At 44.1% G+C, this 72,089-nt stretch overlaps 1 protein-coding gene across 1 annotated transcript; it reads right to left on the bottom strand.

The window, feature by feature from the left end:
* Positions 1 to 15,241: 15,241 nt before the first annotated feature.
* Positions 15,242 to 69,124, bottom strand: LOC147887191 (ARM repeat superfamily protein). The gene is made up of 20 exons (XM_087394168.1): positions 68,978 to 69,124; positions 65,800 to 65,913; positions 65,367 to 65,432; positions 50,637 to 50,726; positions 50,409 to 50,528; positions 50,190 to 50,218; positions 49,818 to 49,960; positions 49,530 to 49,624; positions 49,334 to 49,420; positions 49,036 to 49,143; positions 48,826 to 48,914; positions 36,250 to 36,331; positions 33,559 to 33,624; positions 33,260 to 33,375; positions 17,959 to 18,079; positions 17,700 to 17,861; positions 17,488 to 17,616; positions 17,117 to 17,185; positions 16,229 to 16,558; positions 15,242 to 16,027 (listed from the first exon to the last, which is right to left on the bottom strand). Exons 1-20 carry the CDS (start codon positions 69,065 to 69,067, stop codon positions 15,938 to 15,940), a joined length of 2,196 nt encoding a protein of 731 aa, XP_087250294.1. The 5' UTR covers positions 69,068 to 69,124; the 3' UTR covers positions 15,242 to 15,937.
* Between the last annotated feature and the right edge of the window lie 2,965 nt (positions 69,125 to 72,089).

Below are 72,089 nucleotides of genomic sequence, written 5' to 3'. Positions count from 1 at the left end.
GCAGCCAACTGGGTGTCATCCATGAGGTCTACTAGGTAGGCCTTAGGCCTTAGATGCATGCTATAGGGCAAGCAAGGCATCTCTAGAAATACACCAGGGAGCCTGCACAACTTCGCACCTATAAAACCGGGACATCGGGCTAAGGTTGTGGTCCTGCATGACCTCGCGTACCACCCTTGCGAAGCTGGCCATTGGGATGAGCAAATCAATGGACTTTTGAAACTTTCTGATCTCCCGAAGTGTCACTGTCCTTGGCTTGAATCTGTACCACCTCACTAGAGGAGGACCTCTTTGCCCTTGATGTGGAGGGCCTCTTGCTAGATGTTGAGGGCCTCTTTGACCTGCACTTGGAGCTTGGGCACCTCTCCCCCATTGGCGTGGACCCTGATTGTCTGTTCTTGCCTTGGTCCTCTGTTCTGTCCTTTGTTGTTCCTCTTCCACATGCTCCTCCTTTGTGCTCTCCGAGTCATCCATCTCTATCAAAGGATCTTCTTGTGCCTTCCTTTGTCCCTCCTCTTGTGCCTTCCTCTGTCCCTCTTGCTCCATGTCTGGCTTCCGGATTGGCAGTTTCTCCCTTCGATGGGGATCATCGGGGGGAGAGGGGGGGGGCCTATCACTCTCTGTCTCTGACTCTGGAGGTGGGTCTGGCTGTGCCAGTCTCCATGGTGCCTTGATCTTGGGCCTGGCCATGGGGGATGGAGAGAGTGTGCAAGAGATAGGGTGAGGGTGCGAGAGATAGGGTGGAAATCTCTAGGGCAAGTGGGAGGTGGTGTGGGAGTGGAGAGCTCTTTAAAAATTAAATGAAAATGAGGGCGCATTCTCTTATATAGGGACAAAAACCCTAATTTTTAAAAAATACTTGTTTCAATAAAAACCCTTAAAAAAGTAAAATTAGTGCAACCTTGAGCTAAATACTTATAATTAACATCCCATAACACAAAATTTCTCATTTATACTGAACTCATGTCCATAACACGTTGGCTTTACTCCAAATCACATAACTAAAATTACAAATAAATTCTGAAACTTATGCATGAGCATCCACATTGGAAGAGTCTACACCATCATTTTCATCTGTTTCCACCCATATGCACCCTTGTCTATGATGGGTTGCATGCCACCTTGCATGATTCTATCTTGCATCCGATGAGTTGTATATTCTTTTTTTATGTTCCGCGTTAACATCTTGCACTGCATGGGACACTAAGGACTATTTGAATGCTAGTATTGCAGCTGCTCTTATTTTGATACGCCTATACCACCATTGAACCAATTGAACCATTGGGCTAAGTCGAACCACTAGGCTTGACTTAGCTCTACCACCCCCGTGTTAGGTCACTCTATTATATGCACAATGTGCTTGCCAATGTGATCTTTCCATGCAGACCACACTCCAATGCTTTCATAATTCCATGCCATGTATGGTGCATAAGCATATAATATGTGCTACCAAATAGAAAAACAAATCAATAAATATAGGACCATTCAATATGCACATCTCAATGTCCAAGTTAAAGATTTCCATGTATTGTGTGAAATGATTCTTTCCCAAGCTATCTCCATATTCTGGCTAAAGTCATTCATAGCATTGATGAAACACTATGCATCATCTTCTTCGAATCTTTTCTTTTGTAGTAAAGGTACCAAGCTATCAAGAGCTAACCACACTCGCACCTTTTCTAGTCTTTTTTATCCCTTCCTCCCTCGTTCACAACAAGCATTGTGTAACTTTCTCCATACATCAAACTCATTAGCATGTTTGAGCTTGTCATTCTTCTTCTTTGCAGAAAGGAATTTTAAAGCCTTGACACCAGCAAAGCTTGGCTTACAAGGAACATTGCTTGTTTTTCCAGTTCTTTTCTCATCTTTTGTAATCTTTATTTGCCCAAAGTGTAGTCCCATATCTGAAAGAACCTTTTCAATTCTTGCAATCATCCTCTCACTCTCTTGTTGGGGCTTCAAGTTATATGCATCAATGATGTACAAATGCACCAACTTTTCAATTATTCTCACAATAGCATGAAGCGCACAAATGTGTACTCGCTTAAGAGGAATTTCAAGAATTGGGCTCCATGATGGATCTTTCCCTGGAGCATCCCTATCTGGTGCCTTAGTTTGATCTATCTCTGCAAGTTCAAAGGCCCATTGCTTTTGATTCTTTTTACCACCCTTTGCAGGTACTCTCGTTTGCATGCACAGTGGACAAGGATGGCTTGTATTTGCTCCATGTGCCACATTAAACATACATTTAATAGTCTCAAGGACAGCAGCTAGATGCCATTCTACATGGTAGGATCCATAGCCCTTAACTTCAAGTAGCTCACCATTGTTATGACCTTTGATCACACTTGGGATATCGGTTTGGTAAAAAAACCACTTCAAAATTGAAGTGACTCTTTCTGCACCTGCGAAAAAAACTCACATGTTATTTCAAAATATTATAAGTTATTGCATTAAAATACGAATTTCCATCATACCTCAAAGGTAGCCAACCACCAAATCTCCTGTTCTGATTGCACACTGAATTGTCTTACATCATCAAGCTCAACTTCAAGGTCCAGTATTCTATTCATCATTGTCAAACTAACTCTTTCCAATTTTTGACCTTTGACCACCTCACTTTCATCAAGCTTTAGTACAATCTTTAGAGTACCATTGCATTCCTCCATAGGCATACATAAAACTTCACCATGGCTTGCAGAACTCTTCGAACATCCATCACAAAGTTATTATTGACTGTCGATTCCAATTCTTTAGTCTCTCTAGCCTTTGTTTTCAAAGTCAGTGTACTACATACATGCTGGGGCTCACCAACTAAATTAAGTACGCCCAAATTGAGTGCATGCCTGGCCTTATCAACATCAGTCGGTTTAGGAAGCAGGGCTTTAACTTTTACTCCCACTAAAAGACATGTTGTTTTTAAGCTCTTAAATATGAGCTGATATGCCCTTGTACTTATCCCTACAGTATCACAAACTCCCTGTGCACTAGTTGCATTGAAATGCTCCACAACTTTGTTCATTGACTCAGATGTTATCTCTGATTTTAGACTTTTGAATTTTGGATGTTGTATAATAGATTCCAACATTTTTTTTGTAAACACTTCACCCATAGCACCATAGTGTTCATCATGGATAGACATGAGTTCTGAAACACTCCTATAAGTTCTCACTTGATGCTTCCAGTGACCACTTTTCTTGGATATTTCATCCATTGGACGCAATTTCCTCTTACATAGTCTTGGACCCATTGGAGTATCCTTCATGAATGATAATGTTTTGTCTAACTTCTTGATCTTATCCTTCAGAGCTATGTTTTGCATCTATAAGTGAATTGCATTTATAGTGCTCTCTCCCAATTGAGCATCTAATGTTTGAACCTTTACCTGTAATTCTTGACTTTTCTTGTGTATGCCATCATATGTAGACATTTGAACACTTGTAGCTTGCATAGAGGATACCAAATGTTGATTCCAAGCCTCCAACATTGCGATCCTTTTGTCTCTTTCATTAAGCAAAGATTGATATTTGTTGTGAAGGCTACTTGCTCCATGACCGATCAACCTTTGACAATATCCTAACAAACCATTCTCACCCTTACATAGGGACTTTATTAAGCTGGTCAATCCATGGAATTGAGGAGTCTGACAAGTTTGTGGATCTACTGGATGTATTTTCCCTTCTAACCACAAATTCATATGTGCTTTTCCTTGATTTCGAAGAGCTACTAAATCACTTTCACTTGTTAAGGAGGATTCATTCCTCTTTAAAAATAGTGCATTCTCTGCATCTATTTGAAAATGAATATCCACCTTTTTTTTATTATGAGTGGCTTGCATGATTTCATGAACTTTCCACCTAATATAATAGAACATTGACATCAATAAATAATATACAAACATGACATGTTTCATAAAAGTATCAAACCAAGCAAAAATGAAAACCCCAATTGCATGCAAAATCTAACGATTGAAATCTACAAATTCAAAAAAATATTTACTTATCATCAAACACTATTAAACTATGTGAATGAACAATACCTCACAGGGATCTTTGAAGAAAAAATGTGATCAAACTTGTCCTCCTCAATGGTCCCTCTTGTAATCTAGAATGCTAAAATTGATGGATTTTTCTCCAATACTTATTATATGCTTCCAACCAACTCCAAATCTATTTCTAACCATCTTCTTTAAGAAACTCAATAGTAAGAGTATATCTTTTTAAACAAAAAAATCTTTCTTCCTCTTTAAATCATGTGTTAAAAGAAAACAACAAAATTACCAAAACAAACTACAAATTAACTGCTTATTCAAAGTTGCATCATAAAATCTCATTATTTTCATTGTCTTGCATTGTTCTAAAGGTTTTCTCACCTGAATCTCCATGCAAGTTGCTCTGATAGACCCTGATTTGAGTTGAAAACTAAAAACATTCTAAAACTACATGAATGAACAATACATGATTCTTGGAGAAAGATTCTTTGAAAGGAAAATGTGATCAAACTTGTCCCTCCCAGTGGTCCCAAATGTGTTCTAGGATTGATGAAGTTGATGGTTCTTGCTTCAAAACAAATAATATGCTCCTAAACATCTCGAAATCTATTTCAAGCGATATTCTGTAGAAAACCATTGATAGTAAGAGTGAAAAAAACTCATTTCTCATGGAATTTCTTACAAAACAAACAAAATTTTCAACGTTTTCAAACCATGAAATAAAACAAAACAACACAACTACACAAAATGAACTACGAACTAACTATCTCTTCAAAGTTACATCATTAACAAACAAATCTCATCATAATCAATGTGTTGCATTGTTCCAAAGATTATCTCACCTGAACCTCCATACAAGCTATCTGGATGGACCCCAAACCATCACAAATGGTTCAAAATCATGCACCCTTAGAGATTGTAGCAGGGAAAGTAACTAGTATTGAGAGATGGGCAAAAGAGAGATTGATTCTCATGCATCAGTAACTGCAATGCCTGAAAGTCAATCTTCTTTGATCCTTTCTCAAAGAATCTCGTCCAGTTGCTCCTTCTAAGCTCCAAACACCTTGCACCATTCATGGCTCGCTCTGAACATTGATTACCTTGTCTTCCTTAATGAAATGATTTCAGATCGTGAGAGAATCTCAGATGAGAGAGGAAGTGGCGAGATTTGAAGGAGAAGCACCCAAAATAGAGAAAGAAGAAGGTAGGTTGAATCTCATTCAAAAATCTTGAACGTTTTGAAAGAATGAGAGTGAAATGGGAGAGAAATACAGGTAGAGAAGAGAAGTGACGAGATTTTGGCATGAGAGTCCATCCCATGAGAGGGAGAATAGAGAAAGAAGTTTCCCGCTCAAGAGCCAGCAGGAAATTTGAAAAGAGGGTTAGAGCAAAGAAAAATTCAAAATGGTGCTCAGAAATGAGGGGGAAGCAAGAGGAATGAGAGAGAATGAAAGGAGTGGGGTATTGGATGGGAGGATTGGATTTCAGGTCAAATGGTTCAAGTTTGGTTGAGAAACTAGGTTTCTCAGTTTGGTTATAGTTAAAAAACGTGATGGGGGAGTTGAGGCAGCAAGTGGGTGCTCCACCTCATTGTTTGGGCCATTGAATAAAGAAATAGAGAAGTCAGGCCACTTCCAATATTATATTGCCCTCCACTAGCCAATATTCTATTGGGTTTTATTCACCTTATTCTTCCATGTCACCAGCCCAAGGGCTCCCTTTCAGGGCCCTTTTTGAGTCCAAATTTTTTGTAATGGAAGTGTCTCGTCAAAGTGATTAAGATTTGGGTCATTGAGAGGTCTTTTCTTTGAAAGCAAATAAAATTGGCTAGATAAGGTGATAATAGGCTAGACATCGTAAGATTTTGAAGTATTACCAACAATAACATATTAAATACCTCCAATACAATGATAATACCAATGGTATTACAACATTTATTGGCATTAATATGTCCTGGTTTTTTGCTTACAAAATGCTTGCAAGAGTACAAGCACTCTTTGGCAAGGTATATTCCATAACTCCTTCACCAGTACGTTGGTGGGATGAGGTTGGCCACAATGGACCAATATAAAAGAGGACAGTGAGAAAGAGAGTGCTCATTGTGGTTGCGGAAGTGGTCCAACTGCTTCAATAATGAGTAAATTTGGGTAAGGTTTTATCACAATTGCAAGACAATTTTTGTGATGGAGATTGTGAGGTAATGAGGTTTCCAAGAAGATAATTTTTCCTAATATTTTGGATTTGAATCTTGGTGCAACTTGCACACACCACAATTTATATTCATGTGATGTGTCAACTGAATCTAGAGAGATTGGATTGATACATGTCTATACTTTTTGGCTTGTTGTTTGAAAAGCTTTAAGTACAAAGAAAAAATTGAAAACATAGAGGCCTCACTCGTCTATACTATGCACAATGTAATTGACGAGCCTATGACTGGAGTTGTTAATGCTAATGCAAGTCAAAATGAAGCTCCACAACCACAATTGGACATAACATCCTTCCCACAATTGAAACTCCACAACCATAATTGGACATAACATCCTTCCCATAATTGAATACACTTTTATGCATCGCAATCATTGATAAAAGTAATGCATTTTATTGAGACATTCCATTGTCCAATCTATACAAATGATAAATTTGCTCTTAGACAACATGCTACATTAAAACATCTACCTCTTTAACTACAACAAAATGTATTTTTTCACAAGTGAATTCTAAAGTTGGGACATTCAAAATAAATGAGAAACAAAGCCCCAAAGAGAATTCAACTTTCATAAATATCTATCTCATTTGACAAAACTTAAAAGAGTTAAAAAATTTAGACCATCTTCACAAATCATCAAAGATGCAAGCACTAGACTGATCTTCACGCTGCTCATCTTCCTCATCATCATTGTGGTTTGGAAGGCCAATAAGGTCTTGATCAACTTCATCTTCGTCATTGTTCTCATTACTAGTATCACCTCCTACCTCTTGCTCCTCCTCTTTTGTTTGGATTGCAATGCTCATTTCATTGATGGAAGGAAGCTCTTCACAAGGGATGGAATTGGGAATAATGTCACATGCCAATTTTGGAGATTTCTACTTGTATACTGCATCTCCTAAGGTAGCTAACATTTTATAATTGCAATCAATATATGCAAGCTTCTTAGGTCGATCTTTTAGGAGTTTGTTTTTCAAAGTATGTGGATGTGCTCGTAGCAGCTCCAAGTCCTTTCAACACTTGAGTTGTACCAAAATCCTCATGGCAAGTGGACTTACAAGTACACAACTAGTGCCATTCATCATCCACTATTTACGTGCAAGTGTAGTTTTGGCTAGTGCTTTACATTGGCAAATATAAATAAACCCTTCTTGCGTTGAGACTTAGCTAGCTCATCACAATACTTGGCAAATGTAGCATCCTAAGGATAATATGCTAAAATTCAGGATTCATGTTCCACTACTTCAGATCAAGGAGGTTCCCAACACTGTGCAGTGAAATATGAGCTTTCTCACATCACTTTCTAAAGAAAGTTCACAACTCCCTCAATTTTGGTGTTTTAAAGGACCTTCTAACATTCTACTCGTCTGGATACATTGGTGGATTTCTAACAATGAGTGCTTGCCCCATCCTCCAAAAATGCATCCAAGCTTTTCCCATGGTTGGGACCTTTGAGTCTAAATCTCTAGTGCAACAATGATAGGCAACATTATCCTCATACCATCCTTAAAATAATTCCATAATGCTAGTGATGCTGTCTTTTCTTTCATATCATTGCATTCACTATCTAATTGATCTACTCCTTGGCTCAGACACCCCTCTTTGAAAAATGTCATATACTACAACCAAAATGCTAGTGATGCTATCTTTTCTTTCATATCATTGCATTCACTATCTAATTGGTCTACTCCTTGGCTGAGACACCCCTCTTTGAAAAATGTCACAAGGGACTCTCTAGTGAGAATGTGTGCTAGATGTGCTCTAGCGATTATTTTCATGGTACAAGGGTTACACTAGTGACTATGTGCACTAGATCAATGTTATATAGTTGTGTGCTTCTATGCTTTCTGTGTGCATTGTTCTTAATGATGTCATGTATATATTATTGCTTTTCTTCGATGTCTACATGCATGACTTAATGGGTTGCTTCAATGACTTTCTTTAATGCACAATTATATCAAACCTGGAATATGTTATATGAATAACTTGGGACAATTCAATATTAAACTTGATATACATTATGTGAACAATTCAATTTTAAGAACTCAAGAGTGAAGAGACATTATGCTAATTCCTTGAGCTTTGTTGGGTCTTTTAAAAGTTGAAAGTTTAGAATTTACTTTTTTGAAAATAATTTATGTTTGTTCCATATTTAAAGAGATTTATGTTTTAATGTAGCATGTTGTCCAATGCAATATTGATCATACTATACACATAATTTCTAGAGCCGACCTTGTGACTTGCAAATAATATTTCAAAGAGTAAAGTATGCACAATGGGAGTTTATATTTTCAAGTCACAAGAGTTTCTCCACAGATTATGTGCACTAGATCAATGTTAGAGTTGTGTGCTTCTATGCATTGTGTGTAAATTGGCTAAATGTCAGCATGTATAAATTAACATTTTTTCCAATGTATGCATGCTTGCTTTAATGAGTTGCTTTAATTAATTTGCTTCAATGGGTTGCTTTGATGCACATTTATGTAATATGTTATATGGACAATTCAACATTAGAACTCAAAAGTCAAGGCACATTATGCTAATTCCTGAAAAATTAGTAAGGATGTCATATATTCAAATATTACTAAACAAAATAGCTCATATAACTCATGAGCTTAGAGCTAGCGTGGCAATAAATCGCTAATGGACAAAACCATATAGAATGAGGGAAAAAACTCACAAAAACGACAAAGTGGACAAAACCAACTTGCTTGCAAGGCTCATATCAAAAAATAAAGTGAGACCTATACATATATGAAAAATTCCATTCAGTGCATCAATAACTATTTGACAAACATGAAATATGAGTGCATCATCATTGTCTACTATGCCTCCACTAGAAAAGGTTGGTTTGAAGGATGGTAACTTTATGGCCTCTATTGTGCCCATTGCAATGCGGCTGTTTGCTCCATGCACTCTTGCCACTCTACTTGTAGAGTTGTGACAACGTTTCATGTAACTAGATCATCTTTTGTGCTACTACCCATTTGAGGCTTTGTATGTTTGTCTCTATACGAGCATAAGTCTACTAGAAGTGCTTTCACAAAGTGAAGATATAACATATTTACAAAGTACAATGGCACATCCCCATGGTGGGGCTCTTTGCCATATACTTCAATGTATATATCATGTGCTCAAGCTTGGATCTCTGGATCTTCCATCTCCCATGCTTTAAATGGGCTGAGAACCTAAGGTCGAGCGCCTTCGCGTTCTTTAGCTTCCCTCTACCTTAGATTACTCCTCTACATCTAGTTTCCCAAATAGATAATACCTCATCCTTTGACACTAGGTTCTTGATGTCCTTCGAGTGAGGGCCAAAGGATTGGCGCACTGCAAGGTTCATTGGATAGTCTCTAGGAAGCATTGAAGAGATATAGTGGAAATCCATTGTAGGCCCCCATAGCATGCATGAATTTCATGGGTACTATCCTCTTCTTCTTGATCCTTCTTTCGTGTCAGTGATCTCTTGCGTGCTCTTCTTGGTAAGACTTTTTTGGAGCCATTAAGACTTGGTTGATTCTAAGTTCAACATGTCACCTTAAACTAATGACCAAACTAAGAGAGTAAATCAAGTGCTTGAATATGTGCTTCAAATGTATTGCATGGAAAACAATTTTTGTATGGAGAGTATTTGCATCTTGTTGAGTTTGCAAATAATAATATCTATCATAGCACAATAAGAGACAATTCTTTCAGGAGAATGTGAATGAATTATTTGCACTTACATTCACTCAATCTTACACTTTCTTTTGAAATAATACTTTATATTCTTTCAGAGAATGTGAATGAATGATTTGCACTTACATTCACTCATTCTTACACTTTCTTTTGAATGAATATTGAATATTCTTTCAATAGAATGTGAACGACTCGCTTTAGATCACTCTATGGGACCTTATATCTACCCAGAAGGTCTAAATAAGCTTGTTCTTCAGTCCATCTCTTTACTAAGAAAGGGACAAAATATTTAGGCTTTAGCTTTCTTTTCCCTCTAAATTAAACTAATGAGTTATTTGGTCTAACTTCACAAATATAGGTCTCGTGCCTTGAATTGCCTATTACTTCGATGTTTACTTGCATAAGACTTTTGTTAATGATTGACATATTTCAAATGCTCTCGATTTTTAAGGGTCTCCTTTCTCATTTGGTCGAACATGTTCTTGGAAATCTCAACCTTTCCCATAGAATCACACCAAGCCACTTGTGAAAAATACTCTTGCCCTCATGAGGTGTTTGATGTCCATTTGTTAAAGGGATGTGCTGCAGACCCATATTCTGGTACATGGAAATTGGTAGATCTTGATTGCACATTTACACTTGAACCTGAAGAGGAGATCTTGTATATGTGAAGTTAGACCAAAGAATTCATCAATTAAATTTAGAAGGATATGAAAGATAAATCCTATATATTTTGGCCGTCTTCAGTAAAGAGACGGATTGGAGACCAAGAATATTTAGACCTTCCAAGTAGGTATAAGGTTCATGAGGTGTTTCATGTCCATTTGTTTAAGGGAAGTGTTGCAGACCCATATTCTAGTAAATAAAAATTTGGTAAATCTTGATTGCACATTTACACTTGAACTTGAAGAGGTCCTAGAGGTTAAAGAAACATCTTTGAGGAATAGAGGTATGAGCGTACTTGTTGATAAAATATAGACAACAACAATACCCGAGAAGAATGTATAGCAATTTTGACAATACCCGAGAAGGATGTAGAGCAATTTCGACATTTCAAGGATGAGAACATCCCAGGTTCTTAAGGGAGAGGATGTAGCATGCCTGGGTTTGACAGTGACTTTATTTGGATAATGTTTGGCATGTTTGATTATATTTATTGGATCTTATGTTGGATGATGTGGATTTTTTTTCTTAGCTACATTTATATTGTTATTAGAGAATAGTTATTAATAACTGCTTGTGTCGTTGTTCTTTTGAAGTTGCTTTTAGCATCAAATTATGGTTGAATTTCACATGAATTATGGTTGATGCATATTTATGAGGATGATAGTTTGATGGAATCATTGCATGAGGCAAAGTGGAGTAATCCTTGCTTTGGTTGAAACTTGTTTGGTTTATAGCTTGGACCTATAGGTGAAAAATGAAAGGGAAAGGAGAAAGATCTAGTGGCTCATGATGGAAAAGGGGGAATCGACATGCAATTCTTTACGTGGAAAGCTTGTATGAAAAGAATGTTGCTTCTCCTTTTGTTGTTGTTTTTACATGCATGCAAGAAGAACGGTATTTCAGGACACGTGAAACGATGATCGTGCCTTTTTACGGGTGAAAAGGAGTCACCAATTTTCATTGATTGTTCTTCAAACCTGTGTTGGTGATTTTGTGCTTGAGCCAACAATTTGCAATTGCCTAGAGAGAGTCTTCACAATTTTTGAACCTACAGATCTTCAACGAACACATGTGTGGATCCCGAGGGGTCACAAGTGATAGAGTTTTTGTGTTGAGTAGGAATTGCTACATACTAAGGTTCAAGGAAGGTTGGAGGCTCCAAGGGTCCTACGGGATTTCTCAATAAAGACATCTAATAAAGACATCTACTACTACTACTACTACTATTGTACTGGTAGTTCAAGTATGAGAGCCCAACTTGTTGATTCATCAACCTTAGGCTTTGAGTTCATGTTCTCATACCAATTTGATTTGCCAAAGCTTTCTTTGAATATTGTTTGTGCTCTATATTTTAGCTAAGTCCATTGCTTGGAGAATGCCCTATCAACTTCTTCTCATGCTTCAAGTTCTTACTTGAGCGACCGGTAATCATTGAACAATATGCTCAATAGTAAATATTATCAAAATAAGTGTTTCTTGTAGTTGTGCATAACTGTGTTGTGACACGAGCAATACGCATAGCATTGTAACCATCATGCAAGAGCCATTGATTAGCATAATCTCTTCTATGATCTTTGTGACTTATATAGGTTTGAGTACATTTTATAATTTTAACATTACAATGACGGACTCAAAATCGATTGACTTCAAAACATTTTGATTTGATAGTCATTATATGCTCTTTTATGTTTGGAGTCGATGTGATTGTGTGCATGGTATTTTGTGTTATGATTTGAGAGAAGAATACAAGGAAAGATAGTTCATGTGGAAGCATTTATGAAATATTGAGAAGAGACTACGTTTTAGATGATTGGAATTTTGCATGGTTTGAAACAAGGACGTTTGTGAACTCCCTATGCTCTATCATGACATTTGCTCATGACTAGGGGCATGTCATCACAAACCTACTCCATGTCCTTGTTTTGATTAAGGATAGTTTTTTGTGCATGGATGGTTTATGAAGGAAAGTATATTGTTCATGAAATGAAATGAACACTCTAATCATATCATGCGCTTATCTCCATAAGGTAGTATACCAACAAACTGTCATGAGACAATAGTAATAGAAGAATGTGAATTGACAGAGTTATGGGAATTGGAGGAAAATGGAAGCATAACAAAATTTATATTAATAATTTATGACAAGATCCTATCTTTGAACCTTAGAGCCACTTTAGCTTGGACCTTCTCCTAGCTAACTACCATTTTCATTTCCCCCCTCTCTACCAACACACTACTGGCTCCTTAACATCACTTCCAAAAGAGTTGTATGGCATCTAACAAGCAGCCCCTTACACAAGCAAGCTATGTGTCAATTGCTCTGAGTCACATTGCACTTTGTTGTCCATACCTTTTGACATGCAGTCACAAATCTAATTGCATTATCCCATCTCCTCCTATAGAAACGATGTAGCTTACATCATCCCTCCCCTCCCAAAAAAAGTTCAAGATCATACTTTCTGCACAAAGGGAATCCCACGACCATTGCCTTTCCAACTCCTCATTCATTAACCAATTTGGTATAAGCCAAACCATGCAAGCCAAGAGACAATCCCTTGGATTTCTATTACTCTCTTCATTCTATAGACCATCCACCATTCTGCATGCACATATTTCAATCTTGAATTGCAATCATTTGAGTAATCACAAAGGTAGTGTCCTAAACACTTGGCAATGGTACCAAATGCCCTACATATTATGTCATGCAAATTGTGGGAACTCTCATTGAACTATATATCTATGGGCAAGTTTCCCAAATGACTTGCCACACAATATGTCTCCTCACCCAAGTGATTTTAAAACTCTTTTTATGCTTTATATTATGATTCTTGAAATGTGCTAGCCCAAGACTCATCACCCACTCCCTCAAATTCAAAGTGCCAAGGGCAACAATTTGACAAAGGTCTATCAAGTGAAAGAGCAATCACGTAATACAATGCAAGAAAGGAGGTCATAGCCACGAAAACACAATGAATGACATAATGTCTATCATCGTAGCGCCAAATGGATGATGTAGACTGGAGGCACGCAAGAGACAATGCAAGGAGCAAAAAGTATCAAGCGTGCTCACACCTGGCAGAGCCAAATCCCGCATACGCAAGGCAGCTCAAGAAAGGGGATCTAAAGGTCAAGGCGAGAGAAGCCGTAATGTGACACATGACCTAAGTTGCCACATGTTGAGGAACCCCTCTTATGGACACCACTGAAGACTACCTACAATTTGACCAGGGGTGTTGAAGCCTATGGTATGGAAAGCCATATCTAAAACTGCCACACAGACACAACTCAAAGAGAGATTCCACACCAAAAGTTGGTGATTGAGGATGAAGCCATATAATAGCTTGAGGGGAGAGAAGGCCCACATCCCTGGATCCATTTTGGGGTGTGGGCTCTCTTGTGGGAAGCTAGGCGGTGGTATTGGGACCCCACATGCAGCCCATTGACATGTAGCCCAATGACACGCCCCATTTCATCATTGGGAGAATGAATACAGGTCCTTATCTCATCATTCCTTAAGCAAACTACAATTGTTATTTGCAATGTGATTACATTTGGCTTGACTTCAATATTTCCCAGTCAGGGTACACATCTACATTATTTAAAAAAACCCTCAGTTGTGTAATTCAAAACCTGTTGCCTTGACGACATCCACTTCTTGGTGCCATAGTTTCCCACTTACATTCTGAGGGGGTACCCACCACAACTCCCTGCCATCCCATTACTATCAGAACTCATGCATTGTTCAGAACTACAAACATAAAGGCTGAGTGGAATAGCAAGAACACAACCGTATCCTCTCCAAAAACATGGTGGGACGTGTGAAACTCAGCTTTTAGGCCAACTTGCAAATTCAGCTCCCGCTGGTGTGACCATCTAAGTAGCGTAAGAAGGAATTAATGGAACGCTTCTTGTAGTTTCACATGGTTAATTAACTATCGCAAGGTAACGATGCCAGTCGGGAAATCGCAGTGCAAACAGTAAGATTGATTCAGTCTGATAGCAAAAAGAAAGGCAGCTATAATTCAGCAAGAGCTGAATTTACCAGTCCTAATGAATGATAAACCAAAGGGCATTCTTGACATAAGCCTTTCTATCTGCATACTAAGAATTACCAGTTGCATCCAGTGCAAATATAGTACGTCTCTACATTGCTGATGCCAAAATTCGTGCCTACGTTGCAATCCCAGAAGTTGCATGTGCTAACATGACTCAGTGGTCCCTAGACAGCAAAAAATCTTTGCAACAGATTGGTATAGAGCATCAGCACTAAAACACTTCGACATAACAGTATCAGCACAGCATGGATGGGTGACATGGGCAGGAGGATGACCCAAAATCAGGAGTGCTGCACCTTGGATCATGTTTGAAATTGTATACAGAAAGTACTTTAATTCAAGATTTTTCTCGGATTCGCTGGTAATTGCTTCAACTCGGTACAAGCACCTCTCATTTTCCCAAGACTGCCCTTCCAGATGCCTGAGAAGAGTGTAAGCAGTTCATTATACTATTTCATAACCACACATTATGTTTTAGCATTGCTTTATCTCCTATTCCACAATCTGCCTGTACAAAGCCAAAAACTCTGTCGCTTGCACAGTCTCAAATGAGCTACAGTATAAAAACCAAAGTAAAGAAGGATCAAGCATAGAAAATGGTCTCCCATGAACCACAGCGTACAGGACTAAACGAGATGCAGTATCTGTTTGCACTGAAATATGTCCACAGCTCATTCTGACATACACCTCATGTTTAATGTAAATCCCTTCTGATACACATGAAAATGAACCTAGGTCGTATCATATTAGGAAGTTGTAAAACTCCTTAACAATACAATAAATTGGTAATGATGCTCTCTTGCAATGAGCACTAAAAATTGCCCTTATGGTCATTTAAATAACCAACCACCAAAGGCATCCTTTACAAATTTTTCCCTCAAGACACTCTTCTCAATTCTCTTGATTGCTATAAACAGCACAAGTCATAAAGCCATGACTTCTATATTCATTGGGTAACCCCCCAGCAGCAGATTATTTGTTCATGACCTAAGCGGATCAAAAAATGATTCAAGCTGAGCAAAACTTTACAATGTCAGGTGAAGCTGCTGGCTGTCTATCCTACAGGCATGCTAGAACCATGCTTTCCAACTGAGGAATGTTCCAAAGATTCTGTGCTGTACAGGCACCGACCTGCAACTTCATCTGAACAAACAAAAGAACCTGGAAAAAGCAGCCAGTGCTGCTGTAAAATAGAAGATCCCACACATTCACATGCTCTGCCAAAAAATGGTGCCTCATATTCTTGAGGCTTGGCTGGACATGAAAGAGCAGAAGGCTATTCTTACAGAAAGGATAAAGGTGAAGGGAGGGTCGAGAGATGAATGATTCAATAACCTTTCAGTTTCGCCAGCCTACTCTTGGAAGCAGTCTACTGCCTCCATCAATAATAGAATTAGCTTTTCTTGTGTCCTCCAGTCTCTGGCCACCCTGAATAGAAACAAGAACTGACATATGAAGTGCAGATAAACAGTCACATTTTTACAATGCTTTACACCTTGAACAATGCCCTTAGGAAAGTAGCTGAGCATTTCTTGTCCATCATGATGAGGATACTTCTTCAATCTTTTAAAAGGAATCGTTTTAGTCAATGGATTGGGTTGAACTTTCGGCCATGGAAGGAGCATTCACCTGTGCAGAATTAGGCTGAGCTCTCTTAAATTTGGGATGCTGAAACTGTGACTGCCTGAGCATACGGTGTTGATGTTGTATGTCCTCAAACTGTTGCAGCCTTGCTGAGAAGTTGATTGCTCCTGCCCCATTGCTCAGGTCTGAGCTTCTGTCACCATCTTCACTGACTTGTGCGTGTGACAGAATCTGAGCATATGGGCTGCCAGAAGAAGTCCTCCGTATCATACTGAGACCTGGAAACTCTGAAGTAGTAGCAGAAGGCACATGAGTAAATGCATATGCCGGAACCGTCTTCAGCCGTGTCCTCAGAATTTTGAAAGCCATGCTTTGCTGCCCATAAGGAAGAGGGATCTCAGTCACAAGCTAAGAAAAAACCATTTAAAAAATGAGCGCATCTTAGCTGTGGAACTGTAAGTGGAAAACAACTTGCGAAATCACAACAGGATTGGTCATTGTTAAGAATACAAGAAAGTATTTCTATTAAAAAAAGAGGCATACGAAAATACACAGCTTAAGGGCCTGATAGGATCAAACTTAACTCCTGCAGAAAATGAGAATAATAAAGAATTGTTTCAGTGATGAAAGAAGGTAGAACGCATCCACATACAAGATGGTTGTCATTAGAAACTGAGAGGGTCACTCTTCAGATACTGTTATCTTTGAGTTCTAAAGAAGCAAAATCTGAATTCATGTGTGGAACGACACATGGATTCTCACGTTGATGAGCCAAGATGGAAATGACAAGAAGCTACATTGAATAAACTGAAGTTTCCATGTCTAGTACAGAGAAGGCTTCAGCTAAGTAAGATTTAGAGCCTAAACCAACAGGATATGAAACTTCCTTTCTACTAGCTCTATCCATTAAATACAATGATACAAGGATGGTACCTGAGGGAGTAACATAAGAAGCCCATTAAGAACCTTGATCAGGGCTGGATATCTTCCAGGATCGAGGAGCTACAACCAAAAACAAGGTTCTACCAGTTAGTTCACAAAGAAACTACCAGAAATTTTGTGCATTTTCCAACACTAATGCAACATGAAATGGCCAACTAACCCATCATCTGCTTATCCCTCACTGAAAGATGGAAGGATTACAAACACGTGCCACATCACATGCAGCAATTGTACACAATGCAAAGCTAGAAAGATATACCATGTAGCATGCATCATATGCATACCATATTGGTTAAACTCATGATCGACGTCCAGGCAAGGGCACTTATAACAAGTATGATCATTAGAGAGGGAAGACCAACCTGCATCTTCAAGTAGAGGAAGATTGGGGTTTCCAGCAGCCTTACAAGCTTATCAATTTGAACAAGAAATTTGACATTTATGTCTTCTTCTCCAAGAGACTGGATGACAGAAGTTGCATGCTGATATGCCTGTCGTCACAAATTAATTAAAATCCAAAGAATAACTGAAATCATCCAGCGAATAGCACAACAAACATTGCATCAGAAGTAACCTGTGCTAACAGGCAGAGACTTATTGTGGCCATCGGAGAATGGCACCATGTGGAGTATAAAGCAACAAAAAGATTCCGACCATCTGGATTTGAGAGAGATTGTTTGAGTAAAGCCCGCAACTCTGCCAGCTCAGATGCAGTGAGAAGAATTAGGTTCAAAGCCTGCACATAGAAAGGTGCCCATTATAATACTCACAAATCCAAATAAGAACCAACTCAAGGATTCCAGGTATTTTGCCCATTATGAGACATCGCATACCTGCACCATAATGGTTGCAAACTCTAGGTCTGCCTCTCCTTCTAAGATGGTGGCAAGCTCCTTGTATATCCTTTCAGCATCAAGGAGAACACACAAAGTGCGCAAAATGAGAGTACCCCGCCTGAAACAGCAAAAGTAATTATCCGGATTTCACACACAATAAGAAGCAAGAATCAAATCACCACATCTTAGTGAAACAAGATTGCAAGGAAAACATTTGAATAACTTGGTATGGTGACACACTAAGAGAAAAACGTGAGAACAATCTGACATGAAATATAAAACCAAAAGTAGTTGGTTCAGAAAGTGAATCATGATAGCAACAAGCAGTGTGATCATAATGAAACATGTGGAATAAAAAGACAATTTAGATTACACCATGATTAATGTTCTCAATGGCACTTCTACAATCCAAGAAAGAGAACAAGTCATCATTGCTTTAAGGAGGATGCATGGATAAGGTACATTGCACAATCAATTGTAGAAAATGATTGAGGCAATTTCTCTTTCTGACACAAACCAGATCGTCAAAATAGCCTTGTGTTCTTCACAAGGTAAGGTAATTGTCCTGAATCTTTGAACATGGCGAAACCTGAAATTGAAGTCTAGTATAGAGGTAAAAGTATAGGCCGCAACTGTATTCTTTTGATTAGAAATGACGGACATTTAAGACTTGTGCCAATCTTAATACTTCTTAGTTGAAGCATACTGGTCATCATCTTCTACAGAGGGTTTTGGGTACTATACTGCAATTGTACATACGGTGTTGTTGAAAATGCCAACAACCATGCACAAGGGAAGGCTGTACACACTCAATTTGGATTAATATGTTCACATGTGTCATGATCTGTGGCTAAGATGCCTTGCTAACATTCCCTAATGTGCGCCATGCTCCCTTCCAAATCTCCCACCATCTCCATTCCTCTTCCCCCGCCATCTCTCCTCCTTTCCATCTATTCCCGCCTTCTCCTGCTCCCCCCCCCCCCCGCCTCGCCATTCTCCTTCTCCTGCCTTCCCTCCGCCTCTGGTTGTCCTGCAGGACAGGCCCACGTCCCCCGCTGGAACCACCCCCATCCGTACCTAGTTGCACCTCTTCTTGCGACGCATCTGCGCGTCAAGCTCCCCCAAGGCAGCTAGTGCAGACCCCCAAGCTTGTGTAGGGGTGCTGCAGCGTAGAGGGCTGGAGGGAGCCAGCAAGCAACTGCAGGCTCCTCGACACAGTCAGCCCGTACAGGCTGCGCTCGCGGGACTGTTTGGGAGCCTGTTGGCCTTGAGGTGTTCGACACCTGCCCACAAAGGCGGCCTTGCACACTCGACCAGCCAAAGGTCACCGGCTGCGCTTCAGAGGATTCTCTCGTCTCGTATTGAGAACCTTTCCATCAAACTACTTGTCGAAGGTCTACATGCAGGTGGTCTTGGCTGCAAGTGGTGTTGGCTGAGCTGGCCCTTCTGGACAGAACAACTTCACAAAGGATTCCCTTTCTTTTCTTTTGCTCGCCTTCTCTCATTCTTTTGGCAGCATGGAGTTTAAGTTTGTTTCTTCTTGAGGATTGTAGCTTGGCGATGACCCTTGGCCTAGCCAGAGGAGCTCAAATGGCAGCATCCTCGACTCCCTAAATTGTCAAGGTCCGTCTTTCCCCAAAAGACAAGCAGCAAGTGAAGAAAGCAATCCAGACACTACAAGACAGAGCGGTGGTCGGCAGGATAGTGGGACCATAGTCACAAGAAACGTTTCGTCTGTTTCGCCGTTTCGTTGTTTCGACAGGTTTTGTTTCGTTTCGTTTCGTGTTGTCAAACGAAACGGATAGGTTTCGAATTGATACTTAATATATACCCTTATAGGTACAAAAAGATATGTTATATTTAAGTTAGAGTGAACAGTTCGTCTGTTTCGTGTTTCGAGGTTTCGAAGAGGACGAGACGGGTTTTCATGTGACTATGAGTGGGACTCACACCCACAAAAGCGACAGGTGTGCGATTGGATTCAGGCGAGTTACAATCTATGGGAGAGGAGTCTTCCTTCTCCAGCTGGGCTCCCCCCACACCACCCGGGCCCTCGTGGAGGGGGGGCCTCACCCTTTGGGCCCACATTTGGGCTTCACGATTGAGGATATGGAGGCGATCCACCACGTCCCCCGCTTCCATAGGCAGAGCTTTTCACACCGTACTGGAGTACTGGTCGATTCTCCACTCCATAGGCAGAGCTTTTCACACCATATTGGAGGCTCCACCGGCGGCAGCATCAATGGTAGCTGACAACGGTGTCCCCTAGCTCAGGTTGATAGTTGCACACCCACAGACCCTTGCAGAGGCGATCTTCCTCGAGACTCTTGATGGTGGGAAGTTCAGGCAGTGCATGGAGATTTATGGGCTACCACGGTAGTGTTTACGCTGGTGAGTGGGGCTTCGTTGACAGAAGCAGAGGGCTGCATGTCCAGACATTGAAGTCACAAACCTCTTGGGTAAAGCCCTCGGGAGGGACTTGGGCTAAAGTTAAGCGCAAACCCAGACAGAGAATGGAGTCACCTACCTCCTGGGTAGAGCCCTCGAGAGGGACTTGACTAAAGTTGAGCACAAAAAGCCAAGTGCCAAGGCTCGTCAAAAGCGTCGATGCCATGCTAGACTCCGTGAGCGCAGAAGGACATTGAGTGGGCCCGCTTCCCCGATGTAGGGAAAGCAAGTTGGAGAGGCCTCTTCAGCCCATCCTCCGACCCCGAAGCGCGAGACCTTCTTTGATGAAGTCCCCCGGCAATAGGTTTCTGAAGTGACCCAGCGCCATTTCCTCAGCAAGCCTTGGGTAGCTCCCTAGCAGCCCCGAAGTCTAGGTCCACTTCTCGCCGGTGATGGATAAGTTGAAGCCCCAGAATGCACAGGTGCGAGAGCCCACCACGCCAATGGAATTCCCTTCGCGGGGCTGCAAGATCATCACTATCATCTCCAGCGCAAGGGTTACACATCTAAGATCTCGAGGTAATTCCATGGGCCTAGCCTCCAAAACTCCCTAGATAGGGGTTGCTCAAAGCGAGGCCTCGAGCTTGGTAGCTGAGAGAACCAACCCTCGGACTCATGAGGAGAGGAAGAGGGATGAGGCCGGAGAAGCTGCTTGATTCAAAGTTCACGGATGATACGGCCTTGTATGTAGAGGGTACAGCTACCAGCCTAGAGACAATCAAGGGAGCCTTGGCTATTTACTGCGGAGCCTTTGGCACTCGGATCACCTAGACCAAGTCTATAGGCTTCTTCGCAGAGGCAAAGCAGGTCCACGAGACCCGCAAGGATAGACAGCGAGGTACCTTGGATGCCAGGTGGGTATAGATATTACAGCAGAGCAACAGATTGCCCCAGTCTTAGAGAGCGTTCGGCGCAAGCTCCTCTACTAGAGCTCGGTCAAACTCTCCTTAGCAGGTCGTGCTCTAATGGCCAACCAAGTTCTTCTCGCCACAACCTGGTATATAGCCTCCTCGTTGTAGGGAGGAGTTCGAGCACCAACCCCTTATCTAGTACCCAGAGATTAGGGATCAGGATGGCCTCATGCTTGGACAATGGACCCACATAGGTTGGGCTCAGTGGGACAGCCGCCTAACCAGCTCCTTTGGTAGGTGGAGCAGGCTCCCCATGGAGGCAAAGGAGAGACTTGGAGCCCTAGCTCACATATGTGGTGTAGGTCAATGGATGAGGGAGATGGATTTTGCCATCCCTAAGTCTTGGTGGGAGGGACTTCGCTCATGGGTGGATAGCAGATGGCTAGGACAGTTCTCTAGGACTAGGGTACCCCTGAGGATTACGATTCAACGAGGCAGCAGCTACCACAGCTTTTTTCATTCAAGGCCGAGAGGGCAACTTCAGGCAATGACTGAGGGGGACCCAGAGATGGACGGGAGCCTAGACTCGATCCACAGATAGGTGGTCAGAGTAGTGGGTCGTTTGGGCAAGAAGTGGCACATTGACCCCTCTAGCATTCTAGAGCAGGACCCCCCTAGGTGGCACCTTTGGCTGTGGGAGGGCCAGCCTCTATGGGAGGTGCATGGGATCCAGGTGAGAGTGTTCTTGGCCTTCCAGGGTAGGCCACACAGAGCGCGTGGATGAGGTGGTCTTTTTCTCCTACACTACACGGACCAGACGGAGGCTACAGATGGAGGCAACGAGTTGGACCCATTCGAGGGAGAGGCACTGGACAGTACAATAGGAGCCAGAGGAGGTCAGATCTAGATTTTGGACGCGTCTATTGAGGAAGATCTCCTATTTCTTCTAGTTGGCCGCCCACAATGGTCTGTCCATAGAACCTTGGTTGGAGTAGATGCGGGTGGATGGACGATGTCATTGTTGCATTGACGGGATCCTTGACTGCCTCTAAGCCGCCCTAGCGCACAAAGGATTTAATTCGGATCCCTCCGACTATAAAGCCTACAGAGGGACTTCACCTGGGGCATGGTGGCTTGGTTGGCAGAGGGAGGCCATGCTTTCCATATAGACGAGGTCTCCCCCGCATACATGATCTGTGGGAGGTAGTGGCCAGCATTACAGCTAGGAACATATGGGTTGCCGCTGCAGCCTTGTGATGGGCAAGCACCATGTTCCACCCTCGGCCACTTTGGTCGCCATCTGGCAAGACATTATCATCTACACCCTGTGTTCCACCTAGGAGAGCGGGACTCCGGGTTTTAGAGCGACTGCCGCACAACAAGCACGTTTCTGCAAGGCATGGCCTGCAGGTGTCTTTTGCATTTTCATGCCGCAAGGGATTCGCTGGTTGTATAGTCCCCCCCTTGGTTGTTAGCCCCTGTTCCAGAGATTGCCTAGGGAGTGACCTGGGTTCCCTTTCAGCCATTTTTTGGTTCCTTTTCTCCCATACTCAGCACCTTGGGATAGTTGACTATATGGTTGGTTTTTCAAAGCATTAATAGGAGGTTCCTTTCTTTGGGGAAAACAAAAAAAGGTACCTTCCTAGCCTTTAACTTGTGGATGGTTTGATGTATGGACCCTTCTAAAAGGATATGCCCTTTTCAATAGGACACTTCACATGACGCATACCTCTTCACAAGAGAGCACAACTTTCTCGAAGAGAGACTTTGTTTCATGTCGGACACTACTGTTTCATGTTAGACACTACTATTTATAGCGCCTGATTGTCTCAATTCCTAACCCCCCCCCCCCTCAATCATGTTGAGGAGCCAATGGACCTATGTACTTTAATTAGGTGCTACAAACCTGTGCCCACCCTCTGAATACTGCAAGTGGCCCATTACTGGACAGATTGTGAGTTCAGGTACCATGCAGTTGGTGGAGCATATGTAATTTGCATCATTGCATCATATGTGTACTCCGACACTCACAGCTGCTACCTCAGTTGGCATCATACCTGATACCAGAGCAGGTTTGACCCATACTCACTATGTGCACATTGTAAGGAGTTCACGTCAGTATTAGCATAAACCAGTTCAGCCAGTCCCCAGCCTGTCGAGGTATGTCCCCAATCTCTCTAGCACAACAAATCCCAAAGCACCCAACCTCTCAAAGCACCTCCTTTTCTCGCACACTCCCCCCAGCTACCCTCTGAATCTCTTGAGCACGACCCCTAGAATTAGCAAAATACTCCTACACTATCACAAGCTGACAAATATGTTCTTTTACCAACGGTACTTCAGCAACCCATACATCCTCTGCCAGATTCCATTCAACAGCTTCTTCCTTTACTCTATCGAAAATGAGAGACTTCAGGAAGCAGCCTCCTTCAGAGCATGATGCTACAGACTAGAGTCTGGGTCATTGATACTCCATGCCTTTCCATAGAAACATACTCATGCCATGATCATGAGATCCTGCAATTCAGCATGGACCTTTTACAAGCACAGGATATGTTTCAGATTTACAGAAGTACGTCCAGCAACTTCTAGAGAGCATGGCAACTCTTATCAGCCAATTCCAGCAGGTTCAAGAATCAGTGCGCAAAGACAACATAGCACCTTCAGAATTAACCTTCAATAAAGTTCCTCCCGAGCTAGAAAACCAAGAATCCGTAATCCATATCATCTTTTGAAAACATCAGTCCAGATAAGCCTACTCTGGTCAAAGGATCAGATGGACCCTTGACAATTCTGGCTGAATAGCAGCTGTATACTTCAACATTGTAAATCTCCCCCACAGGGAAAAAGTTTCATTACTATTGATTGACAAGGCTGTTCACAAAATTCTTTTGCCAATTCATTAGTTGGCTCATGTTTTACTTCAAGTACTATGACTACCAAATTGAACTTTCTCAACCACCTTGTGTGCATGTGCACACTCATCTCTCACACCTTGTAGGCGTTGACGTAGCAATAAATTCTCTCACAAGGGTGCTCTTTCCCCATTGGAGGGCCAATCTGGGTAATCTCATTTTCGTGATTCTGCAATTTCTGAATTTGCGGTTCAAATCATACTCAATTTTCTGTGTTTTGCACAATTCATTCATAGCAGATTGTTTGTCAACTAATAGTGTGAAGTTGGGATCTCTATCTGATATAATTTTCTTTGCAAAGCCTAGAATCTAAAGCTGTATGTTATGAATAACCATACGAATCACGATATGTGCAGCTTGACCACTCATTTTGCAAAATATGAACCGTGCCATCACTGACAATGAAGAAACGATTCCCATAATTCAAACATTGTGTTTAAATACCACAGAATAACGATTCCCATAATTCAAACATTGTGTTTAAATACCACAGAATATACTTTGGATTGATCACCTCATCTTGACCCTTCATTCATGTTAAGGCTTATCACTACAAACAGCCAGTCAACATCCAACATTATACTTTAGGCTGACATTAAAGCCATTATGTATTCACTGATGAGGTGGTAAATGCAACTGAAATGATACATCGTTAATCTTTTCAAACATCTAGGATGCGCCCACAAGGAACTTGACATAAACTGTTTTGTGATCAGTTTGAGCCATTTAATCTTGCCTTGTTAAAGCACTTAGCACCCAATCTTCCTTTGCAAATTGCACTGCCCTCCATCGATTGTTTGCAGCAATCCTTTTGGTGTTTTTGTCCTTGGAGGATGTGCTTACGAACCTAATCATATGCTGATATATATGGCAGACTCCATGGTGTAGACAAGTACTACTCTCTCAAATACATAAAGTCAGCCAGTTGTGAATATGCTGGAACCTGAGTAGAATCCTTGGCAAACTTTCACATTCCTATTGTGTATATTCAAGAAAATCCACACTACATTTGTCATTTTATGGGTGAAAGCATTGGGTTTGAAACAAGGAGAACACCAACACACAAGGGTGTAGATATCCACCATCTGGAGGTTGTCTAGGTTCTCGATAGTAATGGTGCAATAAGTTTACATTGTATTCCCTATCACCAGAATACAAAAAGTGCGCCCATCATGGACCATTTGTATTCCCTATCGCCAGAATACAGAAAGTACATTGTTCCTGGGCCATTGAGGGACCTTAGCTTAATCAAAAATAAGACTCAAAATTTCCATGTGTGAGAAAGAGAGAACCCTATAGACACAAAACCATTCACGTATCATTGCTCACAAAGGAGAGAAAGATAAACACTAAGCTTTGAGCATCGGCAAGCCCGATTTCAAGGGATTTATCCAAGAAAATGCATAAGATTATTTACAAACAAAAGGGAGGCGAATTCTAAAATACCATGTCCTAGAATACAACACTCGCCTGAAACAACAACGAGCATCTTGCACCACTAGTGGATGCACTTTAGACTTCGTGGCATGGTACTAAGGTCCAATGAGGTGGGATGCTATACCACCTTGTACAACACTTGTTAAAATAGAAGTATTGCAAACTCCGACTCTGACAGAAACGTCACCGTTCTATGCCTAGCCGCCCTGAAATTTCCCAAGCAACAACCAAGTTCTCTTGTTGTTAGTCTACACACCAGCCCACTCTGTTATCCGACCCTAGACAAAAATCCCCTACATTGAATTGCGATTCAGAGAAGGTGATTACCAGGTGAATTTCGAGTGATGTCTGGGCTGAAAATCATTTCAACAGCAAAGAATTACTCCCTCTTCCATTTGAAGTTGCAGCAGACACGTTTGGCCACAAATATCCTCTACAAATATTATCTTCCTCTCTTTACTTCAGCAGCTACAGCAAATCAGCCATCTCTCTCTAGTTCTCTTGTTGTTAGTCTACGCACCAGCCCACTCTGTTTTCCGACCCTAGACAAATCCCCTACATTGAATTGCGATTCAGAGAAGGTGATTACCAGGTGGATTTCGAGTGATTTCTGGGCTGAAAACCATTTCAACAGCAAAGAATTACTCCCTCTTCCATTTAAAGTTGCAGCAGACACGTTTGGCCACAAATATCCTCTACAAATATTCTCTTCCTCTCCTCTCTCTCTCTCTCTCTCTCTCTCTCTCTCTCTCTCTACTTGACATAGCCCATCAGATCCAGAGATCGAGGAGACCACGCCCCCCACCACAGCGCCAAACAGCTCGACAGATGCAGATACGTGAGCTCTTTGTGTCACACCAGAGAGCTATCACGGAGCCTGGATACATGGAGCCAGATCATGTTCTTGGAGCATTAGCCCTGAGCGCCTGACATGCCTCACTCATGTAACACACTATTTGGCTTCTCTGGCCTGACTTGATATGATGCACTACATTAATATTTCAGCTTATGTGTTTTCTAGTACTCAGCGAGGGCCTTAGCGAGCCCTTCGCCAGCCCACAGTGGCTTGTATGAGTTTATTTTGTTTCCACACTTTTGTCCCACAGGCCCACGAGGCCTCCTGCGGACGTTAATATATCTTTCTTTCTTTCTCTCTCTCTCTCTCTCTCTCTCTCTCTCTCTCATCTACTTTTTGAAATAACTCTCTTTCTGCCCCCATCATCTCAGATGACACATCATCACAAGTGACACTGCCACATCATCATGCATAGGTAGAGCCACATCGGCTATCGGCCAGTCACATCACCAGCTTGCCATATAATCACGAACACATGACAGTGCCACCTCAGCAGTCTTCTGCCACGTCAACAGTCCTTGCTCCACTCCGGGGGGCTGTTTCTGCCCCACGCCAGTAGTACACGGCTGCTTCTGTGCCTGCAGATCACCCCACAGGCTGCTCCAAAGCAGCTCCAAGGCTGGACTACAAGCTCTAGGCCTCTTCTAGGCCCTAGAATTTACATTAACGACCAGGAAAGTACCACGAGACCTGTGCATTCTGCTCGTTCACTCCAGGGACAGTGACTGACCCAGAAAATCAGATTTGATTACTCAAAAACGGGCTGCACACAACAGGGCTTACAAGTCGCATCAGAAATCAGCAACGTCAGCTCCAAATTAAACCCAAATCATCTCGACGATTAAGTGTTTCACTGGCAGGGGTTATTGTTGGCAGGAACCCCCTTCAGTTCATCACCTAGTGGTCATTCTCTTTCAGACAAGAAAACATGAAAAAGAAATAGGAGAAGGGGAAATGGTGAAAGGGGGATAACAGGGATAAGGAGAAAGAGACTCAAGAAGAAGGAGAAGCAACAGAAACAACTCACGTTCAAGGATGTGAACAAACGCAGCAACCACAGTGGCCTATAGGTTGATCGCACTGCCACACAGAAGGCAGCCAGCAAGGCCTCTTCCCAAGCAGCTTCAAATTCCACATCAGCCTCTACATCCTCATCATCATCATCACCACCACCGACATCCTCTACACCATCCTTGGAGGTGACAGTACCACTATCCTTGGATGTGACCGCACAAGCTCCGCTTTGTCCGACTCGCTATGCCCCACCACAATTTGTCTCCTTTCTCTCACCATTACCCCTCAATCAAGCACCTTCCCCCTCCTTAGTCAGTCTCAAAATGCTGACGCTCCAGGTGTCCCCCTCACCATCCTCCACCCCCGACCCAGCCCCCATTCACACCCTACTTGCTGCATGTCTACACGATGGCTCTTGGGACCATGTTCTCCTAGAGATACACCGCCTTTGCACATGAGAGGCAAAGCACGACCGTCTCATCCATAGCCTGAGCTAGGAGATATCACAGTTCCATAAGGAGATGGCAGCCGTGGTGACAGCCCACGCAGTGGGCCAGCAGTTGAGGCAGTTGAGACACAGATAGCCAGCATGCAATCAGCCAGTGCAGAGACTTCCATATGGGTGGACATCCTGAAATGGGAGCCTACGGCACCACCATTTTGGAGCAGCAGTAGAGGACCAGTAAGGCTCTCAATGTCAGAGTACCCACATGACATCCCTTGCACAGCTACCACTGGATTTTTCAAGCCGCAAGAAAGTTTTCCTTGTTCAAGACTTCAACGCAATTACACATACACACTAGGAATCACTTCTGAATTTCCGTGATGATTCTATCTTATTACCAGATGTTGATATACACGAGGCTATATCAACAGGCAGGCATGCCCCAATCACTAGACATGGGCACGATACATGATCTTATCATCTATAATCGCTTGGGGAGGGGGACTCCAGCGTAATTGGCTATCTCGTGGGATCTCCTATCTGCACTTCACATATTACTGACTTTTCCGTCCTACCTCCACGTCTAGGAGCAGACCACACTTATCTATTTTTTAGTATATCCACACCACTGCCTACATCACACTATGACACCGTCCACACACACACACTAATTACCAGGACATACACTTTGATCACAAATTAAAACCTGAATCTTGTGCATGTCTCTCCAATTTACTTAGAGACATTGACCGCATACTGCTCTGAGAGGATCGGCCTGCCCTGATCACACACTGATTCATATGAAGAAGCAGGCTTTCATCCGCCATAACAAGGAGTTACTAAACATCTGATTCATATGAAGAAGCAGGCTTTCATCCGCCATAACAAGGAGTTACTAAACATTTTGTTTAGTAACAACTCTAAAGACTTCTGGCAAGGTTCCTTAAGCGGCGAGCCCCATCCCCTCTCACGGACACCATACTATTAAGCGGCAAGTCCTTTGGAGACTCCGACTAAGGCAGCTGCAAAGCTAGTGAAAAAGACTAAGCAAACTCTTCGTTATGTCAAGGAAAACCGTTGCTTTGGTTGCGGAGAAAGGGGACATGCGAAGTCGCAGTGTTCGAAGTTGAGTGGAAAGGCGAGGGCCACTTTGACAAAAGCCAAAGGTAATACTATATCTTCCATGCATACCATAGTTTTGAATCAAAGTTCTTGCAAGTAAGGTTGTAGCTTCAACATGAATGTGTGTATGGGTCAATCATGTGTAGGGTAGTTCACATCCTAGTTGACTCTGGAAGTTCTCATAATTTCTTGAAGCTAAACTTGTGCAGAAGTTGGGCATCCCAACACAAGCGAGTGACCATGTATAGAAGGTGGACATGGCAGTAGGCAAGCAGATATGGGACCGCCGTGCAATGCGGATCATCCCAACACAGGCGAGTGACCATGTATAGAAGCTGGACATGGCAATAGGCAAGTAGATATGGGACCGCCATGCGACACAGATTCCCATCACTATTCAAAATTGCTCCGAGAATTTAGATACCATGCTCATGAATCTATATAGGGTGGATATAATTCTTGGGAAAGAATAGTTGCACAAACTTAATGTCCAAACACATTGGTAGGGTCATAGGTTATACCCTATGTATTGCAGGGTGATTTTGATTCTCACTTTGTCCTCTTGTAAACTACTTGGAAGTAGTAAATATGATGGCAAGATTTGATTATGAAGTAAACCAATGTGTTTTGTGTTCTTTCGCATCTGAGTTCAATAATGTAAATGAACCGTCTAAACCAGATGCATGGAAAACTTCTGCAGTTGCTGAAAAGCTCCGGTGCTTTCGTAGTATAAAAAGGGAGGAAGCTGGAGGATGTGTGTAAACTACATGATCCAATTGATAGACTTCGAGGAGCTGCCTTTTTTACCTTCGTACTAGTTACCACCAGATACATATAGCTAGGTATGGCCAGTACAAGTTTTTAGTGCTCCCTTTTGGTCTCGCAAATGTTCCTACGACCTTTCAGCAAATGATGAAAAACATCTTTCAAGAATATCTAGGGATATTTGTAGTGGTATTCCTATTCGATATTATGATATATAGCCATTCTCTCGACAAACATGTTGAGCATCTTCGCATTGTGTTAGCGACTCTAAGGCGTGAGAAACTATGCGTGAAGAAGAGTAAGAGTGAGTTCTTCCAAAACGAGCTCTTATATCTTGGACATGAGATTCCCATGAAGGCGTGAGCATTGACCATGAGAGGATCCAAAAGGGTATTAGATTGGCCTATTCATCAAACAGTTAGGCAACTTCCAGAGCTCCTAGGACTCACAATCTTTCTCAAGAAGTCAGTCATTATTCAAACCTGATAGTTCCCTTGACAAACCTCCTTCACGGGGACTTCGGTCCAACAATCCTGTCTCCATAAACTTCAAGAGGCTTTCCACACTGTGAAGTTTAAAATAAAGGAATCACCTATATTGGCCTTAATAACCGATCCCGGTCAGTCATTTGTAGTCAAGATTGATGCTAATGATTTCGTGATGGGTGCGGCTCTATTCCAAGAGGACCGACATGTAGTTTTTGAGACCAAAAAGCTAGATGATACCCGAGTTGGGTGGTTGACTCAGGGGAAGAAAGTATATGCAGTTATATACGCATTAAAAAACTTGGAGACATAAACTATATGAGCCACGTTTGAGTTTATCAAGTATATATGCGATAGGCCTGAGTTGATGGGCTGAACTAATGCAAGATTTTGATATGGAAATAGGAGCTGACCTTTATGACTCCTTGCGAGGGCTGTGTAGGACCGACAATCATTTCAGACGGTATTGGCAGCAGGTCCAAACAGGGAGCTCCACACAGATAGATCAAGATTCTGGGGTCATACCATCTATTCAGGTGGCAGTTGGTTCGTTCTCCAATCGCAATGGCTTGCTCTTCCAAAATGGGAAGGTTTGTGTTCACGATGACACAAAGGTCAAAAGGAGGATGCTATATGAAGGTCATGACGCTCTAACCACATGTCATCTAGGGATTAACCAAACCTATGATTTAGTGACATGGGCATTTTACTAGCCTAGATTAAAGGCTGATATTAGTGACTAAGTGGTAAAATGCCAGCAATTTCAAATAAATAAGGCAGAACGCTTTAGGGCTAGAGGATTGTTGCATCCTATTGACATCCTGGAAGTAAATGGGAAAGTATTTCCATGGACTTCATTGTGGGGTTACCACGGACCCAGTGGGGCCATGTGCTATTTGGTTGTGGTCGATCGATTTACGAAAATGGCTAGCTTTTTACCCACAAAGACAATCGTCAAGGCCCCAGAACTGGCTCATCAATTTGTTGACAAGTTGTTCAGACTGTATGGGTTGCCTTGTGATAGAGTTAGTGACAGAGATCCTAAGTTCTCTCGACACTTCTAGCAAGAAGTGTTTTTGAAGTTAGGCACTAACCTGAGTATGAGTTCTGTTGATCATCCTAAGCACATCTATGTTCTCTACTAATGTCTTCAGCTCCAATGTCTCTCATCGAACTATTGCAATGGCTCAGACAAAATATTATATCGATGAGCGACAACCTATTATATGACTACACACTTTGCTTAAACCTCGTCCAAAGATTCAATCTTTTAAAAAATGTATATGTACCTCTAAACAAGCAGTGATCTATCCCTCTTACTTGAGTTTCACAAACCTAATGCTTTTTGCAAAAACCCAGACGCTGCAGAAAGATAGTGGATGGAGTCTATGCACACATGCCTAATCTGGTCCACATATGTACCCTGTGCATAGTTTCCAAGGTGCCCCAGTGGATGGTAGTCTATACACAAAGGCCTAATCTGGTACACATCTATAACTTCTACATAGTTCCCAAGAGTCCCCCCGGCCCCCAAAAAAGACAAAAAAACAAAAACAAAGAACCAAAAAAAAGTATGTGTGTCCCTGCACGAGAGAGTATGTGTATACAAGTGCAGGTGTGCGTGATGCGTGTACTAAAACTAAGCTACTAAGATTTGCCATGTGTCTAGGGAATAAATTAACAAGCACTGGCACAAAAAGTAATGTTAATACACTGATCCAACCATCTTGAAACATCCAAATCCCTGTTATGTATATACCTAGATGAATCCAGGAACATTCCCAAACTCATCCTCTAAAAACACAACATAGTGCAGTTTCAATCTCATGATAGTCACTCACAAGGTTGAAAACCATAAACTCCATCACACATAGCAACGACTAGCTACTATGACATCCCCACTGACGTCATCAGCGCCCAACAATGGGGTAGACCATAGCATAAAAATATGCTCTCACACATACAAATCCACACACCCACACATACTTGAGCATCCATTTATACAAAGTCTTCGTACTGAGTTTCTGTCGGCACTCCGGAGGTGAAGGGCAGACTCAGCCATGAGAAGGCTGGCACTAAAGGAGAAGGCTAATCAAAAAGTAGTCCAAAATCTCTTCATTCAAGCTACAACTGCTTGTGAAGTCTAAATGATTTCATTTTAGTCTCTCCCAAACGAGCATCTAAATCTAGCTGATAGGGCAACACATCCCTGTTATGTATCCTACAATTCTGAAGGACAACCAATGATGATAAGTATTCGACGGGAAAGTACAAAACAGCACCATTCAAACCACCATGTTCAAGCAAATTACATTTCCCACCATTTAGCACGCCCTAACGTAAATGTACATGTAGGTAACACATAAACCATATCTTCTACTTACTTTCTACCGTACTTGGATTAGCTCTTGAAGATAAATCAGTTTTAAGGGTTTTTGCTTAATTTGCATAGCAAGTAGTATTCAAGGGTCTCTGTTTAATTTACATAGCAAGTACTACATTACCCATACCATCTAATCTATCGCATATCAAAATAAAAGCGTTTCAACTTTCGTTATCACCAATCAAAATCCTTTTCTCATAAAATGACAAACTCTAAACAACGGAGGTTAAAAATCTTCAAGTGCCTTCATAAGCAAGCACTCATTTGTCACAAGTTCAAAATCTCATCATGCAAACAAGAAATATTATTGCTAAATATTAGACACACCTCTCTCATCTCACCATTATTGATAAATATCTTAAGCCCCTTCAAGACAATCCTACAAACATGGAGCCTCGAATAATGCAACATCGAATTTTCTCAACCAAATCCATTTAACCAACCCACACACAAGGGGGTGGTCTGCCTCCCTTATCTTTTCCTTTTCTGCTCTACCGACATACTTTTTCCTTTCCCTTCCTCCTTCCTGTGTTTAGCACACTTCAACCATCTCCAAGGCAAAAGAACAAATATTTACTTTTCAAGAAGTGAGTGGTCAGTTTGAAACCGATGAACGAGGAAGACCATCAAATGGCGAAAATGTTGTGTGTCCCTTGCAATGCAAGCATGTATTTCTAGCACCAACAACACAACCTGTCAATCCAAAGGAAGAGGTCAAACAAAGTTTAGGTACTTTTTCACATTCATGATTCAATATATTGCTAATGGCTTTATCAAAAGATCCCTACAAAGAAGAAGAGTTCCATCAATCAAAACACAAAGCAGCTTGAAAAGACAAAATATATGAGGGAACAAAGGCAAAATCTCAAGACATACCTCATCAGAAGAGTCTGATAGAGACTGAAGCAACGAAGGGAATAGTGAGTCAAGATGAGATAGCACCTAAATAGAAAAAAAAAATTAATCTCTCTCTCTCTCTCTCTCTCTCTCTCTCTCTCTCTCTCTCACACACACACACACACACACACTTAGGGAGCTGCCATGTGCCCTCCCTAAGCAGATGTACTAGATGGTATTTTGGTAGATCCATAGACCCGTAGGTCTCCCGTGGACATTAATAGACCTTTATTTCTCTCTTTGCACAATGCCTACACGGGGGGGGTGTAGAAGACACATGGGGCAAACAAGCTTTGGAAAATGCTATGACAGCCCTCTCAATAATGACAGCTCATAAAACAATAATAGATGTGTTGGCCTGCCTCAACAAAATATGCTTTGCACTGAAGATTTGATAGTTTGGAGACCACAAATGTGGCTCTCCTGGCTGAGAAAGCTCACGTGGCTCAATGAAATCAAGAAGCAAGGGGAAAAAGTGTAGGATGAATGGAGCAAAGAGAAGGCAAAGCTAGAGGATTGGGAAAAAGAAACAGCAGGATGGGAGAATGAGAAAACCATGCATTGGTAATTGAACTACAGCAGGTGAAGGATATGAGAGTGACCTCAGAAGGAAGTTGCAAAGCCATGGAAGAGCTCAAAACAGAAAATGCTACTCTCAAGAAAGAGAGGGAATTCATGCAAGCTACTATGAATGGCACACACGCTGAATTTACACAACAGCTCACCAAGAGAAATGCTTGAATGGACAGCAGTGGAAGGAGGCATCAACAGCCCCAAAGAAGGAATTCATCTCTGAAGCTTTGGAGGGGGAAAAAGAAGGGCTAGTAAGGCACTGAATGTCTTGGCAGTGGGAGACACCCCAATGGTAGACGATAAAGCCTTGTTCACCAAGATGGGGGTCAATCTCACATGCAAAACAGCTTGCAGAGTGGGCAAGGCAAGGCGGATACACCAACAAGACCACTAGTGATGAGGCTTTGGACTGCCATGGACAGGTCTACCCTCATGAGCATGAGGACAACTTTGAGAGGGACTCAGATATACGAGGATGACAACCTTACTCTCTTACAGCAAGAGCATAGGAGGGAGGGAATGGTATGCGCAATGGCAGCAAGAGAAGCAGAAAAATGTAACCTCTGTCACTTTTCCTTTTAGCTTCAACAAAGAGATCCCTCAAGAAAGTCCGAACTATTCTGGAGGTACTTATTCTTGTTGTCGAGGAAAAATTTCTTGATAGTTGAATCCTTCCGCCTAAGCATATCCTTTGGCTACTAGCTGGCCTTGTATTAAACCGTGAGACTTTGCTGCAAAGATGTCTCGTTTCTACGTCTGTCGAGCTCTCTCACTTTGAGGTTGGGGACGCGGTCTCCTCACTCTCTGGACACTCTGGGCTATGTCTAGGGTGGCCCCTCATCTCTCTCGGTCTCCCCTGAGGAAAGTTGTCATATTTCGAACCTCAATAGAGTGTATTCTGGGGGCTCTCTATCGCACATGTGGCCTCTACACCCCTCTCTCGGTGGTACTGTGCTGGCTGCTCATCCAAACTGCTCTCATATCGGCTAGCTCCTCCTCCACAGGAAGGGAAAGGAGAGAGAAAAGGAGAAAAGAAAGGGGAGAGGGGAGAGAGAAGAAGAACGAGAGAGAGAGAGACAGAGAGACAGAGAAGAAGAAGAAGAAGAAGAAGAATATATTATCGTCCTCTGAAGACCAAAACCGGCCTATGGGACCTGAGCAATACAATATCACAAGTACATGAAAGCTCCTCCCGAAGAGAGAGAGGGGGGGGGCAGGGGCGTAGGCCAAAGAGGACGAAGTCACTAAATGCATGCATTAAAGCCTCTTACAAGGAGCATAGTTGGACCAATCACCTTAAAATAAAAAGAAATGCCTTTAAAAATACCTATTTTTCTTTTCTTATCACACATCTTCACTAAGGCCTTCCTATGGCAGGTCAAAAAAGAAGAAAAAGAACTTAGTAAGCAAAACTACCCTTATGTTCTCATCAGTACCCAACCATCTCGGTTTCGAAAGATTCCGGAATCTCTTGGGTAACTACACCTAGCTGCTTTCAAAGCATCCATACCTCTACAATTCCTTTTGTGAAGATGGCTTCCTTGACCAAACGCAATGTGTTAACTAGGTTGGGTATCCATCATTGCAATGAATAAAGGCAGGGGGGATAAAGAATAGCATCATCAATAGTTATAACTTAATCACGAAAAACTGCAAAGCTATAAATTCCAAAGACAATTCTTACAGATCATCAAAAAAATTCAAAAATTTAGCAAAAACACTATCTTAGTTTGTTTCCCATAACCTTGATGAAAGTCAATGTACCCTTACAAAATTCGTTAGAGAACTCTACATCCTTTTAGGTCAACATGTTCCCATCTCAGCCTTTAAATCACATAACATATCAATCCATTCCATGATATCTATACTGGCATGAGACTGAATCCATTCTTAAATATAAATAAAGTTTCATGACATACGAATCAAATAGTTAATGATAACTATAACCTAAGTTACATTCAAAAATAAACATCAATTAAAACACGTATGCAGGGCCACAGCTCATGAGACTTGTACAACGCAAATAGTCAACACGGTAAGAGTTTTTTTTAATAAAGAGAATTAAAGCAAGGAAGGATGGAGAGAACAAACGCATACATCAGTCCTATGTCTCTCTAAAAGAACCGAGATCCATCGCAACGCTTCAAGTCTTGTTGCCTCCCACTCACTCCCAAGCTCCCTGAAAGAATTGTGCAACAACAATAAGCATGGGAATATTTCATGAAGGATCTCACGTAGACTTTAATACAATCATATCATACCATCTCTCTCTCTCTCTCTCTCTCTCTCTCTCTCTCTCACGGTGGAGATCGTGTAGTTATACACTTAGCAAGGGGCAGTCTTTACAGCACCAGTTTTCATGATGACTCGTGGAACTAGGGCATGGCTTACACAAGAGCAAGGGGCTCTAACCGAGCTAGACGACAATGCTTTTAGGCAAACTTCCACCCAATGAACGGATGGTTGTTTGATATACTAGTGAGAGCAACAGCCATGTATGCACCATCCTTCTGGGGTGGTGATCCCTCTATGATCGATAGGCAGAGATTCGAGAGGCTACAAGTGATAGTGGGGTCTAAGATTAAGCCTCATCAGATAGTCCAAGCAGAGTTCGCATGATACCACTCTAGATTGACGCCATCGTTCAAACAGTGACATATCTTCATAAGGTTAGGGCTTTGCCTAGTTGGAGACTACCGAGGTTGGCACTAGAGTGATCCAAAAAACTAGCTGAGAGAGGGGTTAGCGCGGCTTGGTACGCACGCATATCCAAATGGTTTGTCAATCAAGGTATTCAAATGCCCCGCAACCATATCATATGGTCGGATATACATCACGGAGTTGGGGGGGAAACTAGGACTTCCCCACCAAGATCCAATTCTGACCACTTTTTGAAAGTATCAAAGGATGGAGTGATTATCATACCTCAATACCTGGAGGACAGACAAGTCTCAGATGCGCTGATGATTGCGATTGGGCAGATGTGGGTCTCATCCCATCAGCTCAAAGTCGAGGCTGGAAGAGCCGCAAGCACACCTAGAGAGCAACGGATCTGCAAGTTATGCTCACTGGACGAGGTGGAGATAGAGGAGCATTTCCTATGTACTTGCCCAATCTACTATGAGATCCTTGGACCATACCATTGTCTCTTTCAGGAGGGACAAAGTTTTGGGCCACTCTCTCGGCTGATCCACTTTCATGACCAAGTTTGCCTTGGTCTCTATTTGATTGAGATGCGCCGACATAGAGAGACCCTACTGAGATAATCAGACAACAAAAGGTGACCCATGCCCATCACTGATCCGGGAGTGTGGCACACTTATGCATGCTCCCTATATGATGTCCCGAGGCAAACACCGTCAGACATGTCCTCTATGCCCAAGCCCACTACCTGCCAACTATTCACTACGCAAAATGTGCGGGCTGCACTTCGCCGGCTCCACAACCGGAAAGCACGAGATCATGAGGGCCTCCAGACAGAGTACTTCGCACATGGGCAGGAGATTCTAGCACCGATTCTTGCACATATGTTTAACCTTGCAATTTGTCACGACTTCCCACCAGCATGGAGCACCACTACTATCATACCGATACACAAAGCAGGAGACCTCATGGACACCAGGAACTATCACACCCTCATGATTGGCCACACATTGGCCAAGATCTATGAATTGGTACTAGAGAGGGAGGTCAGCCGTCATACAAAGGCACGGAGGCAGAGAGCACTAGGGCAGGCAGGATTCAAGAGGCAACACTCTACTCTAGACCACATTTTCACCCTGAGGGCAATCATTCAGGAAGCGAGATTCAGACATCAGAAAGTCTACACATGTTTCGTAGACTTTCGAAAGGCATTCAACACTATCCCACGATCCCGGATGATCAAGAGACTACAAGAGACAGAGACATTGATCTGGGGTGTGATGAGCCTATATGAGTTAGTCAGAGGTAGGGTCCGTGCTCCGGGCGGTCTATCCAATTGGGTCGAGAGCACAATTGGGGTGAAGCAGGGATGCGCTCTCTCACCGACTCTCTTTGGACTCTACATTGATGAGATCACATCTTTCATAGATCGCCTAAGGGGCAAGGGTTCATACAAAAATTGTTATACGCTGATGATATAGTCCTTATATCCTCTTTGGCGGAGGGACTGCAAAGAGATCTAGAGGCATTAGAGGTGTTATGCAGAGAGAGAGACCTGACGATCAACCTTGGGAAAACTAAGGTTATGATCTTCAGCACCTCACGAGCAGTGATTCAGTGACTTAGTTTCACCTATCGTGGCGAGCTAGTGGAGATAGTGCAGTCATACACATATTTGGGAGCAATCTTCACAGGACCCATCTTCACGATGACCCATGTGGCCCAGGCATGGCTCACACGAGGACGTAGTGCTTTGGCTAGACTAGAGCAATAGAGCTTCCAGGCGCACTTCCAAGATCCACCTACGAAGGGCTGGCTTTTTGACACACTGGTGCGACCCACTACCATGTATGCAACACCCTTCTAGGGATGCGATCTTCTTTGAGCGGCTACAGGTGATGATGGGGTCTAGGATGATCCGATGTAAGCCCTCAGTCCCACATGAGATAGTACAAGCAAAGTTCGCCATGACACCTCTCCAAATTGATGCCATCTTTCAAACAGTGACTTTCATCCACAGAGTCTGGGACTTACCCCACTGGAGACTTCCGAGGTTTGGCCCTAGAGTAATCCAGACGGCTGGCAGAGAGCGGGGCAAACACATGGTATGCACACATATCTACATGGCTTGCCAGGCACAATATCCAGATGGACAGGCTTCCCCCCTTTCAGTTACAGCATGGATGCGCCTCCTAAGTCGATCCCGCGAGATGAGATCAACCGTATCATACGGTTAGACCTCCTCCAGCTTCATACATCCCGAACTCGGGGGGAGGACCAGGAGCTCCCCACCAAGACCCAGTTTTACCGCGACTACTTCTTGAGAGTATCAGAGGAGGGATTCATCATCAGACCGCAGTATCTCGAGGACAAAGGAGTCTCCCATGCACTGAGGATTGCCATTGGTCAAATGCGTATTTCATCCCATCAATTGAGGATCAAGACAGGGAGAGCAACAGGTATACCCAAAGAGCAGCGGTTCTGCACGCTATGTACGCTAGGGGCGGTTGAGACAGAGGAGCATTTTCTTTGTGTTTGCCCAACCTACTACGAGATCCGGGGGCGCTACCACTGTCTCTATCTGGAGGGGAGTGGCTTCGGCCCTTTATCACGACTGATCCATTCCCATGGCCAGGCCTGTATCAGGCTTTATTTGATGGAGATGCATCGGCACAGGGAGACACTACTGGACAGATCAGAGAGCAGCAGGGGATGGCACTACCACATGACATAGAGGATGGCCACGCACAGCGACGCTTCACAGACTTCTATACATTTGAGTCAGCCCTAGGACACAGTGGAGTGGAGGAGGAGGAGCTAGCCGATATGAGAGCACTGTAGATAAGCAACCGACACGATACCACCGAGAGAGGGACGCAGAGACCACATGCGCAGCAGAGAGTCCCCATAGTACACTCTATTGAGGTTTGACCTATCATAGCTTTCCTCAAGGGCGACCAACAGAGACGAGGGGTCACTCTAGACATAGCTCAAAGAGTTCAGAGACGTCTCTCCATACATCTCGGACCTCTCTCTCCATACATATCGGACTTGGGGAGGGGTCCAGAAGCTCCCCTCAAGTTTCTACCGTGACCACTTCTTGAGAGTATCGGAGGAGGGGTTTATCATCAGCAGTATCTCGAGGATAGAGGAGTCTCACATGCATTAAGGATTGCCATTGGATAGATGCGGGTTTTGTTCCATCAGTTGAGGATCGAGGACGGGAGAGCTCCAGGTATACCCAAAGAGCAAAGGATTTGCATGCTATGCACGCTAGGGGGGATTGAGACTGAGTAGCATTTTCTTTGTGCTTGCCCAACCTACTATGAGATCTGAAAGCGCTATCACTTTCTCTACACTATCACAACTAATCCATTTCCATGCTCGAGTTTGCATTAAGCTCTATCTGATGGAGATGCGGCGGCACAAGGAGACACTACTGCGACGGATCAAAGAGCAGCATGAGGCTTTCTGGTGTCATGGGGATGTGATGGTGAAGTGAATAAACTGACTGTCACTGAATTTGGCCTAGGGGTGCCAGGCTAGGGGCATTAGTTAATGTCCAAAGGGTACCTATGATTTCATGTGCAACAAGTGCAACTCCTAGTGCTATTAGAGTGGTTTTATTCTCTAATATCATTGGTTTAGTTCACTGGGGTCAAGCTTTAAAAATTGACCCACTAGAGGTCCTATATACTAGGGTCATTGGTTTCAAGCATTAGGGTCATGAGTTCCAAAGTGACCCCCTAGGGGCATTAAAATCCCACGTCTTTTTTGCCATGTGTCTGTGTGTGGAGCATATGTGGCCTCTCTGCTTGACTTATGGCACCTGTGTGTCACATCTGGAAGCACCTAGAAGGCCTTGGAGCCCTTCCCTAGTCTTCCTTGATGTTATGGGTCTTCTCCCCTACTAGAGGAGTCTTCTTCTAAAGATGGCAGATTTTTGCAGCTTTCTCCGTGACAGATCTCCCCTTGGTGTTTCCTACTGTTGGCATGCTCCCTGGACCTGGGCGTCTTCATTATGGGCCTTTTCTGAAGCTTTTCTCAACTTTCTTCGCGACACAAATTCTCCTTTTCTTCATCTGAAGCCCTATTCTTGGACGCCTCACTTGTTTGGTGCAAGGCGCACTGAATTCAGAGCTTCTTGTGGACCGAAATCTCCATTCTGCTCTCCCTTTGCTGGCTGAAATCGATTTTGAAGCTTTCTGCGTGACAGATCTCCTCCCCTTGGTGTTTCCTGCTGCTGGCATGCTCCCTGAACCTGGGCGTCTTCATTATGGGCCTTTTCTGAAGCTTTTCTCGACTTTCTTCGCGACAGAAGTTCTCCTTTCCTTCATCTGAAGCCATATTGTTGGCCGAATTCTTGTCTTCTCCTTCTGCTTTGTGCTACTGTCATTCTTGCCGAGTTTCTGGAAGGTTGGATGCCCTACCGTTAGCCCGGGAGAGGATTGGGGCACTGGTTGTGATACTCTCTTCCTGGGGGTGCAATGGCAAGCCTTGGGCTAAGTAATGGCTTTGATTGGTGTGGATGCATTGCTTGGCATGATGTTGGGTTGTTCTAATTGTGAAATGCTTGGCTATTGAAGGAAACCAAGAGAATAGCACCGGGAGTTGGACACTTGCACAGCCACGGGTTAGCATTGTATTGGGTTGCACCTACAGGTGAGTTCAAGAAGGGAGTCCCTTGTATTTGAACTAACCAGTGAATAAATAAATACCGAAAGGGGTGCCAAGTGTTGGGGCCAACAGGTGTCACTGTGTATGCTATTGAGTAGGGGCATTATGGCCTCCCTTGTTTTGTATGGTTCAGTGATGCTATGCTGTGAAATTATATGCTCTTAAGTATTGTGTGTGGGCAATGGCAATGGTACATGATGGCTGTATTTTGGTGTTGTGAGATAATAGAGTAAGATATACTGCCCTTTGTCAGTCAAAGGCCGGTTACATCTAGACCATAGGACATATAGGCTAACTGAGCACAACGACGCATTAGAGAATTTTACGCATTTGAGTCAGAGCTCCAAGACACGGCGGGGTAGAGGAGGAGGAGCTAGTTGATATAAAGGCATCCTGGATCAAAGAGAGCCGACTCAGTGCTACCGAGAGAGAGACAAAAAGACCACGCATGAGACAGAGTGTGCCAAGAGCACATTCTATAGAGGTCCAACCTATCACAGCTTTCCTGAGGGGGGGCTAACAAGGACGAGGGGTCACTCTACACATAGCCAAGAGAATTAAGAGATCCAGGAGACCGCGTCCCCCGCAACAGCGCGAGACAGCGAGACAGACAAAGATACGATATGTTCACAGCTCACCAGAGAGCCATCACTATATCAAGCTTTGGTTTCTAAGCCCTAGCTTCGTGACTAATTTAATGCAGTTTGTACATGATTGATTATGATCATTATGATTTTGCTAGTAGTATAGATTAGTACTCAACAAAGGCCCTAGCGCCAGCCCACAAAGGCTTGTATGACTCTACTTTGACTTTGTCCCATAGGCCAACGAGGCCTCCAATGGATGTTAATAGAGAGGGACCGAGCGGAGGGCATACCCAGAGAGGGCCGCATTTGTACCTTGTGCGACTCCCAAGAGATCAAGTCAGAGATCAAAGGTCGATACCGCTGTCTTTCTAGAGACCCCTTCGGCTCCCTACCCAATTTCCTGTCTCACCCAAACCAGATGTGTTTGGCAACATTCATTCATGAGGCTGTACGACATAGGGAGTGTTTGCTCAGACCACGTAGGGGTGATCATGACACACATCCGGGTGATCATGACACACATCCAAACCCTATCCAAAGAATGATCAGGGAGTTTTTTTAGCCATATAGTATGTCTAGCCGAACTCACAGAGACAGCAGTCACGGGCGCCTGAGCCAAAGACAAAGACACATCAAATCCGTTAGCGCACTGAGACACACATCACACTTGGGGAACTGGTTCCATGCTTACTAGACCCAATTTATGACCCACAGGAGTGACTGTGGCACTTGTTCGCCGCAAAGCCACAACCAGGAGAGTTCAGCGAGCTATACACACAGACAAATACTAGAGCCTTATCACAGGGTGTTTGTAGCCTCACACACTGACATCCCCGTCCTGACACTCATTGGCTTCTACTCAGAGAGTTTTTCCCTTTTCTATACCGGCGCCATCATAGGCAAGGTTATGGATTATGGATTTTGCATGTCCTCGGTGTTGATGCATGTTTAGTGGCTCCACCCATCAATTTCCTTGTATCAGTTTCTTTCAATCTCATAGACCCTTTTTAATCTTCTGAAGACTTTAACTCTCTCTCTCTCTCTCTCTCTCTCTCTCTCTCTCTCTCTCTCTCTCGTGTGCGCGTGCACTAGTGGATGGGTCATGCTCTAAGGGAGAGAGGGCTTTTAATAGCAGTAGCATTCAAATCCCCACTTTTTTGGACTCTACAGTGATGAGGTAGCATCCTTCAGCCATCCACCATCACGATGAGATGGGCTGCACGTTGTGGCTGCACGTTGATAACAGCATATGGCTGTCCATATCATTCCTATGCATAAGAAAAGATGCAGATGTGGGACACAGACACCCCGAATAATGTTGTGGCATTCTGGCCACAAGGACAGCACCCCAAGATGCTGATGTAGCCTACAGACACGTGGAAGTTGTTCAGGTCAACACTAACATGGTAGATTCTACAGGGTGCTGACATGGCAACTAGCCACGTGGACTATACGACGATGATGTGGCAACAGTGTCACATGCACCCCTGCACTTGGGTACAAGGTGGCACCTGGCTACATTGATGAGTGCTAGTAGATCCCTTATCTAGGTAATGTTGTCGTATGCCGTGACCCCATTGTGAGCCCTATTCCAGGGACAGTCAGGCATGAGCTACGGAGGTAAGTCTCTCAAGCCTTAGTTCAGTCCATGTTCACTGGTACCCATTGAAGAACTCAGAAGGTTAGTGTTTTCGTCTTAGGGTGTAGTTAGGTCTAGGTCTTAGCCTAGGGTAGGAGCCCAGAAGGGCCCCCAAGGGCTGGCCTATGGAAGAGAGCAGGAGCAGTCGGTAGGAGCCCTAGAAGGGCCCCGAACGGCAGCTCCAAGAAAGCAGAATGGGCAAGGAAAGGCACCTATCTATAGGCTGAGGGAAAAGACCTACCAGCCCAACCAAAACCGCGACTGGCTGGTCAGCTATTATGGGCTGGTTGGGTCAGCCCCAACAGGCCCATCCAGCCCCTATATAAAGGGGGCCTTGCCCCCCCCCCCATTTCTCATCCAGAGCCTCAAGCTTTTAGCCTTCATCTCCAGCCTTGGTGCAGCCCCAGGCCGTCCAAACTTCGCATGTGCAGCAGCAAGTCTTCAAGCAATACAAACGGGATCCATAGAGGGTGACCACACAGCACCATAGCCAGGCTCGGAGTAGAGGTTTGGGGTTCTGTTTCAGCAGTTTTTCCTTTTCAGTTTTCAGCTCTTTCTGTCACGATCTGTGACGTATTCCTTTCTCTATTTCTAGACTTATGGATGGTTTGATGAATGGACACTTGTGGAAGGGTATGCCCTTTCGACGGGACACTTCCTATGAGGCACAACCCTTGCCCTTTCGACGGGACACTTCCTAATGAGGCACAACCCTTCACAAGAGACATCCTATTGAAGAGACATTCCTATTGTAATGTACCCTCTCATCAAGGGTCACACCCTTCACAAGGGGTACACACCTCTTCATGCACACACCCTTTGGAGTACACACCTTTTCATGTGTGACTCTTCACTCTCTATATAAGAGAGGCCCAATTGTATGAATGACACACACAACGGATACCCTACAGACATTCAAGCAATACAATTATTCCTTGTTCTCTGCTATCTCAGTCCCCTTTCTGTTCCTTAGCACATTTCTAAATATAGTAAATCTAGGATTTCTTACAGTGGTATCAGAGCAAAATTTGCTCCTGCCTGTAGGAAATGCCCCCCACCTTCTAGTGCCGATCTGATACATCTTTTCCGCTAGAAGGATACCCGTGCACATTGTGCATGGAAGAGATGGAGAGGATGAGCGTAAAAATTTTAAGCGCCAACCCTACCTAAAGTCATCTATGGCCTCTCCATCTCCCACACATCACAAGTTGATGTGAATGGACACGACAAAAATCGTGTCTTTTCAGGTGCTTGGGCTGTCCCAAAACCAAGGGACGCACCTTTTCCACCATCGGACACACCTTTTGATGAAGAGTCTCGACTCCTCACCCAAGGGACACACCCCATCGTGGACAAAAGGACACACCTATTCATGTAGGGACACCCCTTTTAAAAACAAGGACACACCCCTTCATGAAAAGGTGCACCTATTCCAAGGGTCACACCCCTTCGAATAGGCAAACCTTTTAGGCACCAAGCACTTATAAAGGGGACCTAAAGGGGTTAAAAAGACAAAACCCAGCCCCAAACTTTAGGTCTACCCTAGATTACCCAAGGGTCACCCACCCTTTAATTTTTGGGCAACCACCCCATGTAGGCAGCCCAAACGAACCAAAAAAAACAAAAGGGACGTACCTTTTCAACGCCTACAGATTTTTCGTCAATCAGGTTACGCTGCCAGCCCCTGCATGCGCGATCACACTGCCAGCCCCTGCTCGCTGCCAGCCCCTGCATGCGCAATCACGCTACCAGCCCTGCTCGCTGCCAGCCCCTGCCTCGCCATTCATGCTGCCAGCCCCTGCCTCGCCATTTTCGCTGCCAGCCCTGCATCGCTATTTCGCTGTCAGCCCCCTCGCTATATGCAGCCCTAGCCTTGCCCATGTGCGGCCCTGGTTACCTGCCATTCCCTGCCAGCCTGCAGCGTTAAATCAGCAACAGCACTGCCTTATTTGCCGAAACTCAGCCCTGGGAACTGCAACCAATTTTCGCCATTGACAGCCTGCAGCCCCCCCCCTTGTTTCGCCATCTTTTCCTGCCAAATCAGCAACAGTTGCAGCCTCCTCTCGCGATGAAGACAGCCTGTTAACACCTGGACCAGACAAGCCTCGATCCGCTCCTCGCAAACCACTGCAACATGGATCTCCGGACAGCGATTTGCAGGCCTCTTCTACGCAACAATTTGGCAGATTGAATCATTGCCAAGTGGAGTCTTTCCAATCTGCTTTTAAGGCTTCTCTTGCCATTCACAAATTACAGCAAATGAAAGAATCTCCCTTAAAGCATGGAAACCCCTCCTCAGGCATCATCTACCACACAATATCGTGTTCAGATTGCACAACCAGCCCATTTCGGAGCCTTTGCATCGTGGGTCTTCTGTGTCACGTGCCCTCCTAGTGATTTGGACCACATCCTCTACCTTCTGCGTGAGGCACCTCAGTTACATTACTTCCTCAGCACAGTACAGGTTGTGTTCCACGAGACACGAAGATACCAAGAAACCCGATATTCCTCAAGAGTTTGCTGTCCATCTGTGGAGAGAATTTTACCCCCCACCTTCAGCATCTCCAGGGTACTCTCCACCTCCTTCAGCTCCCAGATATCCTCCTCTACAGGTTGTACCTTCTCCAAGACAGTATTTACACTTCGAAGGCACTCCTTCTCCTGGATATCCTCCACTTCCGACAGCAGCTCCCTATCCCTTCTCAGATCCATGGACTCTGCAACCTACTCCTGTCCTCTCACGAGCAGTAACACCACTTTCGGCATCACCAATGTTACCTCAGACAGGACCTCCTTTACCAGATTTCCACGGGTGGTTCCATCTTGCCTCGCCTGCCCCCTCCAACATGAGCAACCTCAAGGAGCAGCCCAAATCTTCTTCCAGGAATGGTACAAACTAGAGCGCAAGTTCACGCTTTTCTCACAGGGATCTCCGATATGTCGCATCACTCGCGTGAAGCCTTTCCAGAGATCAAAGAATCAAGTCCAAAAAAGATCCCTGAAGTCAACGTACAAGGCGAATCACTATTGCAACTTCAAATATCCCAGCTTCAGTGGTCGCTTTGGCCGAGGGGACTGGCCTAGAGGAAGCACCCACTTCCTAGAAAGTCCCTAGTCCAATTTTCAGTGCACCTACTAGGCCCAAATGCTAGGGGTTGAGGGGTCTAAAGGTTGAGGGTTGAGGCCCAAATGCTAGGGGTTGAGGGGACGTGAATTTCATGTGTAGCTAACCCCGTGGCTACTTCCATGGTCGCTTTGGCCGAGGGGACTAGCCTAGAGGAAGCACCCACTTCCTAGAAAGTCCCTAGTCCAATTTTCAGTGCACCTACTAGGCCCAAATGCTAGGGGTTGAGGGGTCTAAAGGTTAGGCCCAAGAGAAACCAATGTTCATTGGTTTGGAGGGTTAAGATTTTAATGTGAGGAATGTTTCATTGGTTTTGGTAGGTTAGAGCATTAATGAGGGGGCCACGTGGCAGCCCCTCATGCATGCCCACCTACTCCTTCCTCTCCCTCCACGGTTTTGATGTTTCTTCTTCTTCTTGCTTTGATTCTCACGCATACCAAGGTCTTTTGGTCTTTTGTCATTCACCTTTGACCCTAAGGTCTCTCTCCAAGGCTTCCGTACGGCTGTACGGAAGCATTTATTGCTTTAGTGCAGAGCTAGGCGGGCTGTGCGGAACCTTCACCCTGCAGTGCGGACTGATTTCCCTGCTGTATGGATTGGGGCTGCTGCTGTTCGGGGTGTTTTGGAGCTGGCATGCACTTCAAGGCAGGCTTTTGGAGCTGTTCAGGACCTCCTGCTCCCTTTCTGGGGTTCCCTTCTTTGCAGAACAGCTTCTCTCGTCTATTTTCTAGCTTCTACACCCGTGAGCCTTGCTCTTCCCTCTCTTTCGAGCTCTCAGAAACTGTATCCCCACTTTCTCTCTCTTTACCCTTGGCTGGAAGTCACTTCTACACCCCTGGGGGCATGGGCAGAGGATAGGAGCAGGAAAGAGCTTGCCCCTCCCCCATGGACAGCGGGTATGGACATTCTGACATCCTTCTCGTTTGCTTTTACTATCTTGGAAGCTTGTTGCTTTGCATTTTGTTGTTTGGAGTTCTTTCTGGGCATTACAAGCTGTAAGTAGGTACCTAGTCACAGAGGGTATGCCTGTTGGAGCCAGAGGAATAGATTGGTTGCAATTTGATGCCTTGAGGCTATGTGAGCATTTCTGCGGATTTGCTTTGACTCCTTGTCACAGTCAGGTGACACAATTTTTGAGTTATGCCTTAGCCTTGACCCTGGCATTGAGATACTAGGCAGAGGCCAAGTGTTGGCTCTGGTAGTGGAAAATTGCAAGCAGAACAGTATAAGGGCGCGCCCTTGTTGTAAAGCGATTTCCATTCTCAAAAGAATTAAATAAATAGCGAAAGGGGCGCCAAGGCATTTGGGGCTAGTAAGTGTCTCGTGTGATGTTTCATTGAGCAGGGGCATTCTAGCCTCCATCCAGTTATTTTTCAGTTTATTTCTTAGTGTTTTTTAGTGACAATTAATTAATGGAAGTGGTTGAAAGAGATGCAATGTGGCTATAAATGACATGGATGCTAAGCTAGTTACAGTTTACTGCCCTTTGGTTTACTGAAGGCCGGTTTCAGCACACTGGCACTTTGTTTCTTCATCTCCCATCTCAAGCTGCTATGTGATCACACATTCACACCTGCTCCATCCTCTGGTGCATTGAAGACTAGGATTACCTTCAAAAGCTATGTCTTGGCTATGTATTGTTCTATCTAATAGTTCGTTTCAATTTCTATGTGGATTACTTGGCTTCATTTTTCCCTTTCAATCCTTGCCCCCCATGTATAAACTCAGGTACATTCAGTGCAAATGTATTGTTATTTCAGAGCCTTTTTTAATGAATATACACACACATTTGCACGTGCATGCCCACACACATGCACACTCGCACCTGCACACAAGCGTGCACACAGAGGATAAGGGGGGAGGGACACGAAATAGCTTATGTACTCATTATCCTAAGGATAAGCCGCTATCTATCAGCTTAATACTTGCTTAATTGTAAGAGACACACATGATAAAAAAAGATAATCTCACAATGCATAGAATATAAAATCAACAGTGCTGACCTTTTGGCAATTTTAAGCACGGCCTCAATGTCAAAACTATCTGGATCTGCCTTGATAGCCCGAAGTTCCTCGTTTGTTTCTCTTGCAACCTGACAGATTTGCTGCAAAATTAGTTTGAAGTCGGGTGGTAGATAATGTCCTCATGTTAAAAAGGTCTCAAAGTGCATCATGCCACGTCCCATGAGAGGTACAGAAATAGTACAACCTTACCACTCTGATTTTCTCCTCTTTGTCCGATATGCATGGCAATATTGATCCCAAGATATCAGCATAATAGGGAACAAGCTGGTCCCCCCCAAGTTTGACAAATTCATTTACCTGGATCATCAAAATTGGCACTCATTTTTCAAGCAAAGATATCCATGCTAACAATATAAAGCCTCAAGTAAAATGGTCTCGTTCGTAGCTCATCGGACAGTGGATCTTCAAGATCTCAATTTCCACTTAGGACAGCTATGGCAACCCGAAACTCAATCTTAAATGACCCCTACTATGTGCAATAACTTACCCAAGTAATAGCAGTCAACCTTGTAAACTCATCTGGAGATCCTGCTCTTTGCACTAAAATCTCAGCCATTCGCCCGTAGTCCACTGACTGCAAAATCATTAGGCAATGAACAGCACAAGTAAATAACATCAAACAAACAAGGCGAACAGGTCAAATGTCAAGGATGTGTTATCCAAAGCGGGTTTAAAGTTAACACCGGAGAATTCTTAATCTCTTGCAAGAACTCTGAAAGGGCTGAGTCTGCTTGTTGCCGAATCTCATGACTGGAATCACTAAGCATGTTAAACAGACCTGCATATTCAGTTACACAACAGTCCTTACAACTCGTGCAGTTTGGACACTAACATGCTCAAACAGAAAGATATATGCTCTTACAGCATTCATTGAGATGCAGGTAAAAAGCAAGGATATCACAAACTTTAAGAGTTAAAGTCTCAATTAGCAACGTCTACCTAATTTCAGAAAAGTAAGAGTGCACACTTACCATCAAGAAAGTCTGGCAAGAACCCTAGCATATCAATGTCTGGTACACTGTCTAAAACAGTTATCCATCCCACCAGAAATTGACGAACGTATGGATTAAGAACATTCATCCGCTCCCTAAGCAGTGGTATGAATTCTTCAATGCTGCTCGGTGCACAACCAAAGACCAGTATCATGACCAGAATCCCCCTTTTTTTGGTAAATCTTGCTAAAAGCAGTGGGCTAATCTAAAGAAACAAAAGCATTGACGCAAAAGGAAAGACAAAGATAAAAACCATGTTTCACCTTCGATGTGTTTTATTGCAAGGCATTGTAAGGCACTGAAAGTATCTAAATGCGTACAGAAACAAAAAAGAACTATGGAAAAACACACCTGAACTGATCACTTTCTGTGACAATATCCTGCATGGAAAGAGCTGCGATGGTCAGTGCACCAGCACCGCTTTTATTTAAAATAAGGAACAGCAAGCAGTTACCTTCAGAAGACATATTTTGGAATAAGTTGATTACAACACAACCCCCAGCCACTTTAGTGGGCATTCACAACAACATGATACACTTGCAATCAATGCCAACTGGAAAATGGGCAAACCTTAACAAGCCTGTCAAGGAGATGTGCAGCACTTTGCACATTCGCATCAGAATCTGCTGAAAGCTTGCACAGCGCATCAAATATTTGATTGAAAAACAAAATAAACTCTCCTCTAGCTACCTGCCAATAAACCAGAGTTAGGAGCTCTAAAACTATCAAATTGTTGATAAAAGTTTGAATAACCTTCGTTGAAGGGTGAACTGTTGATTGTACACAAATCGATAATACCTTTGCAATATTGTACAGTGCCTCACAGGCATAGTACCGTACCCGGCTGTCTTGATCGCCCAGGGAGTTGAGCACAGGTGGAACAATTTGCTGTCATCAAAACAAAAAGGCCATTTGAAGGTCAGTCAATGTGGTCAGTGAGCTCAACTTTGACAACGGTATGCATTCTCTGGTGCTGTAAAATTAGGACCCAGACTGATAAAGCCACTAGTATTATTGAATTGAAACGGCCATATTTCACTTTAAGACAGCACAATTTCTTTAGTATGCCAACAACTAACAATGTCTATGGTTTTAAGATAAGGCTGGAAATCCAAAATCGGTTTTTAGTCTATGCTAGCCTGTATGTACTAGCATCAAGCATCCCCAATCACAGTCCAAATGGATAAATAGACATCAGCAGTGGACACAAGATTGAACCCTAAAGAAGCAGACGTGGCTTTTAGCACCTCCTTATCAAATCAGAACCAAAATAGATGGAGGCATACCTCTCTCTCTCTCTCTCTCTCTCTCTCTCTCTCTCTCTCTCTCTCTGTGAGAGAGAGAGAGAGAGTAGGCACAGAGCTTAATTGCTTCAATGTGAGTATGGTTATTTCAGAACAGCACACTATCTCAAATCAGATGCAATACTCTAAAGTGAATTTGGCAATTCCTCTGGCAGATTTGTGTAGCTCTTCCCAATGCAACACTAAAATATGGTACAAGATTTAACATAGAGCTTGACACACCAAGCTAAGCAGTCTTATTTAGTAGACTGACCAAAATCTTCACATCAGTGATCCATTGTCAAGAAGAAAAAGGCCACTTTACTTCTATAGCTTCTCAGCATTGAGGCATTGTGCGAAAACCAGATTGAGCAAATGGGTAAATTATGAGAATAGGTGTACCAACACCCGCTTCAAAGTCCCCATACGAGGAGGATATATGGCATGTCATACGATAGGACCTTTTGGAGAGACTTTAAAACTGACACATGGTTGGCGGTTATGCCAGCTTTTACAGGTCAGTTTGAAGGATTACTGGCCATTATGGTTGACCAGTGGAAGGGAGGAATGAGTCCATATGTTACAAGAGGTCATTGCCCCACCGGTGATATATAGGTTATAAAGTTACATTAGTTTCAAATTTTCAAGATCATAGACATAGTTCTCGTAGCTACCAAACTACCATGGATTCTGCTAGGTCTACCTTCCACAATTTTGTCTCTTGTACTCCATTAGTTGATAGAGAAGAGGAGTTATTTTTAGTCTTTGATAAGATCATAGATGTCCTAGGCACCTACTTGGGAGCCCAAGATGATTTTGAAGACCTCATCAAAGTATATGCAAGACCACATCACGAGTTTTGCGTCTTCTCCCACCCTACTCATTACAAACTTGCCACTGTCTTGCTCTCTATAGCTGCATTCATTACTTAATGCACTTCCTCTCTCATTCCTTCTTCCATCTCACCTTCTCCCACCGTCCTCATTACAAAGTTACCATAGTCTTTCTCTCTTTATAGCATTCTTACAACCTAGTCTTTGCCTTTTTTACATACCATGGATCTCTTCAAAGCCATATCTCAAGTGAAGCAACTAATAAGTGGCAATTTAGAGTGGATTGCTGAGAATGAAGTGAAGAGAGCAGAGATAAATAATAGACAATGCACCTAACCATTGACACAAATTGCAAAAATAAAACTTTGTGACTCAAAAGAGGCTAGAGAAGGAGGAGCAAGACAAAATAAGGATGAGAAAACAAGAAATAGAGAATTTGTTATCACTCACATAAGAGCTAGTATTTTTTAAATAATATTTCTTATCATAGCGCTCATTTTGTGGATGATATCCACCAAATGAAGAACAAGCTATAAGGAGACTACAAACATCTTTATAGGCCAGAATCTCCAATTCCTTACTTGTTTTCTATAGTTGTGAGTACACTGACTAATGAAGACATGCAAGATGAAGAAGAGTGGGTCATAGCGCTCGTAGGCAGCACAGCAGTAGGGCCTATTTATAGGCCAGTTACCCCAAACAGATCAGGTCCAGGGGGTTGTAGCAGTCGGCAGTCTGGTCGGGTTATCCTGGCCCAGGTCGGTCCTAGGTCAGCCACCTGTCAGCCTGGATGGCTGGTTGTGTCTGCAACTGGCTGGTCAGCTCCACAGACTGAAGGAGCCTCCTCCCTATAAATAGAGGGCATTCCCTCATCTCTTTCTATCCATGGAAGCCTACTTTGCCAGTGCACGGAGAGACAGAGAGAGAGAAGAGGGGGGGGAGGGGCGCCCCCTTGGTCTTGGTCAGATTTTGTGCAATTGTTTAGCCCCGCATCCACTGGAAAGTTGCTGCTCACTTGAGCTCTAGTCTTTCCCACAGTTGTGGCCAAATACTCATCTGCATTCTTTCTCTATACCTTCTCTATTCTCTGAATGGTGATCAGTGTGTGCGTATGCATATCATTTGTGAATGACAAGATGTCTCTGCTGTTGGTGAGGTTCAGAGATCAGTACCTCGGTTTCTAACACAATGGTCAGCCAAGTAGAGTGTCATGGGCATCTGCCGCCCATCGCATGGCTGTATACATGGCAACCCTGCAGCCCACAGCAGCAGACAGCAAGTCTGCAACAGCAGAACAGGTCCACATGGCCACACAGGTGCCACCTGGCCTGCACAGTCAGCAGCAGGTACGGGGCAGCCTGTAAGGCAGCTGATGTGAGCAATACATGCCAGCAACAGCATGAGCAGGTCGGCAGAATAGGTTGGCAGCCAATCCAGGGCTGCCACATGGCTGTACAGCAGGCGGAACAGGTACAGCCGTACCCAACTGCCTCAGGGTTGGCCGGAAACAGCAGCAGGCCCAGTCTCGCCCCGCATGGCGGGTCGGCCAGCAGGCTGGTTGGCCCAGATCAGGCTGGCCCGGATCAGGCAGTCGGACCCACAGCAGGAGGGGTCCAAAACCTATATAAAGGACTCCCCCTCCCTCATTCTTCATCAGTATTTGCATCCTCAGTTCAGCCTCAGCAGCCCACAGCCTCTAGCAGCAAATAGGGAGAGGGGGAGCCTATTGGCGGTGAATAAACAGTAAATACTCACCGCTCAGCCATAGGTTCTAGACAAGAACCACATTAGAGCCTTAGGTCTAGACCATGAGGAGGAAGATAGTCCAACTGAGGGTCAGGTCATGCATCCGATCCCACATGCCCAACCTCCAACCTACTACCTTTAAGGCCAACCGGCCATACAAGCCCTTGAATTGAGCCCCTGGCTTGTATTTATAAGCCTGGCTTCAGCGATCCTTAGCACATAACTCTAAATACGAGGGTTATGCTATTGATAGCCTGCTATCTTTGGGATCATGCACCAACTATAGAAGCCAGCTCGCTTGAAGGCCAAGCTTCTCCGGGAATAGCACTACCTTTCCTGGATTAGTGTCGCTTTTCTTCAAGCAGCTCCACCCACAAGATTTAGACCTTATCCAATGCTGACGGTTAGAACATAACGTTTGTTTGTAACAACTTTCAGAACTGTATGAAATGAAAACAATTCAATTATGCCATAATAATATGGAGCTGCGTATCCAAAAACTGTTTTATATAAAGACTGGGAGGGACAAACACCAAGACCCGAACTGCCTCACCACTACTATGGATTTTTGGCTTACAAGAAAACCCGACTATGGACCCTAACACCAAGACCAGACACTGAAGGAGCCCTCAGCCGAGAGAACCTGAAAGAACCTCGTTAGATCTGGAGGCAGCTCTCATGGGAAGGTCCCAGAGAGTGAGATCTTCATCTGCCTTGGACCCTAGAGCAGAGAGCTACTTCAACAAAGACTAATCGATTTAAACATGCCCCAAACTTTCAGACTCACCCATTTGAAAACTGAACAGCTCATGTTTTAGAAACGACTTTGAGTGCTCCATTTTTGTGCCAAATAGGGCTTCTACGATAGTCCAATTATCAGCAGCGTTCTGCGAGAGGTCAAGATGATGGAAAAATTCCGGGCCTAAGGCTTTACCCAAGATGCCAGTTGCCTCTTGATTTCCTCTCTTCCACAATGATAATTTTTGGGCTCACTGTACTCGATACGATACTCCATAGACCTTTTTGCATAAAAAGAAGCTGAGTTGATAATTGCCATGCAGCAAAATTCCTCGTATCAAACCTCAGAATGGAACTCTCTGACTTATCTTTCTTCCATGAATCCATTGCAACCACTTTGAACAAACCAAAATCTCAGAAACTCTGACCCTTCACACTGCTTTGGTGAATCAATCTCTCATGCATGACCAGAAACACTCAGGCTACACGCAAAATGACTGTCACGACCCGCTTTGATACCAAATGTTAGAACAGATCGTTTGTTTCTAACAACTTTCAAAATTGCATGAAATGAAAACAATCCGATATGCCACAAGAATATGAAACTGTGTATACAAAAACTGTTTTATATAAAGACTGGGAGGGACGAACAAGAAGACCCGAATTGCCTCACCATACTATGCGAATAGGTGAAGCCTCTATGTAGGCATCTACACCCAAGACAAGTGCTAGGAACACTAGTACATAAAATGTTTGAGCAGTGGTGTGGCATCTCTATGACGATCCTCTGGATACTAGTGGGAGGAGCAAGCCCACGGGAAATCCTATTGATGTACGAGGGTGCGCTGGCATAAAACCTGTGATAGAGCACTGGTGAAGATCAATGTGTGTGGTCCACTAGCTCCAAACCATCCCTAAAAGACAATGGTAGCAAACGCAGATCTCGTAGTACACAGGGCATTTGAAAGCAATGTGCTCCTCAGACTCAACCTCCTACCGATCACATAGAGTGTAGATGTGACCCTCTTTGGGTATGCTCTCAACCCCCCACTTTGAATGCGTAGTCGGTACAATGATATATGGAAGTCCACAAATCAGCAATAAACCCTCTGTCTCTTGCTCTGGCCTCCTCGATGACACCTCTCAGTGAGTATGTAATCTAGAGTCGCGTGATGAGCCCGAAAGCTTGCCTCTCCATCAAGCCTACATGTCCTTCGGCCTTGAGTCCCTAGAGCTCTTCGAGCAATAGATCTTGGACATGACATGCCCAATCTCATGTGATCCCCTTTCTTGTGAATGGGAGTGATAGTGTTAAGGGTCCAGGTGTGAGGGAAACCCTTGCACAAACCACTTTGTTAAAAAGCTTTGCTAAGATTGGGGCCATAGTACTTATTCCATATGCAATGTATTCAATACGTAGTCCCTCAAGATCTTTCACTCGACCGTTGTGAAGATTCAAAGCTGCATATTTGACCCCACCAGCGGTGAAAAGTGTGCAAGAGATAAGACGGGGTAATTGTGATAGAGAGGAATACGTTAAGTTACTTAACGAAACAAAATACACACCAATACAAACACAAGAAAACAAGAGAAGGGAAAGGGGGGACGGGGGGGACATATATCAAAGCAAAACATTACCTAAAACCATATGGTATTCAAAAATAGTACAACCTTAAGACTTAAAAGAAAATGGACTTTGGAGCTCCTTGCTTTGGATGATAAGATAGATGTTCATGCATACACACGAATCAATAAAGCACAACACTTGGCCAACGGCTAGATGAAAATTCTTATAGAACTTGCATGTCCATGAAAGTGAGAAAAATATACCTTCATGACGCTAGAATACATACAACCGTACAAATTTAAAAATTTTGTAATGAATTGAAAAACAAAGGTGTGTGCGTGCATGTGTGTGTGTTGTGTGTCTGTGTAGCATGAAACAAAGCTAAAAGTAGAAGTGAAACTTAACTTGTTCTCGGTATAAGTACTTTCAAAAGATTCCAAAATCCCTAGGATAATCTAGTACTTACCAAGTATAACATCCAGCCCAAAAAAACAACTACAACAACAAAAAGAAGGAGATGATGATGAAGAAGATGAGGAAGAAAGAAGAAATACAAGAGTGAGAGAGAGAGAGAGAGAGAGAGAGAGGGAAAGAAAGAAAGAAAGATATATTAACGTCCTCGGAAAGCCTCACAGGCCTATTGGACAAAGTACATCAAGAGAAGAAACTCAAACAACCTCTGGAGCCTGTTGGCTGGAGCAAAGGATGCGCTAGGGCCCTTGCTGCGTGCTATGCTAAGCTAAAGAGATCAAGAGCTCAAACTCAAAACTCAAGACTCAAACTGAAAACTGAGACTCAAAATCCGAAACCCGGTGCCATGGTGGCTCTCCGGTGGGCTACAAAGATGTCTAGGAACTACGTCTATCGAGTTATCTCTCATTGTGGCAAAGGACGTGATCTCCTCGACCTTTGCATCAGATGGGCTATGTCAAAAGTGACACCTCGTCTCTGGCAGGCTCCTTTGAGGAGAGCTGAGATAGACCAGACCTCAATCGTGTGTGCTCTCGTCCCTCACTATGCCGTGCGTGGTCTCTACGTCTCTGGCTCGACAGCGTCGCTTCGTCTCTCCCCAGTGATCCACGCTGCCCTCATGTCACCTAGCCCCTCCTCCTCCACCCCACTATGTCCTGAAGCTGACTCAAATGCAGCGAAATCCATGACATGGCACTATGCTCGCGGTCCATCTCGGCCCCCTCTGGCGCAGACACCTCCTGTTGCTATCTGATCTATCTCAATAGTCTCTCTCTGTGCCGTCACATCTCAATCACATAGAGCCTAACGCAGATGTGATCATGGAAATGTATCAACCGTGGGAGTGGAACCCTCTGGAAAGAGGCAATGGTATCATCCTCAGACCCCATAGTAGGCTAGGCAAGAATATAAGAAGTGCTCCTATTTCTCGACCTCCGCCATCGAGCATAACCTACATATATGTTGCCCTCTTGATGTGCCTACAGCTTTCCCTGCCTCAATCCTCAATTGATGGGAGGAGACCTGCGTCTGCCCAATGGCAATTTTCAATGCATGTGAAACTCCTCTGTCCTCTAGGTACAGGGGTCTATGATGAGTCCATCCTCCGATACTCTCAAGATGTGGTTGCAATAGAACTAGATCTTTGTGGAGAACTCCTGGTCCCCGCCTAAGTCCGAGACGTATGGAGCTGGAGGAGACCGTATGATACGATTAATCTCATCTCGTGGGATCAACTCGGGTGGTGCACCCATCCTATACTGAAAAAGGGGAAGACGGTCCATCTGAATACCCTGACTAGCAAACCATGTGGGTACGCATGCATGCATACCATGCTACGCTAACCCCACTCTCTGCTAACCATTTGGGTGACTCCCGTGCCAGCCTCAATAGTCTCCAATTGGGTAAGGCCCAAACTCTGGGGAGGAATGTCACTCTCTGCAAAATGGCATCAATCTAAAGTGGTGTCATGGTGAACTCTGCCTATACTATTTGATGGGGGACTAAGGGCTTACTCCGAACCTAGGAAACCATCCTAGACCCCATAATCACCTGTAGCCTCTCAAATCCCCTCAAGTTTGTCGCCGAGAGGTCACACCCCCAAAAAGGCGCTGCATAGATGGCAATCGATCGAAAAGCCAGCCCTTCATCGGTGGGTCGTGGCAGTGCACCTAAAAGCATTACCTCTCTAGTCGGACCAAAGCTTCCTATCCTCATGTGAGTCATGCCTTGGTTGCATGGACCATCTTGAAAACTGACCCTGTGAAGACTGCCCCCAAGTGTGTGTAAGACTGCACTATCTCCAGTGGCTCACCTCAGTAAGTGAAGCTGTCGGTACAGTACTGTGCACGAGGTGTTGAAGATCATAACTTTAGTCTTCCCAAGGTTACTATCAAGTCTCTCTATCTCTGCAAAACACCTCTAAGGCCTCCAAATGTCTCTACAATCCCTCTGACATATCATCAAGGAGGCGAGGACAGGAAGCAGAGGATTTATTGTTGCTTTGTGGATTTCCGCAAGGCATTTGACACAATTCCGAGAGCCCACCTCACAAGGCGCCTACAAGATTTGGGTTATGACCAGGAGATCATTTGGGCTATCATGGCACTTTACGAGAGAGTTTCAAGCAGAGTCCGGGCAAGATCTGAGTGGACAGACGAGATCATGAGCACTATCAGGGTCAAACAAGAGTGTCCATTATCACCTACCTTGTTTGGCCTCTACATTAACGAGCTTAAGACAATAATGCAGACCCAGGGGGGGTAGGTTGCTATCTTGTGGGCACGTGATCCGAATATTGCTTTACGCAGATGGTGTGGCTCTCGTCTTCCTCAGCAGAGGGGCTCCAGAGACACATTGACGCACTACAGTCCTTTTGTGAGTCTCATGATTTGAAGGTCAACCTGGGTAAAACCAAGGTTATGATCTTCAATACATCTGGAGCCGTCATGCACCAGGAGCAGTTCACATTTAATTGGTCACCAATTGATATACTTTCATCATACACTTATCTTGGGGTTGTCTTTTCCGGACCCATCTTCACTATGAGACCCGCGATGTAGGCATGCTTGAGCAGAGGATATGTTTCATTGGCCAGACTAGAGAGCCGCTCGCACTTTCAGGATCCACGGACCAAGGGGTTGCTTTTTGACTCCTTGGTCCGTCCAGAGGGGATGTACTAGACTTGTCGGATACAGAGTGGGCCCGTGTAGAGCAACTACAGGTTCAGGTTCTCATGTTATCACGGATGATTCGCGGTAAGCCATCCGTTCCTCACCAAATCAGGTGTAGCAGGCTACCATGGCTAGCACTATCCTCTTCTATGGCACTTGCAGTAGGAGGGGACCAGAGGTGCTAGTATGCACGCACAGAGAGATGGTTTGAGCGACTGGGGCTCCACATGGATAGACTACCTCCCTTCCAATACAGTATGGATGCTCCGTTTTCTCCCCTCCTATCACACGAGGTCAACCAGGTTATCCGTGAGGATCTCTTACAGCTACACACATTTCGGACCTGGTTGGGACCCAGTGAACTCCCAGTGAAGCTTAGCTTCTATAGAGATCACTTCCTACATATTGCAGCTGAGGGTTTCATTGACCCCCCACGATACACGCAGATCTACTTACCCCACTCACTGAGGATCTCTATCGGGCTCTTCACATAGACTTCGTAACGACAGCGGCAGAGCAAAGCGACTACCCAAGGAGAGGCACATATGCACATTATGTGACATGCAGGAGATTGAGATAGAGGAGCACTTCATTCTTCAGGTGTCCTATTTACCATGAGATCCGAGGGCGTTTCTACTGCCTCTTCAGAGATAGCTATGGGATTTTGGCCCAATTCCTCTCCTACCCAGACGAGCGATGTTTGGCAGGTTTCATTCATGAGGTACTTAGACACTGCAAGAGGATACTTCAATCACAGAGACAAGAGCAGACTTTTTCCTTGGTTAATCCCTCTCAAAGCTCTATCACAGAGTTTTTTCAGCCACATCACATGGACCCCCACGAGATGAGGCCTCGACATGACCATGACCCAAAGCCAGTGACCCGACAACTCAAACAAAGGGTTGACACACATATCACACTTAGGGACATCACCTCCATGTTTAGAGTCGGAGCCCAACCGACAAGGGTCACGGTAGCCGTGATTAGACGCAAAGCTATGACCAAAAGACGTGCCAGGGCTGCACCTGTGAGTGGCCGACAACACTCTATCACCAATTTCATGCCCCCATTACCTCATCCACCCTGATGTCATGATGATGATGATGATGATGATGAGATTGATATATAGTCGACCATCGACATGACTATGTTGTACTTAGGACTTAGTACTACCATTTTGCATTTTTGCATTTTGCATTGGTGTGGATGCTCGTTTAGTAGCTCCACCACCACAGCTCGTTTGTACCAAGTTTTTCACAATCTCATAGACCCATCGGTCTTCCGAAGACTTTAATAAACTTTCTTTCTTTCTTACTTTCTGCTGAAGATGATATGAGTACTATGTGATCCGCATATAGCAGTATCCGTATCACTAAATCAGCCAGTAGTGATCCCTCACCTCCTAGGCAGCTGATTTGAAGATACAGAGACCTCGTTCAAGCAAGGGAGGAACGCATTCATTAGGATTTCTTTATAGATGATATGAGCAGACTGACTGGCAATGCTAATATTGAGGTGCACAAGAAGATATGGAAGGCGAAGACTAGAAGGTGAAATTCCGGCAAAGTTTTGAGTTACTATGAAGGAAGTAAAAGGTGACAAGCTCACATAACTTCTCTTCTTAAAACGATTTTAGCTTAAGACGTTAAAATCCCACTATTAGTGGTAAACTAGCCGTTCTCTTCACTCATCCTCCATCATGCTTTCACACAGAATGAGGGAAGGTTAATAGCGTTCTCCTTAATATCCAGGCGAATCCACCGTAGGAGGGATGCCAACCGGCCTCTTCAATTTAGTATCCTATTTTCTTTGCTATTCGAGGGTGTCTAGCCAATTAACTGTCCATTAAGTTAGCAGAAAACTGTTGGAAAGGTCACCTCCCCATCTGTAAGCCCCCAAATGAGGAGAGCGTGGGGGAGGGAGACCTAGGACAGAAGATGCCCAGAGAAGAAAGAGAGAGGGGGCTGCCACATGGGCAGCACCTCGCAAGAGAAGAAAGCTGCAAAGGACGGAACCTGTGGAAGGAGCAGAAGGCGGGGACAGCAAGCCCTAGATCTGATCTGGCAGGGCACGATGACATCAGCAGTGTACAGCGCAGGACACGTGGCTGGGAAGAGGACATGGCAGAGGCGCAGATATGGCAGGATGTGCGGGCCCAGATCTGCAGCAGGAACTGTGGCTGTCAGTGGGCAGGAGGCAGGCCTTTTATAGGCTGGATACCTGCCTTGAAAGGAGGGCCAAAGGACCCTGAAAGTGTGGGCCAAAAGCCCTGGGGGGGTGTGCCCTTTTAGGGCTGGACCAGCCACAGACTGGTCGGCCAGTCTGGTCGGCCAGTCTGTAGCAGGCTGGTCGGTTTTTTACCAGCCCCCTTGGGGCCTATATAAAGAGGCCATTGAGCCTCACTCAATCATCACTTGGAGCAGCACAAGTACCAGCAGAAAGGAGCAGCACGGAGCTTGCCTTAGGCCTCAGCACTGGAGGTAAAGGGAGCACACAGGAGCTGCAGACTTAGCAAAGAGTGCTGCCCACCTAGGCTGGTGCAAAGACAGCAAGGTGGAAGGGTTCTGGACGGAAAGTCTACAGAAGCTCGAGGTGGAGCACGCGGACTCGAGTCTAGAGATAGCCAGCAGATAGGAGGAGGACTTTGTGGTAAGATCAGAGGACCACACCATTGGTGGGACTCTGGATCTGTCTCTTTTGTATTGTGTCCATAGTTGTGGATGGAAATATATATTTTGGTGGTTTCTCTATCTGGTTGGTTCATTGTCTATTGATGAGTCTGCACACCTATTGTATGCACATAAGTAAAGAAGTTTGTGATTCCACACCCACACCGCACACTGTGTGAGCTCCTTGGCATTACTATAAGTCTTCCGCTACGTGTACCCTCTGTTGGGTCTTTTCTAACATGGTATCAGAGCCCAAGTAGGAGGCTCACAAGTGTGGGAGCCTGAAGGCCTCTACCTTGCTGAAGGACGACCCTGATTCAAAAGCTCTAGGGAATCGACTTCCACGACTCGAGGATTGTGCCCTTGCGAGAAGGAGAGTGACTCAGGTTCAGTCAAGTGCGTTCAGAGTTCTGGTTTACTGAAATTGAGTTTGGTTGACTTTGCTATGTGGTATAAACAGCAGAGATGTCGACCTCTACAGCCTCTTCAGCCCCTGCTTTCCCTTCCTCCTCCCCCAGTTTTCTCTCTTTCACTATCCCTAATTTTGGAGAGTCTGGGAACCTGGACAGGACTAATTACCCAATCTGGAAAGTGAAGATCCGGAGTCATTTAGTGGCTCGGAAGTTGTGGAAGTTGACCACGGGAGAGGAGTCGAAGCCGGAGGACATGGTGGACAGTAAAGGGGAGGTACTCATGGCAGTAGACAGAGAGGAGCTTGAAGCCTGGGAAGAAAGAGATGCCCATGCCCTGGCAATAATCATAGGGACTACGGCGGACTCTGTTCTTCCGCATATCCAACTGGCCGAGACGTCAGTAGAGGCGTGGGCCACCCTCAAAGATCTGTACGAGACAGACAATACCTCCCAGATCGTGCTTCTTCAGCATCAACTCTACAATCTTGATATGGAAGAAGGAGATACGGTACATAGCCATTTGACGAAGGTCAAGGTGGTGAGGGATCAGCTGGCAACAATTGGTCAGAAGACAGACTCATGCCATCTGGCCTTGATGGTACTGAGGAGATTGCCTCAGAGTTTCAAGAGCTTTGTTACGGCTGTGACAGTAGGACAGAGGACCAAACCTCTGACGTTTGAGGAGTTGTGTCCATTACTGCTACAGGAGGAAGCTCGGGAGAAGCTCTACAACGAGAACAAAGACGACAAGGCGATGCTGGCAAAGGATTCTGCTGGCAAAGGAAAGGGCAAGCCTAACGGTGGCAAGTCCAATAAAGATGACTCTGACGACGAGGGGACTTCGAAGAGAAAGCACAAGAAGAAGTGTTTCTATTGTGATACGCCCGGACATTTTGCAAAGGACTGTAGAAAGAAAAAGGCGGATCTAAAAAACAAACAGGAGTCTGACTCAGATTCAAAGGGAAAGACCAAAGCAAATGTGGTAATCGAAGAGTTGTTCCTGGTGACATCACCGAGCGTTACCGAGGTCAGATATGTTGATCCAGAAATCACAGTAAGGATGTTTGACATAGAGATGTGGGTCGACGAGGAGTCAGATGCTTTTGTGAAGGTGAAGGACAACATGGAGCGCTTGGTACCTTCCAGGTGTGTGGCTGTTGACACTGACACGAGGGTGGATTCCATGGAAGGCCCTGGGGTCTCATGGCATGCTGGAGTTCAGAAGGGGACAGTACAGGATTACACAAGCGCTTGGTGGGTGCCTCAATGAGAGTTTGCTTTTAGAGCGAACATTCAGGCAGTACAACAGTCTGGTATGTATTGATATTCTGCATTTGAGCCTTTATAGCATGCTGTGGAGAGATTCTGCTCTTCATTTGTCTCAGGTGATAAGAGATTGGAAGGAATTGGCCTTCTTCGAAGGCAGAAGGGGAAGTATTGGTGCTTCTTCAAATCTTGGACGCAGATTGCTAGAAGGTGATGGACAAAGAGTACTGAAGCCAGAAGAGTACCTGCTTGAGAACTCAGCGAGAGTTCATGGTCCAGGTTATCTGGAAATATTCATTGGTTGCAGACCTTGCCAAAGGAAGGACGGGTTGAAACAGACCCTCAGAGCATGGTGCCTTGAAGACTCCAGGTTGTTCACTCATTATGAGGGGGACGACTGCAAGATCGTGACGGCTGGATTGCTCGAATTCAGAGGCGGGAATGTGACTGAAGGAGGTGGTGCCAGGAGGTGCTACCAAAGATGGACATGTGTACCAGGATGGTGTGCGGAAGCGGAACCGGACCTGGTGGAGCAGGAGCCACTGGATGAAAAGCCAGGAAAAGATTTCGACACCAAAACATTCCAGAGGACTACGACCAGGAAGTTACTGAAGCATCTTCATCAACGTGTTGGCATTGGGCTGAGATGTGTCGGCGAGAGGGGGTGTTGGAAAGGTCACCTCCCCATCTGTAAGCCCCCAAATGGGGAGAGCGTGGGGGAGGGAGACCTAGGGCAGAAGATGCCCAGAGAAGAAAGAGAGAGGGGGCTGCCACATGGGCAGCACCTCACAAGAGAAGAAAGCTGCAAAGGACGGAACCTGTGGAAGGAGCAGAAGGCGGGGACAGCAAGCCCTAGATCTGATCTGGCAGGGCGCGATGACATCAGCAGTGTACGGCGCAGGACACGTGGCTGGGAAGAGGACCTGGCAGAGGCGCAGATATGGCAGGATGTGCAGGCCCAGATCTGCAGCAGGAACTGTGGCTGTCAGTGGGCAGGAGCCAGGCCTTTTATAGGCTGAATACCTGCCTTGAAAGGAGGGCCAAAGGACCCTGAAAGTGTGGGCCAAAAGCCCTGGGGGGGTGTGCCCTTTTAGGGCTGGACCAGCCACAGACTGGTCGGCCAGTCTGTAGCAGGCTGGTCGGTTTTTTACCAGCCCCCTTGGGGCCTATATAAAGAGGCCATTGAGCCTCACTCAATCATCACTTGGAGCAGCACAAGTACCAGCAGAAAGGAGCAGCACGGAGCTTGCCTTAGGCCTCAGCACTGGAGGTAAAGGGAGCACACAGGAGCTGCAGACTTAGCAAAGAGTGCTGCCCACCTAGGCTGGTGCAAAGACAGCAAGGTGGAAGGGATCTGGACGGAAAGTCTACAGAAGCTCGGGGTGGAGCACGCGGACTCGAGTCTAGAGATAGCCAGCAGATAGGAGGACTTTGTGGTAAGATCAGAGGACCACACCATTGGTGGGACTCTGGATCTGTCTCTTTTGTATTGTGTCCATAGTTGTGGACGGAAATATATATTTTGGTGGTTTCTCTATCTGGTTGGTTCATTGTCTATTGATGAGTCTGCACACCTATTGTATGCAAATAAGTAAAGAAGTCTCTGATTCCACACCCACACCACACACTGTGTGAGCTCTTGGGCATTACTATAAGTCTTCCGCTACGTGTACCCTCTGTTGGGTCTTTTCTAACAAAAACAAGTAGTGAAAGCATGATGTCATCAAAATTTTAATATACTCCAAATATGAACCTAGAGTCCACAGTTTAAGCTTCGAATTTTCACCAGTACAGAGTTGAATCTTGATCAACATAACAATGAGCCAAAAGTTAAAAATCTTCACTTTTGAGGGTCAAGATGATGGCATACCTCAAGATGCTGTGCAGATTCCGCAGCCAGACCAACTGTGGCTGCAGCTAGACCAATTAGTCCACCCTGGGAAATACAAAATGACAGTTGAGCAGGATAAGCTTGGACACCAATGTTGTCTGAATTCTGATTTTCTGATTTCTTCAATACCAAAAACAGAAAGTACTAATGCAGATCCTTCTGAATCATTTCTAGGTCGGAGTATTTCAGTCATCAAAACTCCTGAGCCATCCCTACAGCATGCAAAGTCTGATGGCTTCATGACAGCAATCATACATACAAAACAGCATACAGAGTTTGTGATACATGAGTCATAGAATTTACAAATTTTGGTTGCAACAATCCTGGCTTTGTTTGAGATTCCACACACAAAAAATATTGATTTGGGTCTTTTTGGGTAGATGAAACAGACATCCTCAGGAATTACCAATACCTTCCGATGGTTTGCCTGAGGAGATAATGCAAAATCATTTGTCAACACGTTGATTATGGCAGAGATTCTTTCATGATCGCCACCAGCAGTCAACTGTCTTATGACGCCCTCAACCTAAACCATAACACAAAAAGATGTTTGAATTAAAAAAGCCACATGGAAACAACAAACTAAAAGATGGTATAAGAGAGACTGAAGGAACAAAAAATATGGTGAAAGATATGGACAAAGAGAGTTCTATAAAAGGATGCTAAGGCCTTTGACAAATCTGCGCTCAAAGGTAGTGGTGCATGTCCCAGGATACTATTTGCCTTCCTTCGTTACACATGGATTAGATTCATTTCCTCTTGGCAGATCCATCAAAAGCTATTGGACAGCCAGAGAAAATGAAAATATTCAAAGCAGTTCTCGACCATATTTTTCAATTTAGATGCTGACATTTTTATCGCAATACATAAAGGCCAAAGGAACTTCAAACTGCAACTAAATATGAGATTACTAGGTCTAGCCACTCCTTGATATTTTAGAAACTTCTCCTGTGGGTCAAGGCCTCTTTGTAGCACTACCATAACATTGGCTGGTAGCACAAGGAAGTTACATAAAGCACATCACATGCAAGTTGACGATGTTTATTCTGTAAATTCACCTGACTCAGGCGGAATCATCTACTAAAATCCACCTTGGTCCTCAAGAAATCAAGTCGCCAAAGAGGACTGCTGAGATTGGCAGAGATTGAAGGGTCAATGCCCCACATGTGCATCCCCATATGAGGACAACAGGACTTGACACCTTCAATCCATCCTGTATTTATATATATATACCTTTGTAAGACTAGAATAAGTCCAATCATACAAATTTAGATTTTTTTTTGTTCTAAAGACCAAAAATCTACACAGAAAATAAAAGAGAAAATGAAAGAGGAAAAAAAAGAGCTAAACAAAAACTTTTATGGCAAACAAAAGGAAGACATACTTAGCAAGCAAAGCAACACTTATGTCGTCATCAGTGCCCAAGCATAAGCAGCTATACTCGGTTTCTAAAGACCCACGGAGTCTCTTGGGCAAACCCAGTGCTTACTAAAATACGTCAAATAAACAAAAGAGAAAGAAAACAAGAAATAAAGAAGAAAGGAAGAAGGTGATTAAGCAAAAATAAACAAGCAAGTCAAGAAACAAAATCTTCCAAAAAACTGGAATTATCTCTCTCTCTCTCTCTCTCTCTCTCTCTCTCTCTCTTATTTAAAACATAAAAAGCTAAAAGGACCCTTTACATTTATGTATCGCTTCCTACAAAGAGGCAAAACTACATTCCTAACTTAGAAAGCACAAGCATACTCAATCAAACTCTCTTTTGAAACTAAAAGAAAAACGGGCTATTCAGCTCCCCCCTTTTTGTTTTCAGCTTAAGTTCAATCATTCTAAACATACCTAAGGCCGATACACCGTAGATAAAAGACTTCATATTTAAGATTGTGCGTACTTTTTTCATTATTTTCCTTGGATTAAACCTCGTGTAATAGTAAAGTGATTAAATTACTGTATTTAGTTGAGGGGCTGATGCATGTGCCGCAATAGCTCCAATTGTGTAGCACTTCATATATAGATTGCACTTCTTCCTAAAGAAACACTTCATGAGTTGCTAAAGGTAAACTTCCATGACGTGGGCATCTTTATCATATATTCAAGCTCCCATATGCCTAAAATAAATGATCGCACGAGTTTGGAGAATAAATTTTGAGCCACATAGGAGAATGCATTTTCCAAAGTGCTTGATATGACAGGTGTGCTAGTAAACCTCTATTTTCAAACCAGGAAAAAATTACGAACGTAGAAAGCATTCAAATGTTATATATACCTTTGTAAGACTAGAATAAGTCAAATCATACAAATTCAGCTTTTTTGTTGTTCTAAAGACCAAAAATCTACACAGAAAATAAAAGAGAAAATGAAAGTGAAGAAAAAAGAGGTAAATCTATAGCCCAAGCATTCAAATGTTGTTGTATCTATAGCTGGTTTCACCACTTACTGGGTGAAGGTGGCAGTTAGAGACCTTAACCTCAGAGACAAATAGGTCAGGTCAATTCTCGGTTAGACACCATTCTTTGACATCCTCCCAAGAACCAGCCCAAGTAGCCCTCGTGAATAAATTCATCACACTGCAAATTGCGAAAAGTGCTTTTCCCAGAATACTCTAAAGGTTGCCAAAGTGCTTCATCCAGACAAATAGGAGAGGTGAAATTGAAGTATAAACTTCCATTCAAATGATAACAATGAAATAATTGAGACTTGTAAGGATGTACAAACTGGACTCGTGAACTAGAAATGGTTTTCCATAGGCCCAGAAGGCCTGGTGATACAAGAATTCAGGATTCTGCCTCTGGTGTAATTCAAGACGAAGACGCAGATCTTCCTATTCGATTTCATGGTCAGCTTCCCTTACTTGACCAAATCAGAAACTCGTTTTGCTAACCCATCTAGATCAAATGTCAGGAATTTAAGAAGAAACAATACGAAACTGTGTCAACACCTGGAAAGCCACCTGTCCCTCAAGTGTCGAAATTGGCACAACAGATCTACAAAAATCTCTTATTGAAAAGCAAGGATTTAGGTTGAATTTGCATCATACGGAAAACGAATTCGGTTGAATCACGTCAGGCCTTCTTTGACGACCCTTGCATAAGCGATCTATGGAAATTCCAAATTACTAGAAACGCTCCAAGAACATTGTCGAACAGAGTACTCACGATCAAGAATCTTCCAGGCATCAACGCATGCAGGTAATGAGGAAAATTATACATAAGTCTTATTTGGCTCGAACGATATTCGCGACACAAATAACGAAACGAAATAACTACATTGGGGTCTTCCTGAGCTGAATGGATTCATACAATCTGCCCTGCTTTTGAGTTTCCATTCGGTTTATCGAAAAACGTGTCCGGGCGTGCGTGAAAGCTGCCCAGCAACCTTTTCACAGCCATGAGTCTTCTTGATTTGTGGTGAAGAACGAATTTTCCCGCTATATACTAGAGTTCACGTGGGCAGCAGGTCCACCCAATTGGATAATCTGCACGGGTGAGCTCATACTCGCTTGCTCTAGCAGGAGTCTATGGAATTAACCAGACTACACGGTACGCGGAGCCCAATAACGGCAGCAAAGATTCTCTGATCAGGCAATCTACCTCCAATGCCGCATTCTTCCGTTTCTCGTACAGCTTGTCGGAGAGGTTCCGGAAAACCGAAGCGGGCAGGAGGGACGAGACGTCTGACATGTTCGGAGCCGTGGGCAGGGGCGAGCCGTGGGCAGCATGCGTGGAAGAGGGAGGGGGACCGGGATCAAGGAGGGAAATTGGGAGGAGGAAGGGGTGGATCGAAGGGGGAGGGAGGGAGGGAGGGGAGGGAGGGAGGGAGGGAAGGTGGGAAGGAGAGAGGTGGCTATGGAGGGAGGGTGGCTATGGAGGGGAGAGCAGAGGAAGAAGAAGAAGAAGACTAGTGTCGCCGTTTGTGAAAGAGAGAAAGAGAAGAGGTTGAAAAGAGGGATAATGTTGATGTCAGCTAAGGTGTAAGCACAAAAAGCCTTAAAAGTAATGCCCCCCTCCCCTTCTCTGTTTCTCTCTTCATCATCATCTCCCCTGTCAGCATTTTCTTTCTTCCTCCTCCTGCTCTGTTGCCCTCCTCTGCTTCACCCATCATCCCTCCTCTCTCCACATCCCCATCCCACCCCATCCATCCCCATCCCACCCCATCCATCTCCATCCCCTCCCCCATCCATAGCCCCTCTCAACTCGCATCTTCATCCAACAACCCATCCCTCACAATCCAGCTCTTCATCCAAAACCCCTCCTCTCTCACTACTCAGCTCTGCATCTCATCTCTCTCCATTTCCCATCAACCCATCCCTCACAATCCAGCTCTTCATCCAAAACCCCTCCTCTCTCACTACTCACATCTCTTCATCCAAAACCCATCTCTCACAACTCAGCCCTGCATCCCAAACCCATCCCTCAGAACTCAGCTCTCCTTCCAACACCTATCCCACACACACCTCTCTCTTCTTCACCATCACCATCCGTCTCCCTCACAGCTCGCCTCTGCATCCAAAAACCCATCTCTCCATGTCACAATCCCTTCAGAACCCATCACTACACACCAAGTGTCCATCTCCTCAATCACCTATCACGACCCATTTCTCCATAGCCTGTCTCTGCACTGCCCATCTCTCCATAGCCCCTCAGAACCCATCTCTGCATTCCCATCACAACCGCTCTCTCCATAGACCGTCACAACCCATCTCTCCCAAACCCCAGAACCCAGCTCTGCAAAATCCATCAGAACCCATCGCATCCCTCTCTCCAAAACCCATCTCCCCATAGCCCGTCATCTGCAAAACCCACCCCTGTAAAACCCATCAGTGCGTCGCCTCTAAGAACTCATCTCCCCTTTACCCCATCAGAACCCAACTCTGCGTAGCCCATCAGAACCCGTCTCTGCAAACCGCTCATTACCCCATCAAACCTCTCTCCAAAGGCCCCCCCTCCCTGCAAAACCCTCCTTTCTCTGCAACACACCCATTTGTGTAACACCCCATGCCTTCTCTGGCACACCCATTTCTGCAAATTTTCTCCACACCTGTCCACCTCAACAAAATTCTCTGCATTCGGTGGGTTGTGGAGAGGGGATGATGCCCTGGAGCTATAGGACAGAGTTTTATAGATGCAGAGACCAATTGATCCTCTTCTGCTCTCATTTCTCTTGCTCTGAAATGCCTTCTGCAATGTCCACGCTTATTTCACCAGGTTCTCAGTCATTCCTTTGAGACGGGCTCGTGCTTGTGCCCAGCACACGTACGAGTACGTCGTCCCGCAAGATAGTCCAGATTTTCATCGATCCAATTTTATATGTCGCACGCTTTTGCGCGGTGAAAGGCAATCTTCTCCCAGGGTTGACTTTTGAGCATAATTCTAGTCATATTCAAACTCGCAAGGCAATGGTGTATCTTATGCGGACTTAATTCTTGCCTCTTGCATTTTTGTTAGACACTTTAAGTTGTTTTGTTCAACGAAGCGTGAGGAGAATGGGATCAAGAGAAGTTATCTATTTTGAGTGCAAACTTTGTTCTTATTTGTGGATCTCCAATGAGCCCACACAAAGGGGCTTTTGGAATCTCACACTTTTCCAGGTTGCCAAAAGCATGCGTAGGTCTAATCAATTGAGTCTTCTTTCTATTGTCTATTCCATAGATTCTTCTCTTAAGAATGATCTTCTTGTTCCCATGTATGGCATGCCAAAAAAGCACCGATGGGTCCCTTGATGGCAGTGCATACCCATAGCCATCATATCGTCGTACATAGTTTATTCAAATATTAATTTTCCTTTTGATAAGGGTCATTAAGTTTCATTTAGGTTATGGGGATGAGAGGGAGAAAAACAAAGGGAGGGGGGGTAGGGGTGGGAACGTTATTTTTTGTAAGCACAGTGCAACTATGCATGAATTATCATAGGGAATGCATACGTGCTTCTCTTGCAACAATGCAAAGTCTAGCTCTATTGATGTGTGGTGGTTTAATGTATGTAAGTCATGTAGACTAAGATGTGTCCTTGTTAACTAATGCAATGGACATAAAAGTCTCACTCAATCTCCCCATGTGCATGCATCTCCTTATGTATGTGTGTGTGGGGAGAGAGAGAGAGAGAGAGAGAGAGAGAGAGAGCTAAATTAATGTCTGTAGAAGACCAAAAAATACTACAACGCCAAGAAAAACTAAAATCAACATGAGAGTACACCTCCCATGGTGGGGGAACTAGAGGTGTCCACCTCCAATGAGCTGCAACAAAAAACAAGATGTGCAAATCAAGGAATACAAAGACAATTGTGTATATTACTCAGACAATAAGAAAGTAAATGTTCACCTCTTATATATGTGCCCAATTAACATGGAAACAAACAAGCTCTAAGTCAAACTGACCTCTTTGTTTGTGGGTGAAATAGTAATGAATATGCCTAGTTTAAGTAAAGGTTTAGAAGTTAAGTGAGCACATGCATTAGATGAAGACCAATAAAAGATCAGGAAGACAAACCCCTATATTCAAAGAAACCAAGTGTTGGGAGGACTGCAAGAACTTCATGCTAAATACAATTAACAAGAGATGGGAAGCACAAACACATGATACAAAATCCTTGGTCACCTCCAACCTCTCAGTAAGCCTCTCAACACTCAACAAGCCGAAACACCTTTTGAATAAAAATTTTAAAATGACCTAGTAAGGGAAGGGAAACGCATTCCTAGGACACAC

The sequence above is a fragment of the Dipteris shenzhenensis genome, chromosome 23, assembly GCF_047967505.1.
Source record: "Dipteris shenzhenensis isolate YYH24624 ecotype China chromosome 23, Dip_SZ_1.0, whole genome shotgun sequence".
NCBI classification, from domain to species: Eukaryota; Viridiplantae; Streptophyta; class Polypodiopsida; order Gleicheniales; family Dipteridaceae; genus Dipteris; species Dipteris shenzhenensis.
Note: the sequence above shows the minus strand (reverse complement) of the source record. Positions and strands in the feature narration are given on the sequence as shown.

Excerpts from the sequence above, each read along its gene's own strand:
- LOC147887191 (XM_087394168.1), bottom strand. The coding sequence starts at position 69,067 with ATGTCAGACGTCTCGTCCCTCCTGCCCGCTTCGGTTTTCCGGAACCTC. Across the intron at positions 50,727-65,366 it reads AATCTGCACAGCATCTTGAG|CAAATTGTTCCACCTGTGCT; the intron begins GTATGCCATCAT and ends TTTTGATGACAG. Across the intron at positions 17,186-17,487 it reads TCCTCTACTTGAAGATGCAG|CTCCTCGATCCTGGAAGATA; the intron begins GTTGGTCTTCCC and ends TTTTGGTTGTAG.